Below are 72,089 nucleotides of genomic sequence, written 5' to 3'. Positions count from 1 at the left end.
GCTCCAGGAAGAGGGGGAAATTGGGTCCCCGATACATTGGGTCGTTCAGAATCGTAGCCAGGGTTGGCAAGGTGGCATACAGGTTAGAGCTACCGCAGGAGCTCAGTCGGATCCACAGCACCTTTCACGTTTCACAATTGCGGAAGTGCATTTGAGATGAGGAAGTAGTAGTATCATTGGACGACACTCAGGTCGATGAGCGCCTGAATTATATTGAGAGGCCCGTGGCTATTCTGGAGAGGAAAGTAAAGGTTCTGCGGAACAAGGAGATACCTTTGGTAAAGGTACAGTGGGAGCACCGAAAAGGGTCCGAGTGGACGTGGGAGCCAGAGGCAGAGATGCGGGAGCACTATCCGGAGTTGTTCACCACGGCATACTTTGAGGGCGAAGTCTAGTTCAAGTGGGGGAGAATTGTAATGCCCCAATTCTCAGGTATTGATTTATGGTTATAAATTTTCATGGTTTCAAGGTGGACTCGACGAGTAGGGTGCCCTGACTCGTCGAGTAGCAGCGGATTAGTCCACGTGTTTAAGTGACCTACTCGCCGAGTCCAAGATAGGACTCGACGAGTAGGAGCTGGAGGATAAAACCCTAATTTCGAGGGTTTTGCACCCTATTTAAGGAATCACCTGCCTCCTTTGGCCTCCTTACTGTCCCTTGAGAGCTCAGCAAACCCTAATACGTGTGTGTGTGCTCCATTTGTGTGTTTTACGCTTTGGAAGAGGATTCTTGGTGAGAAGAGATTGGAGAACAAGTGGCTCGAAGCAAGGAGCGTGTGGGAATCATAGATCTACCTCAGTTTAGCATCAATTGAAGGTATCAAGTCGTCATCTTAACCTCTTTTTCTTCTAGATCTCATTTGGGTGAAGTTTAGGGTTTTCCTAGCATATTAGGAAGTTTTTCTTGTGCATGAGATAAGATCTAAAGCTGCAACTTCAGATCTGAGCTCTCTTGGGGTTCTAAGTCCATAAAGCTTCCAGCTCTTGCAAGTATGAGACTCTGCTTTGGTGTAAAACACAATTACAAGCTTGGATTTGTCATTTGGAGTCTTTGGAGCCTTGCATGCACGTAAAGTTTGCAACTTTACGTGATAAACATGCTTTGGGGAATTGGATCTGCAATATGGAACCTTAGTATGGCTGAATAGATGAAGGACCGAAGGAACTCGGCGAGTTGCATGGTCAACTCGGCGAGTCTGATGAAGATTGTCTAGGACTCGGCGAGTCAGTAGGGTGACTCGGCGAGTCAACTAGGGTTTTACCCTGACTTTGGACACACATGAACTCGGCGAGTTGTAGGGAACTCCACGAGCCAGTGGGGGAATTTCATGACTGCTTGAGTTCTGGAAGGACTCGACGAGTCGGGTCAACATGGATTGTTGACCGTTGACCTTGACCTTGACCAAGGGCTGACTAGTTGACTTCTGGGGGCATTTCGGGAATATGGGAACTTATGACTATGATTCTATGGTGAATATAGGTGGTGAAGTTTGTGGCAGTGATCCGAGAGTTGAGCTTATCATTTCGAGTCGACAGTTGTGAGGTGAGTTATCCTCAAGGCCGGCCATTTTATGGATTTGTATCCAGATTATGGCATGATATGTTTATTGATTACATCCTAGTAGTTAGGATGGTAATATGCTTATGCTTAGTAACCTGGTTAGGTTAGTGTCCTGGTTATAGGATGATGCTATGTTAGCGACCGGTTAGGTCTGTATTCCGAATTTGGGATGTTGCTATGATTAGTGATCTGTTAGATCGGTTTGACTGTTATATGATATGAGCTAGTGTATGATAATTATGTGCACATGTTGTTTGATTGGGGGTTGGGTTGAGGAGGTCCTGCTTTGTGCTGTAGGCCAACATACCCGGCTAGCGGTCCAGATAGGTTGTAGGCCCTGCGAGGCGGTCCAGTCATGTCGAAGGCTCGGAAGCAGTCCAGATAGGTTGTAGGCCCTGCGAGGCGGTCAAGTCATGATGAAGGCTCGTTATGCATGCTTTTCTGTATTTGTTGATATGATATGATTATGGTTAATTGAGGTTGGTATTTTGGGGGAACTCACTAAGCTTTCGGGCTTACAGTTTCAGTTTGTTGTTTCAGGTACATCAGGGGATCGCGGAAAGGCGAAGGCGTGATCGTACAACTCCTCATGTTTTATTTATGTCTCTGGGAAAACTCTGATGTTAGACTATTTTGGAAATAAATTGTAATAACTACTGCCTTAAATGTTTTGAAAAAGTTTTAAAATTGGCTTGAATTTTATGGGTGTTACAAAGACAATATAAATATCTATTTTACTATCATTTTTACATAATCCTTTTAAAAAATAGAAAACCATAAAAACTTATCAATTATTTATTTATTTATTTATTTTTGAGATCTTTGTAGGTCACCTTATAGTATGATGATTGTTATGAAGTTCGTATATAAAAGCTATGAGGTTTTGTTTTCCATCATTTTTCACTGGATAATCTACTTTTGAGCTAAAATAAATATGAATTTTCGACATCAAAATTGGAAGAATAATATGTATACGGAAAACTTTTGTTGCAAAGAACATAATGAATTTTTTTTAGGTCAAAGGGAGTTCATATGCGAACTTTATGAACGAATAAAGTTGCGTTTTTTTTTTCTTCATATTTTCAACGTCTAATTTATTTTGGAGCCAAAAAATGTAACTTTCCGACATCAAAATTTTAATTGTAATATGTCTATGAAGTTACAAAGAAAACAATGAAAAATAATTCAACTCGCACATATTTTATATGAAAGAGTTATAAAAATTTAAAGTTTGAAAAAGAAATCACATATAACTTCGAAAATATACATATTCCCAGGCGACCTACTTGCAAAAAATAATGGGATGTTTTTTAGCATTTTTCAATTTCTTAACTATTTTATGGAAACTTTTTTTTGGAAAATTTTTGAAAAGAAAACTATGATCAATTTCTTTTGTCTTAATTGATAAAAAAAAAACTTTTAGGTAAAATAAAAAATGGTTATGGTTTTTTTTAATAATTAAACTTATTCTTTTCATAACACATATACCAATATACCATGATGTTATTGTAAAATAAAGAGGTATAAGTATTTGAACCCGTTTTTTTCTTTTTTCTTGTGTATCTCACTAGGTCCATGGACAAACTTCCCGATGATATAGCCCTCTATATACTATATACTGAGTCGACTCGACGACTCGGCCGACGTATATTGTAAAATTTATTCTCTACTGATGTGAAATGATAAAATCCTTCTCTATGATCTGACATTAGGAAGCTCATGTACCTTCATATGTTCTTAATTTCACCTGGTGTTTCTTTTCAACCATAGATGATTGCTAGTTAATCGATGCACTCAATTTTCATTGATGCAGGTCATAATCTTCTTGAATTAGAGGTGAAGAACGCATGGCTATCAGTAGAAAACATGAACCCAATGCCAATGCTAACAAATTTAACACTTGAATTCAAAAGATTAGACGATGAAGACCTAAACATGTTGAACAAATCCTTCCCAAATCTTCAAGTTCTTAACTTGGTAGGTGTCGGAGGTCTCAAACTCCCCAAAATCAACCTTCTTAACCTCAAAACCTGTCACTGGACTGTATCAAATGCCCCATCATCTTTAACCCTAATCACTCCCACACTCATAACACTAAGACTCGAATGCATAAAACCCACTTCACTTTACATCGAAGCGCCCATGTTATCTCACCTCCATCTTGCCCTTGATCATGCTGACTCATTTACAGTCAAAAAGTTCCTAAATTTAAAAACCCTTTGGCTTGAGTCTTTATACATCGAATCCTTACTCTTAAACTTCCCATTTACAAAAACAGTCGAAAATCTAACAGTTGATTCGCGAAAGTGGGAGAGAGGGGTAGCTGGGTTTTCCAAATTTACCCTTGAGAAGGTGTTCACGGTTTTCCTGAATGTGAATTCTCTATGTATTAACTCAAGTCTGTGGTCAGAATTAGAGGCGTGTTATGATGTGGAAAGTTGGGAGACTTGGGATGGGAGAAAAGGGTTGAAAACATTTTGTGCATATTTGTTGTTGGTTGACCCTTTGTTGACTTTTTCATCGGTTGCTTCTTTGTTGGATCAATGTGTGGGGTTGGTTGATGTTTCATTGCTTATACATCATGATGTTGTTGCTAATGTATCGAAAAGCTTTATCTCAAGGTGTACAGCTCGGTGGCCGAAAGTGAATTGGAGATGGGGAATTTGGAGAGAAGGAATGGAAGTTTCTTGGATAACCAATGGATAACTTTTTGATAATCTCTTCATGGTTCTTGGATTAAAAGAATAGATTTTTTGCTTGTTTTTGGGTTATATATAGATAATTATGTTGTAAATATGATCCATATGTTTAAATAATGTAGTAGTATCTATGTCTATATTTTATTTGTTGCATTAGTTAGTAGTTAATGTGACAGGACTACATTTTTTGGGCTATTTTTTATTTGGAAGATGGGAAGGGCGTTTACGTCTTTTGCACAAATGGAAGATTGAGAGTAAATTCTTATCCCCACGTTGTTTCACTTTTTTGGATGAAAGAAGAAATTGCAATTTTTTGTTCCATTGATAGGGTTGTTTCTTTTTTACTTAATGAGTTTAGTGGGTTAAAAACTTTATCTAAACAACTATATATGGTTGTTTATTGTAACTTAATTTAGACAGAATGACGTAATTTGTTCGATTGATAAGGGTGGTTTCATTATTATTTTATTGATAAACCTTTTTTTTTGGGAAATTGTTATTTAGTGAAGAATTAGATGATTACTATCATTTTTAAGGTGAAGTATCATGTTAAAAAGGGTACAGAGATTTATTTTATGAAGTAAATTGTTACTTTTGAGAAGAGAATATCTTAGGTTAAGCGACATCATAGCAAAGGTGTAAGCTGTAAATCAATGTAAAGTTAGAAATCAATTATAAGTTTTTAAATCAGTTTTTGATCTAAATTTATTATTTTTCCATTTAACAATTGGAACAGAGGAGCCCGGACAACTAGAAAAACAGCCGGATCGATTATGAGGGGTTGTAAGAATGGACAATCTCACGACATGGGAAAATCAGATCAGAAGCAGAAACTGATGGATATTGATCATTTCATTAATATTGTTGTGAGTAAAATAGATAACATATACTAGCAACATTAAAACTTAAGATGCAATTATATGTTTGGGTCATTGGGTGTTAGTATAAGTGTATAACGGTGTATATAGTGATGAGATAACTAGATTATTTTCTAAGAATTAAGCCTAATATTACAAGGCATTCCACAACTTGCTCTATAATTTTGATCTTTAATTTCCCAATTTCTAATCAAATCAATATTCCTCCAAACAAACCATAATAACTTTTGTTCCTACCAAAAATACTACGACCATATGTGGCACTCATCAAGTCTAGGACAAGAGGGAACTGCAATGTCACAAAGGAAGTAATTGGTAGGCATGTCAAGACAGCTATTGGAATAAGAATCCTTGAATTGCTTTGGCCAAATACAAGGTATAACGTTGCAGCAAAAGCTGCTATCATAGCTGTGGTTGAGATGAACAATGTGGACAAACCAATTATCAACTTTGTAGGCAACTTGAAGAGAAAGTCTTGTTCAGCAAAACGTGCAGTGAGAATCGACAAAAACATTAACAATGAAGTAACAGCCGCAAAGAATGATATGGCATCTGATATTGCAAATACTGTGAAGGCGGTGTTGTTGGTAAAAATTGGTATCCCCTTGTTCTGATCGCTTCCTCCTGGCACTGTAATTGCTGCTGCAAAGACAATGGTGATGATTAATGCAGCTGTAATCGTGTAGGACTCCGCAGTGGACTTCATCCATTTTTCTCCTTCAATCACTAACTCCTTGTGTTCTCTAGTAAATACCGTTTGTGGTGTTTCGTTTAAAGAGTTCTTTTTTATGATGCTTAGAGGACAAATGAATTTTTCCACTTCCTACAACATTACATTATGTTAATTGTTACACATGATTGATAAATACATATGGTGTACGTTTAAATATCAGGTATATGCTGATTTTGAATCATATATAGAGATTCATACCTTAAACCATTGTAGTTCGCGTTGTATTTGTAAAGCTGCCCCCGATATAAGATTTAATTTGTTGGATGGTGCCAATCTTGCAGCTAGATGCAACAGGTTATTCTCCGAAGAGTCTTCAAGTGTCCGATATATATTCTTATGTTCGCTCATATGATAAAGTAGGTTGTAAACCTTTTCTGAGCGATTTATTGCAGCATACAGTATAAAGTTGTGCCCATCTTCGTTAGCACTCCAAATTGCATTTGGGAACCAATTCACAATTTCTTCTACAACCTCGTTTGCATTTTGTCTAGTGGCTTCAAGAATTGGATTTGTGTAATAGTGATGGTAAGAGCTGGAGTGATTTGTTCGCTGTATCAAATGACATACTTCCCCCAACATATACATAGCATGTAAATGAATTTCATGTCTCTCTTTACGGAAAGGAGAAACTACAACATAGACCCAAGTGAGCATCTCAAATAAAGAGATAGACCTTTTTTTATTCTCTTTGGTTTTAGTAATACAATTAGGTACTTGTTGATCATCTTACCTAATAGCACAGCGATTAATAGGAAAAGGATAAGGATGAAGTCAGCCACTGCGTTACACGATAGAATGTTTGTTAGAATGATGGGTTTAATTAATTATAGAATGCGCAACCAACAATTTTAAAGTTTAAGAAAAGAAAAACTCATGACCTACCGCGAATGAATGGTTTCATTATCGACGACAAAACCCATGGAGGACAACTGTCTGTTCTCTCAAGTAATTTACCAGTCTCTTCAATAGAAAAAGTGGTGTGCAGGAAGTTTGGTAGAGAAGCGTTATAAATAATTTTATAATGTAAGGGAACGTGCAGATTAATTAAGATAGAAAAACAAAAAAACCTGCGTATCGTCCAAATGAGCAGGCTTCGTGTGGGAAATTTTGAGCTATAGCCGTCAGCACAGCATCACTATGCAATGTTTTGTAATGCTCCAACAGCTTTCTTGCAAAGACTACATATATTCCAAAGTCAGCCGAATCAGTTAAGTGGGCAGGTTTCTTACTACTAGAATTTGAGTCCAGTTCACACTTACGGAAATCTTTGGAGGAAATAGCAGTAACTAAAAGGTCATCACCAGTTGTACCAGAAAACAGAGCATCCTTTTGTATATCATCAGTAACAGTATCGATGTGTTGCAGCAGATGTCGGGCTGTTTCTGTGTGCATATTTGAAAGAGCCAATGCTAGTGGTGTCTGACCCTTGTTGTCTTTGGCAAACAAAGACTCGTGGTTTCTTGCCACCAAGATGTCAGCAGCTTCAGTGTTGCCAATAATAGCAGCAACATGAAGTGGTGTGCTTCCATCTGAATTTCTTAGATCCTGTGGAAAATGTTGCCTCCAAAATTAGCAAGTGGCAAATAGTTTAGGGGTTATTTCCGTAACTTATCATTTACTATTCATAGTTTGACTATGAATAGTAATATATATGTGAAATGTTTGAAGAATTGGACGGCACATGTGAATTTGGAGATTTGTTATTCAAAAGTTTGTAGGTGGAATAGTATTCAAATTTGAAGGCGCAACTTTTTTGGACGACGGCATTTTTATCCTTTCATATGTTCTTTTCTTTGGCTATAAATAGCCTAAGCCATTTCATTACGAAGGAATCCAACAATCAAATATATATATATATAGTAAAACATTACATATATATATATATATATATATATATATATATATATATATATATATATATATATATATATATATATATATATATATACTGATACACCACCATATATTTTAGCCCTCTCACTCTATTTGTAATCTCTTTCATAATCCCTGTAAACACTGCAAATTATAGTGAATTGTTTCTCGGCTTCCTCCGCCCGTGGTTTTTTCCCGATTTGGGTTTCCACGTAAATTCTTGTGTCTCTATTCTATTTATTTTATTCGTATTTCGTAGTGATTATTACGCTTTGATAATTTTTGATCCCATTCCGCATTGAGCTAATATTATTTAAGTCTATTCGGATCCTTCGTATTTCACAACAATTGGTATCAGAGCATCCGGGTTGTAATATTAGCTCATTGGGATCATTTTATCAAGTAATTAATCATGTCTTCGGTAAAATACGATATTCCACTACTGGATCGTAACACACGATTTCCGTTGTGGCAAGTAAAGATGAGAGACATTCTCATTCAGATGGATTTACACAAGGCGCTTTTGGGTTTCAATAAGATGCCCGATACATGGACCGAAGAAGAAAAGGAGATGAAAGATCTGAAGGCTTTATCCCAGATTCGTTTGCACTTGTCAAACGATGTTTTGCAAGATGTTCTAAAAGAAACGTCAGCGGCTTCTTTATGGCTAAAGTTGGAGCAACTGTTGATGACCAAGAGCTTACCAAACAAGTTGCATTTGAAGCAACGGTTGTTCAATCTCAAGATGATTGAAGGAGGCTCTTTAACTGAACATATATCCACATTTAAAGAGTTAGTAAATAACTTAGAGAATATGGATGTTCAGTATGAAGATGAAGACTTGGCTTTATTCTTACTGTCGTCGTTGCCAGAATCCTATAGCCATTTTCGTGATACTATTATCTATAGCCGTGACACTTTAGTTTTAGATGAAGTCTATACAGCTTTGGATTCCAAAGAGAAGATGAAGCATATTACTGGTGGTGGTTCAAGTGATGCTAAAGCCGAAGGTTTGAATGCCAGAGGAAGAACAACAGAGAGGAGTAGAACTTCTCAATCTTCCAACAGAACCAGATCCAAATCAAAAGGCAAACGAAAGTTTTGCAACTATTGTCACAAGAAGGGACATGTGCTTGAAGAATGCTTCAAGTTGAAGAATAAAGAAAAAGAGAAGACGGCAGCAAATGGTAAACAAGCTAGCACTTCGGGTGAAGCCGATGTAGCTGAGGTAGAAGGTATTGGAGAACTTTTGACAGTTTATTCAGATAAACTGGATTCCACTGGTGATTGGATACTCGACTCTGGTTGTACTTTTCATATGTGTCACAACAAAAGTTGGTTTTACACATTTGAAAAGGTTAACTAGGGCTATGTGTTGATGGGTAACAATACTACATGTCCAGTTCTTGGACATGGTTCAGTCAGGATCCGTATGTTTGACGGAGTTATTCGAACCATGGGGGATGTTAGATATGTTCCTGACCTCAGAAGAAACTTGTTATCTCTCAGTTCTTTTGACAAAAGGGGATACGAGTTTGCCGGTAAAGGTGGAGTTCTCAGGGTATTCAAAGACGGTTCCGACAAACTGAGAGCCGAACGAAAAACCTCAGATCTTTGACGGGCAAACAATTTCGAGTGATGCTGCTGTTGTGTCAAAGTCTTTTTCTGATCCAGATCAGTCCCGTCTTTGGCACCTTCGACTCGGCCATATGAGTTTTCAAGTCATGTCAGAATTGAGTCGAAGAGGTTTACTTGGTCAACAAAAGATTGTTGATTTGGATTTCTGTGAAGACTGTGTATATGGCAAGGCAAAACGAGTGAGGTTTGCAAGTGACATCCATACAACGAAAGGACCACTTGATTATGTTCACTCGGATTTGTGGGGACCGGCTCGAGTTGCTTCAAAAGGTGGAGCTATTTATATGCTCACTATTATTGATGATTTCTCCAGGAAGGTGTGGTCTTTCTTCTTAAAACATAAAGGAGACGTTTTCTATACCTTCAGAAATTGGAAAGTTCAGGTTGAAAAGCAACCAGGTCTGGTGGTAAAGTATCTTCGTACGGATAATGGACTTGAGTTTTGCTCAGAAGAGTTTAATGTCTATTGTCAAAAGGAAGGCATTACTCGACATCGCACAGTAGTCCATTCACCTCAACAAAATGGTGTAGCTGAAAGAATGAATCGCACAATTATGGAGAAGGTCCGGTGTATGCTTTCTAATTCCAAATTGCCAAAGTCTTTTTGGGCGGAGGCTGCTTCGACTGCTTGCTATGTTATCAACCGATCACCGTCACGAGCAATCGAGAAGAAAACTCCGTTTGAGTTATGGTTCGGTAAACCTGCAAATTATTCAGATTTAAAACCATTCGGATGTCCAGCGTATGCACGAGTTGACAATGGGAAGCTAGAACCAAGAGCAATCAAATGCGTTTTTCTTGGGTACAATCAAGGTGTAAAGGGTTACAAGTTATGGAGTTTTGATTTGAAGAAAATTATCATCTCAAGAGATGTTACTTTTGATGAGTCTGCTATGATTCAACCAGTTGCTGACTCTTCTAAAAGAACAGATGCATCAGATGTATCATCCGAAGCAAATAAAGAGTATGCTCAAATGGAGGTGGAGCTTCCTACTTCACCTACCACTAATCAGAGTACAAGTCAGCATCAAGATTCTTCTTCGTCGGATGAGCATGTTGTTGGTGAAGATTCAACACCTTCACAACCACAAGCTACTACTCCAAGCATTGCAAGAGATAGACCGAGAAGACAGATTATTCCTCTGAAGAGGTATGCTGAATCTGATTTGGTTGCCTATGCTTTTATTGTTGCTGATAATATTGAGTACGCAACGGAGCCTGCGAATTATGACGAGGCTATCAAATCTGAAGACTCAAATGATTGGATGCTCGCTATGCAAAATGAGATGGAATCCTTGCAGCGAAACAGTACTTGGAATTTAGTTCCTATTCCGAAAAGGAAGAGACCAGTTAAATGCAAGTGGGTCTATAAGCTCAAGGAACCTGTCAACCTAAATGATAAACCAAGATACAAAGCTCGGTTAGTAGCTAAAGGCTACAGTCAGATTCCTGGTATTGATTACACTGACATTTATTCCCCAGTTGTCAAACATACTTCCATTCGTGTATTGTTGTGGTTGGTTGCTTCTAACGATTTTGAGTTAGAACAACTTGATGTCACTACAGCTTTCCTAAATGGTGAGCTTGAGGAAGAGATTTTTATGCAACAACCTGAAGGTTTTGTAGTTCCTGGAAAGGAGAACTACGTATGCAAGTTGAACAAATCTCTTTATGGCCTCAAGCAGTCTCCTAGACAATGGTACAAGAGGTTCGATTCTTTCATGACCAGTCACAAATTCAGCAGGTGCACCTATGATAGCTGCGTTTATTTCAAGAAAGGTGACAATGGTTCAAAGATCTACTTACTCTTGTACGTGGATGACATGTTGATTGCAGCAAAAGATATGAAGGAGATTCAGAAGTTAAAAGACCAGTTGAAAGCTGAATTTGAAATGAAGGACTTAGGAGCTGCCAAAAAGATTTTAGGTATGGAAATTATTCGTGACAGGAAGTCTAGGATCTTGCATCTTTCTCAGAAAAGTTATATTGAGAAAGTCCTAAGACGCTTCAATATGCACGAAGCAAAGTCTGTCAACACACCTTTTGCAGCTCATTTCAAGCTATCATCCGCTTTGAGTCCTACTAATGAGACTGATATGGCTTACATGACACGTGTTCCATACTCTAGTGCTGTTGGATCTTTAATGTATGCTATGATCTGCACACGCCCTGATTTGGCTTATGCTGTTAGCATGGTTAATAGATACATGGCGAACCCGGGGAAAGAACACTGGAAAGCAGTTCAGTGGATTTTTCGTTATTTACGAGGTATGTCTTCCATGTGTTTACGTTTTGGCAAATCTAACACTGGGGTGTTCGGATATGTTGATTCAGATTATGGAAAAGATTTGGATAAACGAAGATCAATTAGAGGGTATGTGTTTACACTAAATGGTTGTGCTGTTAGTTGGAAAGCCCAGTTACAGTCTACAGTTGCCCTGTCTTCTACCGAGGCAGAGTACATGGCGATTACAGAAGCAGTTAAGGAAGATATCTGGTTGAAGGGGTTATTCGGAGAACTCGATGATAGAATAAAGGTGACCACAGTTTTCTGTGACAACCAAAGTGCTATCTTCTTGAGTAAAGATCAAATGTTTCATGACCGAACAAAGCATATTGATATTCGTTATCATTTTGTGCGAAATATCATTGAAGAAGGTGATTGTGTTGTGGACAAGATTCATACAGATTATAATCCCGCTGATATGTTCACTAAAAGTCTTCCTATAGCCAAGTTCAAATTATGTTTGGACATGGTAGGTGTTTCTGATCGCAGTTGAGCCTGAAGGCTCGTAGGTGGAGGAAGTATTATTTATTTTTCGGAAACAATTTTTCTCTATATAATTTTGCAGGTTCTTATGGAAGTTTTAGAATTTGATGAGCTATAGTTTTTTGACTAATCGTAAAGCATGACTTGCTTAATTTTGATGTCAAGGTGGAGATTGTGGAAAATGTTGCCTCCAAAATTAGCAAGTGGCAAATAGTTCAGGGGTTATTTCCGTAACTTATCATTTACTATTCATAGTTTGACTATGAATAGTAATATATATGTGAAATGTTTGAAGAATTGGACGGCACATGTGAATTTAGAGATTTGTTATTCAAAAGTTTGTAGGTGGAACAGTATTCAAATTTGAAGGCGCAACTTTTTTGGACGACGGCATTTTTATCCTTTCATATGTTCTTTTCTTTGGCTATAAATAGCCTAAGCCATTTCATTACGAAGGAACCCAACAATCAAATATATATATATATATATATATATATATATATATATATATATATATATAGTAAAACATTACATATATATATATATATATATATATATATATATATATATATATATATATATATATATATATATATACTGATACACCACCATATATTTTAGCCCTCTCACTCTATTTGTAATCTCTTTCATAATCCCTGTAAACACTGCAAATTATAGTGAATTGTTTCTCGGCTTCCTCCGCCCGTGGTTTTTTCCCGATTTGGGTTTCCACGTAAATTCCTGTGTCTCTATTCTATTTATTTTATTCGTATTTCGTAGTGATTATTACGCTTTGATAATTTTTTATCCCATTCCGCATTGAGCTAATATTATTTAAGTCTATTCGGATCCTTCGTATTTCACAACAGATCCAATAGTTGTGTGTTCTCCGGTATCATTTCCAGCAATTTCTCTAGGAATTCTCGCTTCTTGGAAGTACCAACTGCTACATGGAGTGCGGTGTTGCCATTATTTGTGATTTTGTCTATCACTGTAACCCTTCCCTCACTCAATATTCTTTCGACCCGATCCCAATCTCCTTTTCGAGTAGAATGGTACAAATTTTGTAGTGCCCCAGCTATGTCTTGATCTTGTAGTTTATCTATATTTTGAATAATTTTGTTATCAAGGTAAAAAATTACATGATACAAAATATGCTCTCTTGATGATGTAATCTCTAATCTAAACATTAGGGTAATGGAATATGGCCAAAATCGTTCTCCTTGTACAAGATTGGAATATATATATATATATATATATATATATATATATATATATATATATATATATATATATATATATATATATATACACTTTGGTACCACATAGATTACATAGTTCCAAGTCTAATATAGGGCTTTTAAAGGAGGATGAAAAAAAAAACCTTGTTTGTATGTACACTTTTATCCATTTTGTAGTACTTTGTATCTCTAATTTTACCTTGTTTGTTAAAACAAATTAATGTATGGTCGACTCAACTTATTAGTGACTATACAGTAATTAAAAGCTATACATATTTTACTGTATAAGTAGTGTTATGCTTTAGTTTATCTTAACCACCAACCCAAATAAAGGATTGACAGATTAGTAAACAAGAGATAGATTGTACCTTCAACAACATGAGGCAATTGTGGAAAAACAGGAGGACCATACATATTCTGCAGTTCATCCCAAACATCTTTTGCACTGAAATCACTGTGATGGCATTTTCCTGTGAGACGATTGACAACATACCCGAGTGTTTCTTTAGAGAGAGATCCAAGGATCCAACCCTTCACAAGGGCATCTGATTTTCTCCACAGCCCATGGTGCGTCTGATGGTCACCAACTTTCTCCTTCCCCAAAACACTACTACTACTGTCTTCATCAGGGCGCACAAATCTACCATCGATGAAACCAACCATAACATGACTCTCTAAGAGACATATCATCTGAGTTTTCCATATACGATACTCATCCCTACCATTCAGCTTCAAGCTAACAAAACTAGGGGTATAAACATGTGACGGGTATGGGTATTCTTCTTTAACTTCCAATGTGTCATGTGGATTAGAGCTTGAGCTTGCCATCTTCGTATGGTTTTTTTTCCTCCTTACTTATGTTCTCCTGCTTCAATCTCTTGGATATTTATATAAAAACATAAATTGATTTGTGGTGCCCACAAAAGCCACTTTAGGATTAATTCCTCTCCAAGTAATTCCCTCAGATAATAAATTAAAGTTTGAAGCAAAGAATCTTATATATTCCAAAGATATTTACTAAATGATTTTACCAGTAAACTTCTCTATCAAAATACAATACACGTAACATGAAGGCTATTTATTTATTACAAAGAACAAGTGAAACCCATCTTTGCATATGCTTCGGTTCCATCCGGTATGTCTTCTCAGCCCTTCATACATTGGTAGGCAAAGGAAATCATAACAAGAGCTCTTTAGAGAGTAAGCAACTTATTTTCTTGTGTAGTTGACTCGAGATTTATTGTAGAGTACATGCAATATCATATAAATGTTACTATTAGTATTATACTTTACAGAAATATAAGGTGCATATAAGATTAGTCTTTGTATAAACATGTGGATTAAATGGTTAAAAAAACATAGGCTATTTCAATCAGTTGTAGTTCTTTTGTTGACTGTTTAAATGGACAAAATTAGACACTAGATCAACCCAAAATAACTAGTTCATTTCGGATATAATAAAAATTAGATACATGCTTTCATCTACTTAGAAGAAATTATGATTCAATGTGATATTCTGTCATTAATTAGTTATCTATTTAAAATATCATTTGTTTGTATCTTTGTAAGTAACTGCATTTTTATGGCATATGGACTCCCTTTCAGCATGTTGCATCAGGCTGGACAATCTTCACATAACATAGTCATACACTAAATTATATATATAAGAACTGTTTCAGCAGCAAATTTTTGGGATGAAACTGTAGTGCCAATATATGTTTTAAGTTTGTAAAATAAGTTCTACAATTGGAGAAAGCATTAAATCCTTGTTTTTTGGTTCATCACCATCTCTCCATTGACAGTAGACAGCATCAGTAATTGCCTGCTGGTGTAAATACTAAATCCATTTTTTTTTTGTTTTTGTTTTTGTTTTTCAATATTTCCTACAATCTTCTTACTTATCTTAAATAGAAAGATGTAGCTGATTTGTGGTGCCCACAAAAGCCACTTAAAGATTGCATCCTCCCCAAGTAATCTCCACATCTGTTCTGAAAAAAGTAATCCCCACATATAATAAAAGTTTCAAGCAAAGAATATTGATTAAAAATGTTATTTAGCAATGTCCTTAGATGCTATCTATACTGACTGATATCGATGAGAACGAGATCAGTAAATATCAATATCAGGACAAGTTTTGGGGAGACATAGATCAGAACAGAGTGGAAGGTTGCCCCGTAGCAAGAGCAAGAGAGGGCCTAGGGAAGTGGTTGTTGGAGTGAGAGGGGTGCAGGATTCCCATTGTTGAGTGTGAATCCACGGAGGTTGTTGAGTGTGAATCCACATAAAAGTTGGTCAAAAATGGCAGGAAACCAGGAACCATGTGTGAAGCCACAACTGGTCAAAAATGGCAGGAAACCAGGAACCATATGTGTTTCCATCTCTATATAAGAGATTCATCTGTATTTGTAAAACTTGTATCTAGAGTAACACAGAAAGAGTGCAGATTAGCACCAAGAAATATAAATTCCTAGTTACCGGTGGACGTAGGTCAGAGAAGGACCGAACCACGTTAAATCCCTCGTGTTCATCCTTGTGTTCTTGTTTTTCGTGAGCTGTGTGTGTGTTTAGAGTCGTGTGTTAAGTGTCTCGATCCTAACAAGTGGTATCAGAGCAAGGTTTTAGCTCCAGAAGGTGATTTTCTGTTTTTTGGTCGAAATTTTTTTTCGTCAAAAACGATTTTGGTGTATACCGTTGGAAAGGTCTCGTTCCGAAGATTCCGAAAATATTTTTTTCTGAATTTTTTGACCACCAGAAGACGTCCAAATCGCCGGTCAAAGGTTTGCCGGAATAGTGACCGGGAAAACCAGTTCGCCGGAGAAGACGACACTGTAGCACCAGACACTGTAGCAGCCGCCGAGAAGACGACACTGTAGCAGGCACTGTAGCACGACGTCAGCGGTGACATCAGCAGACACTGTAGCAACACTGTAGCAGATTTAAAAATTTGCAATTTGGCCCCTGAATTTCCAGAAAATTGCAAGATAGGTCATTGTTGTTTCAGAAAATGGCAGAAAGCAGTAAGCTTCAGATTGAGAAGTTTGATGGGAAAGATTTTGGTTGGTGGAAGATGCAAATTGAAGATTTTCTCGTACAGAAAGACTTGGACGCAGTTTTAGGTGAAAAACCGGAGGCGATGACACAGGCAAACTGGGAGACTTTGGATAAGAAGGCCAAGGCATTTATTAGACTGACGTTGTCAAAGGATGTTGCCTTCAACATTTTGAAGGAGACATCAGCAAAGGGAATCATGAAGGCATTGTCTAATATGTACGAGAAGCCGTCGGCAGCAAATAAAGTCTTCCTGATTCGGGAACTAGTCAACAAGAGGATGAGGGAAGGAAGTTCAGTTACAGTACACATCAACAATTTGAACTCGATTTTATCCAGACTTGGGTCAGTGGGAATAAAATTTGAGGATGAAGTTCAAGCTTTACTACTGTTATCATCATTACCTGACAGTTGGTCCGGAACAGTTACAGCCGTTACTAGTTCCGCAGGATCGAAAGAGCTCACTTTTGAGGGAATTCGGGATTTAATTCTAGGCGAAGACGTCAGACGAAGAAATTCCGGGGAATCATCAAGTGAACAATTGAATGCGGTCAGAGGTAGAAGAAATAACAGAGGTAGTGGGAGCGGGAACAGGAGAAGGAGTCAGTCGAGGACTCGAAATGATGTGACTTGTTGGAACTGTAAAGAGGTTGGACATTTCATGAATCAATGTCCAAAAGACAAGAAAGAAGTTAACGTTGCAGTAGACCATTCAGATGATGATGTTTTGATCTGTAGTGTGGAGAGCAATGTGGATTCCTGGGTTATGGATTCGGGTGCTTCATTTCACGCTACCCACAGCCGTGAAGCACTGCAGAATCTAAAAGAAGGAGATTTTGGTAAGGTAAGACTGGCGAACGATGAGGTTCTTGATGTGACGAGCATAGGTGACTTAGTTTTGAAGACTCCAGTTGGTCCATGGACTTTGAAGGATGTCCGGGTAATTCCAAGTCTGAAGAAACAGTTGATTTCTGTTGGGCAGTTGGATGAACAGGGACACGAGGTTAAGTTCAGGAATGGGCAGTGGAAGGTTGTCAAAGGAAATCTTGTGATAGCTCGTGGACATAAGAAGGGTTCATTATATATGGTCAGATTACCATCTGAGGGAGTAACCGTCCCAGTTCAGAAGAAAAACAAAATCCGGTTCATAGAGTCTCGTGGACAGAAGAAGGTTTGCTTTGCAGATGGCAAACCCAGAGTCACAGGTCAGATTCAGGTTGAACGTGTTTGGAACGGTTCAGAAAAACCAGTCAAGGGCATTCATAGCAGTGGGAGCATGGGCTTTGTTTCAGCTAGAATACCCAGAACACAGTGGGTTAAGAGAACCAGTATTCCATCTGTAAAAGTCTCTCCAGATTATCTGCTTCACATGGAGAGTGTCGTTTGTTCTCAGGATGTTCCAGGATCGGGCAGTTCATTTCAGTGGGAGCCGGTGGAGACAGAGAACAGGTAAATTGAAGAGAAGGCAGAGTAACTAGGAAGGAGTTAAGATCAATTTTTTTTTTAAAATACAGATGCACAGTTGAAGCACATGTGAAGATTGTTCTGTGGCTTCAAGTGGGAGATTGTTGAGTGTGAATCCACGGAGGTTGTTGAGTGTGAATCCACAGAAAAGTTGGTCAAAAATGGCAGGAAACCAGGAACCATGTGTGAAGCCACAACTGGTCAAAAATGGCAGGAAACCAGGAACCATGTGTGTTTCCATCTCTATATAAGAGATTCATCTGTATTTGTAAAACTTGTATCTAGAGTAACATAGAAAGAGTGCAGATTAGCACCAAGAAATATAAATTCCTAGTTACCGGTGGACGTAGGTCAGAGAAGGACCGAACCACGTTAAATCCCTCATGTTCATCCTTGTGTTCTTGTTTTTCGTGAGCTGTGTGTGTGTTTAGAGTCGTGTGTTAAGTGTCTCGATCCTAACACCCATTTCCACTTGAAGTAGACATTTTGTTAATATGAAGATGGGAGAAGCTATGTTTCATCGGGTTCCAACCTTTTAACTGAGACTAAAAGTTAACAAATTCTCATTTGACTTGGTCAGATATCCATGTCAAACACTACTAAATAAATATTGTTTTGTTTTGTCCCACTAATGGTTTAGAACAATTTAGTTTAAAATTAGGCAGTTGACCAATCGAATATAATCATGCAGAGATTTAAAACATGTAACTATAAAATGAAGGAGTTTTTTTTATAAAGGAAATTTAAATTGTTTGCTATTTTAGGAATAAACTAATTTTTAAGAAGTTATTATTTGGTGCCAAATTTAGGGATAACTATACCGTTTTAGAAGATTTATCAAAATAAGAAGGGTGTAATTTTTTTAAATGTATTTTTCTTTTTAGAATGGATTATTATTATTGAAAATTACCAAAAGCATGTATGTGTTATAGCAACTCCAAAGTCGGTACAACAAAACACCAAAATCATGACCTTTAAGCATCAAAACCTTATTCATTTTTATATAAGGGAAATTAAAGATGTTTGCTTCTTATTTTCCAAATAAGAAGGGCGTAGTTTTTTTTTTTTATAAAGATTGCATCCTCCCAATTGTAATCCCCGCATCTCCGCATCTGTTTTAGAAGAAGTAATCCAACACTGACCCACAAGAGGAAGCACACTAATATTTAGGTTTAGTTCATTAATTATTTGATATTTTATTCAATTTAAAAAATTAATAAATAATCAAAATATTATGTTGACATATACCAGCTCTATTATACCGTGAGACTGCTTCGTTTTTTTGTAAAAGGGTCTTTTAAAACCTAAAAAGTGAACTTAATGCCTCTAGAAAGCAAAAAATAAAAATAAAAATAAATAACAGGATGGACCATTTAAAATAGAACCAGATAGTTGGTTGGGCTATAGTGACATTAACCTTTAGCAAATTTTATAAAATTTAGAGTAAATTACATGAGTGGTCATTGTGGTTTTGTAACACGGTATTTTCAATCGTGGCTCAATTCTTTGAAAAGTTTGCAAATTTGGTCCCTATGTTGGGCATACGAGACAGGTACGCTGGGTATAGGCGTTTAAATGAGGATCGCAAGTCCCTGGTGTATGTTGGGCGTACGAATAGGTATGCTGGGCGTAATGCTAAAGAGGGCAAACCCTAATTTTTAGGGTTTAGACCCTATTTAAAGAACATTATGGACTCTAACCCTTTCCTACCTCCAACCTCCGTCTCTCTTAGCCTCTATTTCGAAACCTTAAGTGTGTGTGTGTGTGTTTTGAAGCCTTAGAGTATTATTTTGGTGTTCTTGATGGTGAAGGAAGACCCTTGGAGTTGTGGTGTTTCACTTAAACCTTTGGATCCAACAATTACTCATCCTTGTGCATCTTCTGGAGGTATAAAGCTCCGACATTGATGCATATTTCTTTAGATCTAGCTATATAGTAAGATTTGTTCATTAATGGTCCCACAACCTTGGATCTTGAGAGTTTGAGCAACTCCAGACCTAACGAGGAGAGTTTCCTTTCATTTTAGAGCATGGTGGTTCATAAAAATGGGATCTTATTCCTTCCCAATCATGCATGATGGATCTATTAAGTGTTTTGGTAATGAATGAGACTTAAAGTTGGACTTTGGACCCCTTGTAGCCATGTAAAGGCATAAAGTTTGCAACTTTATGATTCCAGGCGTTCATTAGTTGTGGATATGAAGTTTGAACGTAAAGTGTTAAGGTATTAAGACCTTAATAGAGTTTTTGAAGTATGTTGAGTACGCTGCGCGTAACCCAGGGTACGATGGGGTGTACCAGGTTGCGACCCCGTAAGTCTTTCGAGGTCAAGCTGTATGTTGGGCGTAACAAGGCGCACGTCATGCGTACTCTCTGGAAGCCTTTTGGGGTATTTTAGGCTTTGGGTCGCTACGGAGTTTTGGGCTTTGGTTAGTTGGGCCATGTGTAGAGGAGAAAAATGGCCTTTTGTCCTTGGTAGGATAACTTATGATTTAGACCATTATTTGTGGGTTAAACCCTGATTATTAATTAGGGTTATTTTGGTTTATGATTAGTGTGAGGAGCCGTGTTAGCTGTAACGTCCCAAAAATTTAGACTAAAAATTTTGATTTTTCATTTAATAAAACCATTATCCCAGAACATCATTATAAAAACCATAGTGGAACAAAGTGTATCAACTACATCATAAAACATCATAGTAATCATAAAATGCAGAACGAGGTGGTGTGTGCACTGCAATCATCCCGCGTTCTTCCCTTTCGGACCAGAAGTACCTGAAACATAAACTGAAAACCATAAGCATAAAGCTTAGTGAGTTCCTCAAGATACCACATACATCACAACATAAATAAACAACTATGGGTTATCAGTAGCCCTGGGGAATATTTACAGTCCCAATGGGCTAACAGCACGCCCTGTGGGTTCTCAGCAACCCTGGAGACTATCAGCACTCTCAGTCACATATAAACAGCATAACATAATAATAACAACTAGACCCAACTGGTCATCACAGATATAGCTATTCTACCACACGGGTGAGAATAAGTAAGGAGACTCACGTCTAGCTAATAAAGCACTCAAATGAAACTCGTTTGGTTGGGAAGATCCCCGCGATATCATCAGCAAAATATTGCCTAGTTAATAATTGGATCTTGACCCAAGACCAAGAGTCTAAGCTGCCTAGCCCTAAACCAGGGTAAAAGACCATTTTACCCTTAGTCTTATATGGCCCAAAACCAAGGCCCAATCCACTATTTAAAAGACCCAAATCCTATTTGGCAACCCAAAGCCCATTATGGCCTAATATTCCAAATTGGGCCCAAAACCCAACATGGGCCTAAATCCAAGGAGTTCCAAACGTACAAGAAAGTATAAAATCAGAAGTCTAATGGCCCTACAAAAGGCCAAATATTAATAGTCTAAAGCATGGCTCAAAAATACAAACCCACAATCTCTTCGGCTCAGACTAGCGTACGCTCGACGTACCGAGCTTGTACGCCCTGCGTACGAGATCGATACAGACATGGACTCACAGCCAGTACGCTCAGTATACCCAGGAGTACGCCCCGCGTACCAGCCTGATCCTAACTCTTTCGCCAAATGACTTAATCACTTCAGAACTTACTATTCAATCCACAAGATATCTTCATATTAAGGTCCTAACCCATAAATTCGAAGGCTTTAAACCTTTTCATGGCTAAAAATACTCCAAAGTCCAAATCTAGCATCTTAGCTCCATAAATCGAAACATCAGCTTTGCATGGATGCATAAAACACATAAAGGTGACATTTTTATGCATTAGGGACCTCTAAAACGTCCAGATCTAGATGCTAAACTCCTGGAATAGCCTTTACTAACAAGGACCAACCAAAAGGGACCAAAATAAGTCACAAATCAACCCAAACTAGATCTACACAAGGAGTTGTCAACCTAAGCACTTTATACCTACAATGGATTGCAAAAGGGGTGATAATTCTGGATCTCTAAGCTCCACTCCAAGAAATGAGTCTTCAATATCCTTCTATCACTTCAAAATGTATAAGACAACACCAATATTCTTCACAAGAGCTCAAGAGCACACAAATGGTTGCTAAGGGTCGAAGTTAGGGTTTAGGAGTATGGAGGCTGGACAATAACGTGTCAAAGGGTGAGAAAAGTTGTTTAAATAGGGAAAAGACCATAAAAATTAGGGTTTTCTTCTGGCTGGAGTACGCCCCGCGTACTCCCTGTACAATCATCATACTCTATAAGGTACATACAATCCTTCTGCCTAGTATGCCCAACGTACTCCCTTGTACGCCCTACGTACAAGGCTTGGCCTTTAAAACACCAAACTTCCGGAGGCCATAACTTGTTTGTTTTAAGTCCTATTTCGACAACTTTATATCCACAGAAAGGTAAAGAGGAGCTCTACACATCTATCAAATCACCCTTGCCTTAAAGCTTTTCGAATTAAAATATAAAATCAATAAAAGGCCCGAATTGACACTTTACCGATATACCCTTGGACTCCAAAACACAAACTAAACCCCAAGATCATCTAAACTACATTATCCACACTCAATGGGGGTCTAAGGGTCTTTCCTAAAGGACCTAAGCCTTTTGATAACCGATCTTCGGGTCACGACCCCGAATTATGAAATGATTCGAAACATGGCGTTACAACTCTCCCCCACTTAAATTAGATTTCGTCCACGAAATCATCCCTTACTACTTCTCTGATGCTAGAAGATCTTGCCCAAACTTCGTGAATTCTGATTAAGACTAAAGAATCATCCCATACCAACGACTGTCTCCCAAACCTATCGTCCAAGCCCCATCTTGGTAGAAATTGCTTATACCTCTGAAAGGATGAACCTTAACATTCTGACCTCAGCCCAAAAGAAGGAAGCCCAGTTGCCATGCCTGAGAACAAAAAGACTACATTACTCTTCCCAACTGGGAGACCTCATATCACAACGATAACTAATCAAAGCAGAAACTTCCTGAAAACATTAACCCATCAATTCGAACCTCCGAAGATTATTTCCTAGGTCTATTGATCATTCTTTCATTGCATCCACCCCGTAGTCCCTTACTAGGAATACCATTCTCCTATCACTACAAGAAAAAGACCCTTTTACGACGCGCAAACCACGTCACTCATTGATTTATGTTACGCAAAAGAGAGTGACATTAAAAAAGTGTCATCTCTTCAAAAAATTAATGGCTTAACCACATAATCATAAATCCTTAACCAAGGTATTAATGGCTTAAAACCTAATGTTCAAACTTCAGATCATATGCTAAACGAACGTCTAAAGACATAAAGTTGCAACCTTTGTGACTTTGCATAGCTACAAAGAACCAACACCAAAATCTAACTTAAATCACACTCTAAAGTTCCAAAACTCTTGCATGGAAGAGTATCAATGTCCAAGCTTCCATTTTCATGATTCTAAACACTCCAAAATACTTGAAAGGACAGCCCAAACCTCTAGATCATTCCAAACTCACAAAAGTTAAGTTCTTGGGAACAAAAAGAACATAAACTACACTTAAGCAAGATCTAATAAGGCAGTCATCAAGATCTAAACTTTATACCTCCAAAAGGTGCTACAAGATGCTTAAGGTGTCGTTTGGTTCGCTAGAATCCATTGGAATTAGAAGGAACTAGAATCTAATTCCATCACTTTCCTTTGTTTGGTTCAAGCTTTCAAAAGGAATTGGATTCCTAAATGAATCAAATTTTCCTCCCAATGAGGGAAAATAAATTTCATCCAAAAACTTAAGGAATTAAAATTCCTTTCAAGTAAGAATGTTGAATGTTACCATATTACTCATTTTACTTTTAACACTACATATAAAACCCCTCTGTCGCTACCATCACCACCAACTACAACTCCAAATCAGTCCCTACCAATGAAAAAACAAACACAGACTTCCTATTACCAACTATAAGCCAATCCTCAATCTAATACTCAAATACAAAAAAGGTTGTCCAAAAGTCAAAGTGGTCAAAGAGTTAACGGTCAATAGTCAACAGTCAACGCACCGACGCAACACACCAATAGATGGACATGTCGCATCCACTAAATGACAAAATAGTCATGACTAGACCTTGTGAGATACGTCACAAACTTCGTACCTGAACGTATCGATTCCCAGTCGACTCACATTCAACACCTTATTGGGTTATCATTACACTGACATATAGACTCCTAAACTCCTAGCCATCCTCTTACTAGGCTCGAAGGCTCTTGGCCAGGCACTCATAGGACCATCCACATAACATAGAAAAGACTACTCTAGTCTACCTATATATTCGTACACTAATTGTAATCATACATCCTACCACACAAGTGCATATTCTATTACACATAGTATATTGAGAAAATTCATATGAATCAAGCAACTACAACTTCAAATCAGTCCCCACCAACAAAAAAGCAAATACAGACTTCTTATTACCAATTGGAGGCCAATCCTCAGTCTAATACTCGAATTCATCAATGTTTGTCCAAAAGTCAAAGTGGTCAAAGAGTTAACGGTCAACAATCAACAGTCAATGCACCGAGTCACACACAAATAGATGGATGTGTCACATTCACTAAAGGACAAAATAGTCATGACTAGAGCTTGTGAGTTGCCTCGCAAACCTCAAAAAGACACATCACATCTAATGTCTTAACAACCTCTTTTGTTCGGTTCTTAATCCCTTAACACGGAAGCTCATTCTTTGTGGAAACCATTGAATAAAATTCTAAATTGATAAATTTTTCAACTTATTCAGATCAAATCCTTAAATTAGGTAAACACCAAGCCTAGATCCATAAATAGGCCAAAAGAGTTAAAGCTTCTTGCATGGTTCAACAATTTTAGGATTTTGAGTTGTAGAATGTTTTCTCTAGACTGATTGGGATAGATTGAGACTGAGTATGATCCCTCATTGAACCATGATCATATGGTATCTAGTAAACAATTATATCTTTTATTATGTTTTATGATGGCCAATGGTATCTTGGTATATTTTAGTAAGATTTTGTTGAATATAACTTTATTTTTTTAAGGCTAGAATAGATAGCAATGTAATTTTAAACTTTGTTCTTTTGAAAATGATGTAATGATCTTTTGGTACTCTATTTGGTGGATTTATTTTGGTAATTAATTTACTACATTGTCTTAATGGCAATTTTTGTAAGTCCATTGCCCTAATGGCAGTTTTGTTTTTCATAAGTACCATGCTAGATTCTAAGTAAATTGCTTTAGTGTCAATGTATGTTGCTCTTAAGTATATTGTCATAATGTCAATCCATTTTGTTTCCAAGTACAACAAATTAATGGCCATGTATGTTGTGTTAAAGTTTAATGGCAATTTATGCCCTATGTCTTGTTGATTTAACATGTTTGTAACTATATTGACATATCATGACCATGTGTAAGTACATTACAATAATCATCTAAGGGACATGAAATGAATATATAATACTCTCAATATTTATAACTTCGTCTATATTTGACATAAGATTTGGTTAACCATTAAAAGGGCCACAACCACTAATCCATAACACAAAAATACAAGACAGACTTTTACTTTTTTTCACTGACATTTGAATGTAATTGCATCAAAAAACCCACAATATTGTATATAAAACTTATATTTCCTTTCATTCACATATTACCAAAACATTACATGAGGTTCAAGCTTTGCACCCAAAATTTACAAACAAATAACTACCTAATACAACCTATTTATATGTGAAAGACGAAGTAGATGGAGACGAAAACTCAACTCAAAATTAATAAAATTTTGTATTTCCTAGCTTTGAATATAGTAGAGTTCAATCATATCATCTTTCTACATTCCATACAACTCTATCAATTTTTCTAAAAATGTATTGAACTCTACAAGTTTAATAGAACATTAAAAAAGCTAAATAATAATATATATTTAAGAGTTAGAAACTCTACTTTTTTTTCATTAAAGATTTCAATGACCATTGAACTCCAAATTCATCGAATGCCAATGTGGCATCTCACAATGATAGAGTTTCATCCATTGAATGAGAAGTGGACTTGCCACCTTATTCAACTCTCTCATTGAACTCACCATTTTGGATGCTCTAATTAGTAGTGGAGCTGGAAATAATGGACATATTTCATGTTATCTTGAATTGATTCCTCTTGATAACTAGCAATTTCTCGAATTGTCAACATCCATCATTACATTTAAATCATTTTCTTCTCTTCTTATCAGTTATTCTTATTGTTTGGCTATTTGGATTGTTTATTGAGTGCATATCTTCGTATATGAGATTTTTATAGAGGAAATCAAAGTTCATTGCCATTTTAGTAATATGTCGAATTAATACGTATTGTGGATAATCTGAACGAACCGTTAGTTAAAATTATTTCAAACATATATTTATAATATCACATAGTGCACATCTCAGATTCCATGACGGGGATGTCGTACATCACTGAATAGATGATGAATCGACCATGCAAAACAGCTCGATACTCGACACAAAATTATTCTCACATTGACGTGTCAGTTAACCACACATGCTCCATCATCAGAATATGAGTAAAATGTGCATTTTCATGGCTAGCATATGACTCATGTTTTCGATGTATATAAAACGGGAATGTTTTTTATTACATGATTAATACTTTTAATCTTGAAAAACAAAATTCGATCGAATCCTTTCGGTAACTACACTCTCAAATTACAAAAGGCAGTGAGGATGGTAAGCACGAAACATTTTAAAAACCAACCTTATTAGGAATCATAGAGACCTCCTTACACCGGTATTAGATTGTGTGTGCCTAGTCTTGATTTGATTATAATGTTTTTAGTTAAACATGCGAGGAAAAAAGTATAATTTTTATACATATAGTCAAGTATACCATATGGTAAATTTAAATCTTTTAAATTTATATTCTTCTCTTTCTAATTTAATTCACTCATTAAATAAAGTTCAAGGCAAATATTCAAATTTTAATTTCAAGTTTAAATATTAATCAAATATTCAAATTTAAATTCTATTAAACAATACTTTAAATTAATCTAAAATTCGATTTTATCAGATTTAAAGAACTTAAAATAATATTTATGATAAATATTAAAAGTTTTAATTCAAGTTTAAATAATATTAAATTGAAACTCTAATTAAATAATATTCTAAACTAATCTCCTTATGTGAGTATTCAGATTTAAACAATTAAAACAATATTTTAATCAAGATGTTAATCCCAAAATTCAAATTTTAGGAAAAAAAATATGAACTCAAAAAAATTGGGCCGGTGCACCGCATCCGGGAGAGGGTGTTTCGCACTCTGCGACAAAGTCACAGCTTTCAGTTTTCAATTTTACCAAGTTTGTGCTAAAAATAAACATATTGGCTCTAATACACTGTTGGAGTTTATTAGCATCAAGTATACAACAAGAAGGTAGCGAAATAATCTAGTTTTTTTACCTAAGTGTACATGCACCCTAAATCTATGTTTTACTAGTTTTAGCAACATACTTTCAAATTGAACTAACAGAAGGATAAAACATTTACCTTTTGATCCTTAAATCATGTGAATGATAATCTTGAAATTGAGGAAGAGCCCAAAGTAGAACTCCACTAATGTAGTTAGACCCAAGACTCCAACTAGTTAATAACCTTGGATACTATATACAATAGGCTATACTTCGATAATAGGCTATACTTCGATAATTGTGTTGTAAATATGATCACATGTTAACAATTGGTTTTACTAGATATTATTAATAATATCTATGTCTATGGTTCGTTGTTACAGTAGTTAGTAGTTAATCTGGATTGGGTTGGACTACCTTTTTAAAAGTTATTTTTTATTAGAAGGGTGAGAAAGGCATTTATCTATTTTGTGCAAATGAAAGATTAAGGGGGTGTTTGGTTTATCTTTTAAAACCATCTTTTAGCTTATAAAAGCTAAAATATGTTTGGTAAAAGCATAAAAATCTAGTAAAAGCTACTTTTTGATATAAGGAAAATGAACTTTTTGGAAAAGTCAGGTAAACCTGACTTTTTGCAACTTTTCCTAAAATGACTTTTGTCCTCTCAAAAGCTAAGCCAAACACCCCCTAAGGCTAGTCTTTATCCCTAACTTTTTATCCCCTGTTTGACTATTTTTTTTGGATGTGACAAGAAATTGCAATTTTTTTGTTTTGTTGATAGGATATATTTTTTTTTCCTTTGGCTTAATGAGTTTAATGGGTTAAGCATTTAATCTAAAAAATTATATATGGTTGTTTATTTTGATTTAATTTAGGTAAAATGACATAATTTGTCCATTGATAGGGTTGTTTTTTTGCTATTTTATTGATAAACCTTTTTTTTAGAAATTGTTATTTAGTGAAGAACTATATTATTACTAACGTTTTTAAGGTGAAGTGTCATAGTAAAAAGGGTGCAAATATTTATTTTATAAAGTACATTGTTATTTTTGAGAAGACATTATTATGAAAATTATTGAGGGGGTGCTATAGGGTTAAGTGAATTCATAGCTGTACGTTGTAAATCAATGTACAGTGTGAAATCAATTATAAATTAAAGGTTTTAAATCAGTTTTTTAATAAAAAATTTATTTTCCCATTTATCAATTGGAAGAGAGAGAAGCATGGACAACTAGAGAAACAACAGATCGATTGTGAGGGTTTGTAAGGCTAGCCGGACAACCCGCAAAATGGGAGAATCAGATCAAAAGCATAAATTGATGTATACTGATCATTTCATTGCCACTGTTTTGATTAAAAGTTGGGTAGAAAACCTATACACGGAAAAATAAAAATTAAGATGCATTTGTACGTTTTGGTATTGGTATAACAGTGTATAATAATGAGATAACTAGATTATTATCTAGATTATTTCACATGAATGAAGGAAAATGTTATACTCGGAAAATTTCCCAATTTATTATCAAATCAACATACAACTGTAACTTCTGTTCTTACCAAAAATACTACGCCCATATGTGGCACTCATCAGCTCTATGACAAGAGGGAGCTGCAGGGTTACAAAAGAAGTAATTGGTAGGCATGTCAACACAGCTATAGGAATAAGAATCCGTGAGTTGCTTTGGCCAAATACAAGGTATAAAGTTGCAGCAAAAGCTACTATCATGGCTGTTGTTGAGATGAACAAGGTGGCCAAACCAATTACCAACTTTGTAGGTAACTTCAAGAGAAAGTCTTGTTCAGCGAAACGTGCAGTGAGAATTGACAAAAACATTAACAATGAAGTAACAGATGCGAATAATGATATGGCATCTGATATTGCAAATACTGTGAAAGCGGTGTGATTGGTAAAAATTGGTATCCCCTTGTTCTGATCGCTTCCTCCGGGCACTGTAATAGCTGCTGCAAACACAATGGTGATGATTAGAGCAGCTGTAATCGTGTAGGACTCCGCAGTGGACTTCATCCATTTTTCTCCCTCAATGACAAGGTCCTTGTGTTCTCTAGTAAATAACATTTGTGGTGTTTCATTGTAAGAGTTCTTTTGTATGATGCTCAAAGGAGACACAAATCCTTCAACTTCCTACAAGATTACAATAAAGCCAACCATGCTTAATAAACAATCGTTGATCTTAGTTCATCAGGTATGCTGCTTTTGAATCATAGAGATTCCTACCTTAAACCATTGAAGTTCTCGTTGTATCTGTAAAGCTGCCCCTGAGATAAGATTAAATTTTATGGAAGGTGCCAATCTTGCAGCCAAGTGCAAGAGGTTATTCCCGGAAGAGTCTTTAATTGTTCGATATATATTCCTATGTTCGCTCATTTGATAAAGCAGGTTGTAAACCTTTTCCGAGCGATTTATCACAGCATACTGAATAATGTTGTGACCATCTTCATTGGCACTCAAAATTGCATCAGGGAAGTGCAAAACAATTTTTTCTACAAACTCGTAGGCGTTTTGTCTAGTAGCTTCAAGAATTGGATATCTGTAAAAGTGATGGTAGGAGGTGGGGTGGTTTTCTCTCTTTATCAACCAAGATACATTCTGCAACAGTTCCATAGCATCGTCATGAATTCGAAGTCTCTCTTTAATGAATGGAGACACTGCAACATAGACCCAAATGAGCATCTAAAATAAAGAAACAGACCCCTTTTTTCTCTCTCTTTTTTTAAAGTGATACAATGATGGTACTTGTTGATCACCTTACCTAACATCTCAAGAATTTTCACGAAAAGGGCAAGGATGAAGTAAGTCAGGATGAAGTAAGTCGCTGCATTACATGATAGAATGTTTGTTAGAATGATGGGGTTAGTTATGGAATGTGCAACCAACAAGTTAAGAGTTTAAGAAAAGACAAACTCATGACCTACCAAAAATGATTGGGAGGATCAACCAGAAAACCCATCTTCCATTAGCAATATTATCTAAAACGGGTTCAACAAAGTCTTGTACCCTCTCAAGTAATTCATCAGTCACCACTATTAATATAAAAAGTGGTGAGCAGGAAGTTTGGTAGAGAAGCTATATAAATAATTTGACAATGTAAAGGAACATGCAGATCAATTAAGATGAAAAAAAAAACAACAAACCTATATCATGTATAAAATCGTTGATTTCTCTTGGTAAATTTTGAGCTATAGCCATTAGCACAGCATCAGTATGCAATGTTTTGTAATGCACCAACAGATCTCCTGCAAAGCCTACATATATTCCAAAGTAAGTCGTATCAATTATGTAAGTGGGTAGGTCTTTTACTAACAGTCGACACTTACCAAAATCTTTAGAAGAAATAAGAGTAACTAGAAGGCCAACCCCGGTTGTGCCAGAAAACAGAGCATCCTTCTGTATATCATCATCAGTATCGATGTGTTGCAGCAGATGTCGGGCTGTTTCTTTATGCATATTAGAAAGAGCCAAGGCTAGTGGGGTCTGACCCTCGTTGTCTTTGGCTGACAACAACTCTGGGTTTCTTGCCACCAAAATGTCAGCAGCTTCAGTGTTGCCAATAATAGCAGCAACATGAAGTGGTGTGCTTCCATCTGAATTTCTTAGATCCATGAGTTGTGTGTTCTCCGGTATCTTTTCCAACAACTTCTCTAGGAATCCCGACTTCTTTGAAGTACCGACTGCTACATGGAGCGCAGTGTTGCTATTATTGGTGATTTTGTCTGTCACTGTAACACTTCCAAAATCCAATGCGCTTTCGATCCCATACCAAAATCCTTCTTGAGTATCTTTGTATAACATTTGGAGATCGTCTGTTCTGTTTTTATCTTGTGATTTATCTATATTTGCATAATTTTGTTATGAAGGTAAAAATCTACAAGATACAAAATATGTGCTCTGATGTAATCTAATCTAATCAAAACATTAGGGATTTTAAAGGATGATGAAAAAAACAACCTTTTTTTCTATGTAGACTATTATATCCGTTTTGTATTTACTTTGTATCTATTTTGTGTTTTTTGTGTAAGCAATTGTTGGGCTGACTCAGTCTTTTTAGCGATTATACACATATTTATCATATTAAAAGTAGCAGTGCTATTATGCTTTGGTTTATCTTAATCACCAAGTCAAATAAAAGATAGATAAGCAAAACAAGTGATTGCATGTACCTTCAACTACTAGCAGGTCAGGTAGAAAAACAACAGGAGCATACATATTATGGAGCTCATCCCATGCATCTTTTGCACTAAAATCAGTTGCATTTCTCTGTTGATGGAGATGATCTAAAACATACCCTAGTGTCGGTTTAGAGAGTGAACCAAGAATCCACCCCTTCACAAGGGGATCTGATCTTCTCCACAGCCTGTGATGAGTTTCAAGTTCATCCACTTTCTCCTTCCCTGAAACACTACTACTACTACTGGCTTCAGGGCGCACGAATGTACCATCAATGAAACCAAGCATACCACGACTCTCTAAGAGACATATTATCTGTGTTTTCCACATACGATACTCATCCCTACCACTCAGCTTCACAGTGGTAAAGCTTGTTGCAGATAGATTTGATGGGTATGGGTATGGGTATTCTGCTCCAACTTGGAGAACGACATGTGAATTAGAGCTTGAGCTTGAGCTTGCCATCTTTCTATCCTCTTTTTATTTTTTAAATCTGTGAATACTCCTTCCACCTCTTACATGTTTAAATAGAAAGATAGAGTTGATTTGTGGTGCCCACAACAGCAACATTAGAATTGCCTCCTCCTCAAGTGATTCCCATCATGTAATAATGTTTTAAGCAAAGAATATCAGTTTAAAAAGTTAATTATCATATGATTTTATTGGGAAATTTATTTATCATAATATAGTAAAGTCTTAGGCTAAGAATATTTAGATTGTTGATTACCACTTCTGCTTCACCTCCTATCACCCGTCGTTGTCTCCGTCTTTCAAATTCATGCGATTATGTGAAGAAAAATGGGACTTGACGAACATATTTTTGTCAATAAATACAAGCAAAAGACAGCCAACAAAGACACTATGGGTATGTTTCAATCAGTTGTTGTAGTTATTTTGTTGTTTGTTTAAATGGACAAAATTAGATACTAGATCAACCCAAATAACTAGTTCATTATATATTATTAAATTTAGATACATGCTTTCATCTACATTGAAATAATTACGATACAAATGTAATGTTCAGTTATTAGTTATACATTTAAAATATCATTTGTTGGCATATTGTAAGTAACTGTACATTTTTGTGGGATTTCAACTCCCTTTCATCATGTTACACCAGGCTGGACAATCTTAACAATACATACTCATACACCAAACAATAGATAAGAACTGTTTCAACAGTAAACGTTTACTTATTCTTGTTGTTTTTTGTTGTTGTCAATATTCCTACCACCTTCTTACATATCTTAAATAGAAAGATGGAGCTGCATGCTTTAATCCCCACATCTGTCTAAAAGAAGTACTCCCCTCATATAATAAAAGTTTCAAGCAAAGAATATCAATTAAAAAGGTTATTTACCAAATGATTTTACTATGAAATTTATTTATCAAAGTATACTATAACATATAATCAATTCGGTCATTATGGTCGTAATCTGTTATGGATTTCAAGGATTTCTGACCACATTCTCAATAAGGCCCTCATATCTCTTCCTTCTCCATGCTCATTTTATGGAGAAAGGTATCAACAACAATTGGTTTTATTACGGTGAAGCTCATAATTTTCATATCAATCTATTATATACAAAAAGCCTTATAGGACCCGGTTATATAAATTAAATAACCCGGTTTTGAACCGGGTCTTATTGTCAGCGAGTCCTATGTGAAAAAAATAAAATAAAACCCGGTTTTAAAACCGGCTCCTATCAGTCTACAAAGGACGCGTTTCGTTTTTACAACCGGCACTACAAGAAAAATGGGTATCAAAGACTGACATAATCAGTCTCCGATGGTCAATAATCAGTCTCTAATGATAAATCAGGGACTGATTTAGCTAGTCCCCAGCTAGTCCCCAAGACCTAGTCTTAGATAGTCGGTTTTGTATGTATCTGGGACTAAAAATCAGTCCTTAATTCATCAAAGTATCAAAGACAGAAAATCAGTCTTCAATAATATCTCCTTCAGTCTCTAATTTATTTTCTTCAGATCCTCGATTTGATGTCATATCAGTCCCTGATATTATCTTTTAGGGACTGAATATCAGCCTTCTATAATTTATTAGTCAGTCTCCAATGTTTTTCATTGGAATCTCTATTTTATGTCATATCAGTCTCTTATACTATCTTTAAAGGACTAAATATTAGTCTTTGATACTATCAAGTTCAATCTTCAATATATTTTCTTCAAGGCCCCACTTGTAACATATTAGTCCTTATAATATCATTTTAGACACTTTTTTTTTACAATAAAACATTTAAATTACGAAATTAGCTCCAATTTTTTTATAAACTTAAATGGATTATAAAAGAATAAAAAAACAATTAAAATAATCAATTCAAAACACAAAAGCATTGCTTAAACTAAACCTTAAATGATCTTACAATAATATTCTCAATATCAATAACAAAAATATCTTCCAAAAGACTTAATAAGTCTAAACATTATGCTAGTAATTGCTCAAAACACTAAACTATCAAACTAAATAATAGTCCAGGAAGAAACACAAAAGTTGACATGAAGATTTCCTTGGCATATTTGCTCCTCTTGTTTATCCAACTTATGAACAATTGCCTCTAATATAACCATAACAAATCACATAAAATATGTAAGAATATCACTAATATCACACCACATTAAAGAACAATGACAAAAATAACGACACAACTTTCAAACTAATTAGACACAAATTAATGTAAAATAAATAAAAAATTGAAGTAGATAGATATATTACCTTCCAAAATGATAACAAGATCTCTATGTTTGCTCAAACTTATAGTACCACTTGCAAACCTACAATAAAATCAACTAATGATAAACATGTGTAATAACACTAAGCAAACCAACATAAAAGCAACAATCAAAATTACCGTATTGCAATAAACTCATGATAAATAAGCTAGTAGTGTATCATTTCCAAATGAATCCATCTATAGTATCTGTATATCAAAATATAAAAGAAGCACAATGGTAAAAGAAACAACTTGTGAAACCTTGGAATGAAAATACTTGTCAAGATAGTATGAAACAAAATATGAATGCTTTTGTTCATAGTCAAGGAAATGGAAGTGTGCGTTTGAGAGTTTTTTTAATACTTGGAAAATAAGAGCAAGAGAAAACTACACGGATGGTCCCTGTGGTTTGTGGAGGTATTTTTGTCATTTCACCATTTCAAGCCTCTAAAACCCACCTGGTTCATTCTTTTCCTCAATTTCTTCTTCTCACTTCTTCCCTTCGACATCAATGGCTGCTGGTCTGGCTCCGCCACTATCCTCCACGGAAACAAGCCTATTATGCTATACACCGGAATTGACTCTGAAAACCGCCAAGTCAAGAATTTGGCAGTCCCAAAGGACTTATCCGATCCATATCTCAAAGAATGGGTGAAGCACGCCGGCAATCCATATCTCATCCGGATGAATTCAGAGACCCGACGATCTTGTTAATTGGAGTAAACATGATTCCCCACTTCATCAAGTTCCAGGAACAGGAATATGGGAATGCCCTGATTTCTTTCCGGTGTGGGTTGATAGCACGAATGGGGTCGATACATCTGTCATAAACCCTAGCACGAATATGAAATGGAGATTACTAACACTCAGCAGTTTAAGGCTTGATTACGGGAGGTACTACGCTTCCAAATCATTCTTTGATCCTGTGAAAAACTGAAGGATAATTATGGGTTGGGTGCACGAGACTGATTCTGAAGCTGATGCCATCGCTAAAGGATGGGCCAGAGTTCACGTAATCAAAGATTCAATAATTTCACTTATCTCCTTAATTACATGAAAACGAAGTTAGTTTTCAAAATAAGAAGCTTGAAGGTGGTTACATGAAATTCAGGAAAACATCAATGTAATACAAAAAGACATAGACGAAGAGAAACTTACAGTTACACGGAGGGTGGTATACGATCTAGGGTTGTGCAGGGTGGAAGAGGGTGAAGCAGGGGAAGAGGGCCGAACGGAGAGAGACGACTAGGGAATAGAGATGGAGCGGCAGAGCAAGGCGGTCGATCTAGGTTAGAGATGTTCAGCGGCGGAGCATGTGTTCAAGGAAAGGGGAACCACGAAGAACACTCGTTCCATCTTCTGAATTGAGGAATTTCTGAAGCGGGATTTTATGATTTGCTTTTTCATTTTTCCGCTATGTAAGAAAAAGAGGCTTTTCTCAAAAATCCTTTCAAGTTACATTTTAGGGTTTTTAAATATTCTGATGAATTATTTATTTTTCTATGAAATAAGGTGTTTTAAATATTTTAATTTATTCAAATTAGTTAAAATAATAATTTAATTAAATAAGATATTATGGATGTCTATAAAAGGAATAGATGATAATATGATCTTAGATTTATTAGAGGGATAATAAAAATTTGAGAAAAATAATGATTTAAAATAATTACAAAATGTTTAAAAAAATATTTTGGGCAACTATGATATTTTGTAAGTTTATGAATGGTAAATAAGAATATTTTAGGTTGGGAAAATATAATATTTTGATCTTTAACATGTTTTAGGAACTAAAATAATTATGTGAGTAAGCAATTACTTGAGACTGATATTTAGTCCATGATATTTAGTCTCTAATATATGATATATCTGACTAAATAATAACCCCCTCAAATACTAAAATTTTATTCCTAATGATTTTTCAGATTCAAAAGTAGCTATTCTATCTAAGACTGAACTTCGGTCCCAAATAAGATCCCTTTGAAATATTATTCGTGATTGATTTATCAGTCTCTTATATATGACATTTATGACTAAATAATCAATATTAGATACTAAAATTCAGTTAGTTATAAGTGTTCATTCAAATTTCAAATAGTTCCTATTTATTAGGGACTGAAATCCAGTCTTTGGAAAGTTTCACATCTAGAGGACAAATTGGTGCAGTTGTATCAATGACTGAAAGTCAGTCCCTAATAAGTTCAATGCACGATCAAAACTGAAACAGTTATATCAGGGACATAAATTATGTCCCGTATAACTTTCCATCCAAAGTCAAAGTGGTCACTAGACTATTTGAGACTGAAATTCAGCCCCCAATGTGTTCCAACCATACATAAACTAGCGCAAACAGATCAGAGACTAGATTTTAGTTTTGAATAAGTATCGTCAGTCTTTAATGATTCACACAATAAAATCAGTCTTAGATAGTATCTGAGACTAATTCATCAGTCCTAGATACATGGTATCCAAGACTGATTAATCAGTCTCTGACATTTTAGTCACAAAATCCCCTTTTTCTTGTAGTGCGGGACATATAAGTCCTTTCAACACTACATTCATATGCAAAATAGAACCCAGTTCTCAGATAAACAACCGGGTCATTTTTCTACATAATTTTTTTTAAGTAAAATTTCATAAAAACAACAATATTGATACAAAAAACCTTAAATTTACAACTTTTATGCTGTTATTTTTGCATTTAACCAATAAAAAAGTCGCTACCTAAATTTCTAAATGAATTCTTAAATATTAAGATCATTAAGATCCTATCTTACAAAACATCTAACGAGATCTCATATGTATCCGATTGAGAGGTTTTTTGCATGCCCCCACTATTATCTGTAACAACCCATTATTTCACGTCAAAAATAAAATGTTAAATAAACCCAATATCAAGGAATAAAGTGATAGCAATCATTACAAGGATTCCGAAGATATAAAAAATACCGAAATCTGAGTTATAACGAAGAAGTTATGAACTATTGAAGTTCCGCGACAGAACCGGCACGACACTGTGTGTCATAAAAAGTGAGTTTACAATAAAACGCTTTTGAGCCTTAACAATCAAAATAAAAGTCGTAAAATTCGTAAAACCGTGAACGTACATAAAAAGAACGCTCAAATCTGACTTCGTATGAAGAAGTTAAGATTTTTCTAAGATTCGGCACAACAATATACAACCCAAAAATCGAATTAAAGATCGAGCAATTTTTAGGTGACACAACCTAAACGAGAATCGAAGGTCTCGTCAATAGTATTACAACAACAAAAAGACTGACGAAAACGGATGTCGGATGAAGAAGTTATGAATTTTTAACAGACTTTTCCTGTCCCGGCCTATTAAAAATATAACTTTAAAAATAAAGTCAAAATTAGCCGATAGAGTCTAAACGAAAGTTGTATAGCATGGTCTCACCTACGCGTGGATATAAAGAATGTCAAAAACGGAGCTCGTATGCGAAAGATACAAATTTTTGAAGTTTGGAAAATACAAGTACGCCCCGCATACAAGAGTACACCCAACGTACTCGGAAGCTAGGCCTCGGATTGACCACATCGCCTCTTACTTCGCTTGCAAAACGTGTCTAGCACAATCGACACGTCCGAAGCCACGTAGCCACTACGCCCTGCGTACGAAAAGATTACGCCCAGCATAGTCGGACTAGCCTCGACGAGTATCTCGTAGCCTCGCCACGTCCGAAGCTCGGAACCCGATTAGAGGATATGTATCACTGTACACCCCACGTACGAGACGTACGCCCAACGTACTACTGCAGTGTACCAATATATTACGCCCAACGTAAATTAGGAGTTCAGCTACTATAAATAGGTTGCGAAGTCTCTGGGTTTTGTTTACCATTTTCAACCTCTCTCTCACCTTAAACACTCTTTCAAGCCACTTTTAACCCCCCCCCCCCCCCCCCCCCCGAAGCCTAGAATACCCCCCCTAACACCCGAAGAAAGCCAGGAGCCCCGAAGTTCTCGAGAAAATAATATTTTCCAGTCGAAACTCTGCCCGCGTAAAGCCCGGTTTTTCTTCAGAAACTCGCGGTTTTGACAAGGAAAATCATTACTAGAAACGGAACGCTGCCCAAATCACCACTTATCAGGTGAGTTCATACCCCCCCCCCCCCCATATTTTTCCAAGCTTTTTCAATGTTTTTAGGGGGGGGGGGGGAATACAAGTAAAACACAAGAAATTTTGTGTTTTAAAATATAATTTACTTATTATGTTTTTCTTACCATTATTATGTATGAAGATATGAAACTTGTTGAAATCATGGAAATAAACTTACAAAATTGTAATAGGTATAGTTTATGGATCATATGAACTATTTTACAAAGTCCAGGTTAAAACATGGAAATAAACTTATAAACTATAATAAGTATAGTTTATGAAATAAAGGGATCTTTTTACAAAATTACTTGTTAATTATAAAAAGGTTTTCGCATTATTACTTGTAAATTCGTTGAAGCTAATTGTGAGACACGTCTTCGTGTACTTACCTAAGTACCAAAGGAAGTCTAGTCTTAAGAATCAGAGTCTCGTGAAGGGAGAGCGTGAGTTTGTGTATAGATCTATACGGGATTGACAATCCCACACCCTGACTGTTAGCTACAGTTTGACCGGCAGGTTTGCGGGTGACAAACGTCATTTTTGATATTGACAAACGATTCATGTCATATCAGGTTATCCGTCATATTAGTATGGTTATAAGAACTCACCAGGAGAAAACAACGATATATTTACGTAGTAATATACTTTTTCTTAAACAATCTCAAGGGATATTAACTATGTGATTACTCAGTATATACAATAGGGTTAGATAACTTGAATGTGTGATTTCCGCCTTACTTCCCGTTCCTTGTTTGGTTGTGGACTTACGGGCAGATTCACCCATTCAACTGTCTGTTCGATCTCGGTTATATACAACTCGTATGTATTAAGTGATCATTGGAGGGTAGTATCGTAACATCAAGTTTTTAAGTCAAACACATCTTCAACTAGTTTTTCTCATAAATAAAACTAGGTATCATTAAACTAAGTATGGTAATTATATTTGTGCTTTTCGGTCTTAGAATGATTAAAACTACAAATCAGTTTTATAGAAATATAGGATTTTCTATGATAAAATCATTATTTTAAAGGTAAACAGCTTTCAATTTAACTTTCTGAAAACAATAACAATTATTACTGAAAACAATGTTTTACAATAAAGTAAGTGCAACTAGGAACATATTTACAAAAGGTTCAACACTTATTTATAAATTAGTATAACATAAAGGACCTTTAATGGTTAATTCTATAATTCCTTAGTTTATACATCAGAGTTATATATAAATAATATCCGATAGGTAGTGGAATGTGTGACTTCCGCCTTACTTCCTGTTCCTTGTTTAGTTGTGGGCTTAGGGCAGATTCACACATTCAACTGTCTGTTAGATATTAGGTTATATATAGTTAGTATAAACTAAGTAATTATAGAAGGGACTATTATGGTTACCATTTTACCAAGAAAATATAGGATTTTCTGAAGGAAATACATTCATTATATCTAAAATAATCATTAATGTTAATTCTGTGATTACTTGGTGAATAAACTAGAGTTATATGTAATGAAGATCCGGCAAACAGTGGAATGTGTGACTTCCGCCTCATTTCCTGTTCTTTGTGTTGGTTGTGGGCTTAGGGCAGATTCACACATTCAACTGTTTATTCGATCTGAATTATATATAATTTGTATTCACTAAGTAATCGCAGAAATAACGAGTACGATCATATTACTCATTAAGAAAATATAGGATTTTCTGGAGGAACGGACGAACTTTTCCAAAGAACAGAGAGTATACTTTTTATAACAAAAATACTTATGAACCCAACAACTTTATTATTGACACTTTTTCAAACCACTTGTATTCTCAGGAACGTTAGTAGACAGGTACCCTCTCAGGTGTTGCGAAGACGGAGCTTTACGTCTTATTTTTTGTTATAATTTTTAATGTAAATCATATAATGTTTTGAACATAATGTAAACTTTATATTATTAATACGATGGTTGTTGTTACTTTGATTACTATGATGCATGCGTTGTGATACTTAACATGACGTTCTTTACCCCCGAACGTTTCCGTCGTTCCGGTTTGGGGGTGTGACATTATCTATTTTCATTCCCGGTAGTAGTAGCAAGCTCACCCCTTAAGTGTCGAACAACCGATATAGTGATTTCAATGGCCACTTTTTTCGTGTACAAAAGCTTGAATCAGAGGCATTGACACAAACCTTTTTGAAACTACCCACAAGAATCAAGCATCAATTTGCCTGCAGTTATTCATTTTTTTCACTTGAAATTCCAAAATATATTGAGCCAAGCAAGGTAGATGTGCACCTAAAAACTCCTTTGCATCTTGTTCCTAAATGTCCATCAAGATTCTAGGCACCTGGATGAGAGAAATAATAGCACGTTTAAGAAAATTGTGGATATTGATGGGTTTTTGGGAATAAACAAATACATATGTTACTAACCGTAGTCTTCAAACCTGATCTTCTTGGATGCAGGTACATCACTCCCTACATATTTGTCAGATTTAGCAACTCATAAATTCAAACATAATGCATGCCAGTAATCACAAAATCACAAGGACTAATCAGATTCTTACAACTTCTAGGCACTCAAAAGCAATGCTAGCAGCCTCAATCTTCTTCTGACTTTTCTAGTCCCAATTTCAATATCTCGTCTACCAAATTGTTGTGCTCTTCAAATGTCATTTCCTGAATCATCGTCACATTAAACTTGGTCGTGTATAAAGTATTTCGAGTTTTTCTAATTGATTATATGCAAAAGGGATTCAACTGTAAAAATTGTGAATCATTTCTATTGCTGAAGAAAATAACTTGGTTCTACTTTTGTGTAATGATTCTTATATTTTCGGTCCCCCTTACAAAATGGGTACTTATTTTTGCGATCTTTATTTTATATGTGTTTGCAACTATGTGTTTTCTATGATCCCACTTCAAACTTTACCTAGATTTTGTTTAAAAATAATCATAACTGATTCAACTGCATTTAAATTTGTAGATTTTTAATTCAGCATGGGGGATTATAAATGATAAAATTATGAATTTATGAACTGTGTTATTATGAATTTCTAACTTGATTATTATAATTCTATCATGATATTGGCAACTTCATGAACAGTTGACACAAGAAACATTGAGCTTGTTGGAGTTCTTAGACAAATAAAATATGAGGATTGTTAAGCCTTGTGTGTAGGTTATACACATATACTGTGTTTGGCTTGAATGCAAAATGTTCTCTATCTCCAATTTGAAGCTCAAGACTTATTATATTGTCCCATAAATCTAATTGACTATTTGTTTGTTCATTGTTTACTTTAACTTTAATGGATTTTAAAAGCAAGCCTCATTTATTTTCTGTTTCTGTTTAAATGAATTTTAAAAGTTAATCATATTTTACTTCAATTGAAATAAAATATATATTTTCATTTATTAATAGACTATCAATACAATCTTGAAATTGCCGATTACTTAAATGCACTTGAACGTAAGAGTTAACGCTCAATTGAGTTTGAGATTCAAGTTATTATATCAATATTTGAGTTTGAGTTTCATATTCTGTACACCAGATTGGCTCGAGTACACTTCTATACAGAAAACCCGGTTGTTGAAAAATGGGTCCTATAACCCTTTTATAATTTGTGTCTGACAATCATAGAACTTGGTTGTATATTAGAAACTGGGTCTTATTATCGTACGTATAAAAGTCCCGGTTGTAGCAGCAGATACCGGGTTATCTAAGAAGGATATAAATCCCCGTTATTTGTTTAAAGCCGAGTCATATAAGCTTGCCCTTTATAAAACCCGGTTTTTACAAAATGAGACCTGTTTTTTTCCCGAACCCGGGTTCCATATGGTGGGTCTTATTTGCTTTTTTCTAGTAGTGCCTCAAAATGTAGCACTGGGTGGATCTCACAGTCACATAAAATACCTAACCTAATTAATCTTATGTTTCATTTTCCGTGAGCCTCATTTGATTATTACAAAAGAAAAAAAAAAGTGAACCTCTCTTTGTATATGCATCATTTGGTTGTAGGTCAAGCTCCTACGTACGACACTCACATTTAAATTAGAGCTTACTGATATAGATGAACGAAACAATTGATAAACAGATAAAATTTATAAACACAAGAAAGAAAGGAAATAACTCTTATTGCAATCTAGAAAATAATTCAAAACTTGATTACAATCTCTCGTCCTTGCTCTCCCTGATAACCAAAACCCACATGTTCGATATCTATATATTGGTTATAAGATCCTAGTTTCTATCTAACTACAAGACCACTTGCCATACAAATGACTAGCTTGATCCTTATGTTGGTTTGCTTGAACCCTAAGCACCTTCCTAGAATTCCTTATTTCCCAACGAATGTTCCTTCCTACACCTCATTGTTGAATCTATATGCCCAAGAATCATTATGGAGTGATATTGCTAATAATATATGATCCTATAGGGTCACACCTTTATCAAGTTCGCACATTTTGTATATTTATTATTAATACGATTATTAATAAATAATATCAATTCTTGTATTCTAATTAGGGAATAATTATTGTTTTGTGAAAATAATAATTATAAGAGAGTATAACTAGTTATTATTTCATATGGTATGAATTAATAAGTCATGGACAACCTTTCGGACCAGTTGGATTCTTTTGTCTTTAACCTAAAGACAAAATTTATATTTTATAAACTTAGAGTTTATAAAAATTAAAGAATCCTCCACTTTTCAAAAGGCATGGCCGAATCTATTAAACAAATATAGAGGTTGTTTGTCAACCTCCATGCTTTGTCTTCTATGCTTCTAAAGGCTAGAATTACTTTAGAGTATTTTAATGTAAAACGCTTATCTTTGCATGGGTATATAAGAGAGTGTATTGCATGATTTTTGGCTAGTTTTTGTTTCTTAATGCCTCTCTTAAAAGAGATGGCCAAAAACTCTCTATCTCTCATCCTCTCTCTCTTTTGAAGTTAGTTTGGTGGTTTTAAGCTTCTTTGAGTTGTCTCCTTTAGTGCTTATTTGAGTTAAGCAGTTAAAGGCTTAACGCACTCAATAATAGAAGAAGGAACTAGCATTCCAAATGCCTTACTCTTGATGGTGGATACACATAGAGAAAATCTTGTTCTTTGATTTTTTGCTATCTGCATCAACACCCTAAAACCTAGTGGGTTCAAAGGCTTCAAAGGTTGTCATTCTAAAAACTCTTTGGTTGTTTTTATTTCATTCTAACCTCTATAAATGGATCCTTGATGGTTTGGTTTTGTTATAATCTAATAATAAACTTGTTATTTTATAAGACTTCCGTTGCGGTTTTTGTGAAAAAACAAACTTATATTTTGTATCAAAACTCATCAGTGGTATCAGTGCCATCTTTTATATGCTAGAATGATTTTTCATGTCTGATAATCTTTGGTTTTTAGAAAACAAGCATGGATATCTCTTAGTTAAGAAAAATCCATATTTGTCTTCTTTGGAAATTTCTTGGTTAAATTTTTTTTTTATATCCATTTTACATGCATTTTGGTTATATATAAGTTGTCTTAGAAAAACAAAGAGTTGTTTGTTATTATATTTGATATGTATATGATGTACATAAACTAGTCATGGACCATTGTGTTTGTTGTGTTAGTTGTTTTGGTAAAAATGGTTGTAATATTTATTTATTCTTATGGTATGTAATAAATTAAATAGATTAGTTTTCTTGGTTTATTTTGTAAAGTAATAGATTAGTTTTTAGAAATAATTTATTTGTACAAAAATATAAAAATAAAAGAATATAGAGCCATTTCTTGAAGACCAAAAGGTAATTTTCGGCCTTAATAAGTGTACAACAATGTTAGTGACAATTTTCTAAAAGGTGTCGCTAAAACTGTCACTAAAGGCTATTGCAAAACGGCTGTTGGTCCTGATGCAACACTTTCTGCAACCTTTTCAAGTACGATGACTTGATCGAAATTTTATGTGATAAAGGTCACCTAAAAATGAGAGGTCCAAGGCATAGATGGGATAAATATGCAAAGGCAAGCAATAGTTGTTTAGGATCCCATAATCTACGAGTTACATATTGTATGCAGTTGGTAATTGCTACCTAGCAAGTTTGATTCAGCTTATAGGATAAAGGTCACCTAACCATTTACTTGTTTCTTTACTTGGATCCTAAACTTTAGTGAATTAATGTTTTAACAAACAATGAAAGGTATTAATTTTTAAAGACTAAATATTGAAAATGCTAAATGAAACTTTGTTAAATTCTGTTAATAATTGTTAATACTCTTTCGCCCTGCAAAACCACTCTCTTGTTGAGTTTCAAGAGATAGTAGCAGTTGATGATTATAATTTCTACAGCTGGTATAATATCTTAAGGTTCTACCTTGAGGATAAATAGAAATTATATTTACCAAAAGATCCCTTACCTGAATAACCTCTGCAAACCACTCAGTCTGATCATGATACTTTGATGGAAGTATTATTGTGATGAAGTTGATGTGTCACACATTATACTTGAGTAATTAACCTTGACTTATAGAAAGTCTTCGATAATTATGAAACATATCAGATGTCTCATCAAGATAAACACATATTCATTATGAATAGTAGAACGTGCTTAAAACATGTTCAACCTTTGAATAAATTAATTCTAAGAGATTGTGTACTAAAATAAACATATAGTTCAGTTAAGGAAAATACAGCATAAACCCAAAAGTCAAGAAAGGACCAAATGATTTATGTTGTTTCTATTGTGGAAGAAACTGGACATTAAAAGAGGAACTGCTTCTCTGACCGCATCGAGCTGAAGAAGTCTGAGTTGGACAAATAATCAGATATCTATATGATAGAACTATTTATTTTTCCAGTCAATTGAGTATGTTTTACTTCAGGTGACACTAATAATTGATATTAAATGTTGATGATTGGAAGAAATAATAAACTGATTACAAACAAATAGTATTTCGTGCTGAAGATATAACAAGTGTTGTTACTGTTGGGTCATGAGCATAACAACATTCCTATGCTGTTCATGCAAGCCCTAATGCTTGGATCTAGTTTTTCTAATGATACATGCATATTGTCCAAGACTTACAAAACCCTAATCTATCATACAACAAAAACTAATTGAATATCAAATAAGCAAGTTAGATGAATACCTTGATTGTTGATGGTAGATCTTGAAGCTTTGAGAACCTTAGCACCTCAATGTTGTGCCTCTAATGAATCACAAACACCAAAAGCAATTGGATGAAGCAAGAGAGAGAGGGGAGAGGGAAAATTCAGCTCCAAGACTTCTAGGGTTAGGTGTAGCCGAATTCTCATGCCCAAGGGGTCTTTATATAGGTGTGGGAATTAGGGTTTCAGTCATTAACCTTATCTGGTTACTTAGCCACCAAGCAGCCCATAAGATAAATCTAGAATCCCTCATTTGGAAGAATTCTTAAGGCCTTATCCTTTGAATTCATCCACCCTATCCATTAGGGTTTCCTTGCCCAACCTTGTAACTGTTGGATTAGTGTCTAAGTCCGTAACTATATTTGATATGTACTTGACCCGAGTGTGCATGGTCCTTTTGGGTTGCCTTCACCAAAGCAACTTGACAAGGTAATTTGATATGAGAGAGAAGATATTATGGTTTATTAATATATTATAAGAATAATATATTAAAGGAGAAATCATATTTATTTAATTAGTATTAGTCATAAATTAATTAGGAATTAATTTGGTGACTAAAAGAGATTAATTAAATAAAGGGGTATAAACTGTCAAATGTGTGATAGTTGAGTTTTGGGCTGGGAAACCTAATGGACTAAGGGGGAACGAAATTATGATGAGGGATCATCATATTTTCGTCCAAGGGCCTCATTCCAGAAGGTTCCTTGGGCTGCTTGGTGGCTAAGCTATCCATTAGGGTTTAGACTGAAACCCTAGCACCCTACAGTATAAATAGATGCCCTATGCTTCAATTTTAGGCCACTTGATTCCAAGGGAAACCCTAGGGCCGAAATTAGCATCCTTCCCCTCTCTCTCTTAATTGCCTTCTTGCTTCAAGGTGTTTGTGAGCCATTAGAGGCACTACAATTGTGGTGCTTGCTTTCAAGAGTTCAAGAGATCAAGGAAAGTAGTTGTTATTGCAATATAACAACAAAGGTATGTCTACTACACTTCTATATGATTTTCGAAAATTATAGAAGCATGCTAGGGTTTATTTTGTGTTCATATAGTTGTATGTCTTATAGTGAAAACATAGATCCAATTAGGGTTGCATGCACACATAGGATTGTTTGTATAAAACCTATCAGTGGTATCAGAGCCTTTGGTTTTTGTTTTCAATTGGATTTGATACATATTATGAATTTGAAAAATTAGGGTTTATGGCAAGTAAACCCTAAGGCTTGATGATTTTCGCAAATTAGGGTTGCAAAACCCTAGTTGGCGATTTTGATAGGGTTCTTAAAACCCTTTTGCCTAGCCTCCTATTTTCGAAATTAGGGTTATGAAACCCTAGGGATTTCGAAAATCCCTTGCCCCCCAAGACAAGATCCCAAGATTTTAGGGATTTGGATATTGCTATCTTTGTGATCATCAATTTAATTGTTTAAACTAGATAATTGAAGATCTTGTATTATCCTTTCCATATATTTCAAAATCTAGGGGATAAAAAGGATTAAGTAAATTAATAGTTTAATTTTATGATAATCCTTCATGATTTAATATTTTAAATTAATTGTTTAATTTTGATAATTATTAAATCAAAGATTTTTTGGTGTTTAAAATTTTAAATTAAATGGTCTAATTTTCGAAAATTTTAAATACAATTAAGACACTAGTATTTTGAAATGTTTTAAAATACACCCTTATACAATTATGATATTATAAGATTAATTATTATATATATGTATAAGAATAAGCTAGTCTTATCGCTAGTAGGCCTCATTCACGAAGCCAGTCTATAAGGTGGGTATAAGGTTGCTGCCTATAAAATGGCGCTTAATGGATGTACACTCACATCTACCGCTTGCTTGACTGGTGGAGGGTCGTTAGCCGAACGGATAGGATAGGGCACTTAATTCCTCATTATAAGTATAATGGAAATATTAAAGTAACTACATTGTTTTACAAATTCCCACTCTTAGTTACTTTAGGGTAAAATGTGAAAATGATGCTATTCCATGGAATTACACTTTGTACCCCTGTCAAACGTTAGTGGAGCGTGCGTGGTTAACCAGTACACTAATTTGGGATTGACATTGGTGACAAAGGGTGGCTCGATGTCTTATCATAGATCAATGGAGCGTGCGTGGCTAACCAGCACATTGATTAGGTGATGAAGACATTGAGTGCACCATGATGATTCGCATGGTTATTCACAAACTTGTTTGCGATCCTCGGCATCCCAGTCGCAAATTTGAAGTGCATATCGAGATTTAAACATGCCATTGAAATGTTCAATGAATCTCAAAAGAAATCTAGGAATTTTCAAATACATTTAAAACTTAACCTCTTTCGTTTTTCATGGTGAAAATTAGTGAATCGTCATTCACTTACCTTCAAATTATTTACTTTTAGATTACGGCATCCCTTTTCTAAGTTGTAAATAGTGTTGTTGGATCCTAGCCCTAATTTCTCATGTGGGTGTTTAATTAGGGCTTCATTCTAATCAAACTTTGTTCCTTTCTATTTCAGATGTCAAACGCAAACGCAAACAACAACACTTCTGGGTCATTCTCGTTGATGAACCTGTGTCAAAAAGTGACATTTGATGGCTCGAACTTCAACGAGTGGATGAGATACATTCGCATGATAACTCGTTATGAGGACAAAGAATATGTCCTAGACGAGAAGCTTGAAAGGATCAACCCAGAAGAAGCTACTCCTGAAGAGATGGTCGCCTTTGAGGCCCACGAGCGTGATGCAACGAAAGTTCATTGCATCATGTTGGCCACCATGAACCTCGAACTCCAAAAGTCCTATGAGGACATGTATCCATATGAGATGCACCAAGATTTGCTGGACAGGTACCACCAGAGCGCGAGGCAAGAGCGCTATGAGATCATCACCAACATGATCACCGCTAAGATGGGGAGTGGAGAATCCCTAACTGCTCATTTGCAAAGAATGCAAAGATATGTTGATCGTCTTCTCAAACTTAATGTTAAGTTTGATGAGGATCTGGCTATCGACATCATCCTCCACTCCTTGCCTTCCTGCTACAGCCAGTTCAGAATGACCTACCACATGAATAAGGAAGAGGTCACCCTAAGTAAGCTTCAAGGGCTCCTGAGGACAGCTGAGAGCAACCTCAAGGACAAATCTATTGCATCATCCTCTACTGTAACTGCTCCTGTGTTGGCAATTGGCCAAGGAAAGGGAAAGAAGAGGAAGGCTCCTTACAAGAGCCACCATAAGGGTAAGACCCAAGATGGTTCTTCTTCTAGTGGGACCAAAGCAGGTTCTGTTAAGCCCTCTTCTGACCCCAAGGAAGCAGAGTGCTTCTATTGCCACCAGAAGGGCCACTAGAAACGAAGCTGCCCTAAATATCTGCAAGATATTAAGGATGGGAAGATAAAACCCACCTTCGCAGGTATGTATTTAATTAAATCTAATAACTCATCATTTGCTACTTCATGGGTTCTTGATACAGGGTGTGGTTACCACATTTGTTCTGATATGCAGGGCCTAAAAAGAAGTAGGGAAGTGGAGCATGGAAGGATAAGCTTGATCATGGGAAACAAAAAGTCTTCACCAGTAACCAAGATCGGAGTTTATTCCTTAGTGTTGAGTAATGGGTTAGGGCTAGATTTAAATAATTGTTGCTATTCGCCAGATATGGCAAGAAACATCATTTCTTTTCATGGTTTGTTTAGACAAGGTTTCAGATATTCATTTGATAATAGTAATGGTTCTATTAATGCTTATTTGAATGGTGTCTTTTATTTCAATGCATTACCTTGTAATGGGATTTATGAATCTGTGTTAGTTATTGATAATTTAGGAAATGATGTTTTGAATATTGATTCGTCCACAAGTTTGGACAAAGCATGCTTGTGGCATTGTCGCCTTGGCCATGTGAACAAGAAACGCATAGCCCAACTCCAAAAGGATGGAGTCTTGGAGTCTTTCGACCTTAGGGACGATGACGTGTGTGAGTCTTGTTTACTTGGGAAGATGACCAAGTCACCCTTTACTGGCACATGTGAAAGGGGTGAGGGTGTATTGGATCTCATACACACAGATGTATGTGGACCCTTTAGATCCACCACAAGGGACGCTTGTCGCTTCTACGTGACTTTTACAGACGATTATAGCAGATATGGATATATCTATTTAATCAAGCAAAAGTCAGAAACTTTTGAAAAGTTCAAAGAGTTCAAGAATGAAGTGGAGAATCAGTTGGGCAGGAAAATCAAGATGCTTCGATCTGATCGAGGGGGAGAGTACCTAAGTCTTGAGTTTCACGACTATCTGAAAGAGTGTGGAATAGTTTCACAATTGACGCCTCCTAGAACGCCACAATTGAATGGTGTGGCTGAGAGACGTAATCGAACCTTGTTGGACATGGTTCGCTCTATGATGAGTCGTGCTTCGTTACCAATCTCATTCTGGGGGTATGCCTTGGAGACTGCCGCCCATATCCTTAACTTAGTTCCCACCAAGAAGGTTACCAAAACACCTCACGAGATGTGGACAGGGAAAGCTCCCTCGTTAGCACATATCAAGGTTTGGGGTTGTGAAGCTTTCGTAAGACGAGAGACTCACGACAAGCTAGAACCTCGTAGTGAGAAGTGTTACTTCATTGGCTATCCACAGAAGTCTTTTGGTTATCTCTTCTATAGACCAAATGACAATGTTGTCTTTGTTGCTAGGAGAGGGGTTTTCAGAGAAAGAGAACTCATAAGCCAAGGAGACAGTGGGAGTCAGATTGACCTTGAAGAGCTTCAAGAGTCAGGAGAAGAAGGAACCTCTGACACTGGCGTTCAAGATGAGGAGGAAACTCATGTTGAACCAATTGACCAGTCCTTACCTCTTAGACGTTCAAGTAGAGTTATTGTTCCACCCCAGTTTTATGGTTTCCATATTACCGCTGACGGGGATACGTTTATTAGTGATAGTACACTAGTGAATCTGGACGAACCTAACAGCTACAAGGAAGCCATGGCAGGCCCAGAGTCTGCTAAATGGAAAGAGGCAATGGACAGCGAGATTCAGTCCATGTATGACAACCAAGTTTGGAATTTGGTTGATAATGTACCAGGTCGTAAGACAGTCGGGTGCAAGTGGATCTTCAAAAAGAAGACAGACATGAATGGGAAAGTGCACACTTATAAAGCACGATTGGTCGCGAAGGGCTTTACTCAAACTCCTGGAGTTGACTATGATGAGACCTTCTCACCAGTTGCGAAAATAAAGTCTATTAGGGTAATGCTTGCAATAGCTGCGTTTCATGATTATGAAATCTGGCAGATGGACGTAAAAACCGCTTTCCTAAATGGGAAGCTGGCTGAGGATGTTTACATGAATCAGCCAGAGGGTTTTGTCGATGCGAAGCATCCAAATAGAGTGTGCAAGCTTGAGAAATCCATTTATGGATTAAAGCAAGCATCTCGCAGGTGGAATCTTTGTTTTGACGAGAAGGTCAAAGAGTTTGGTTTTCTGCGAAATGAAGATGAGTCATGTGTATATGTCAAGGCCAGTGGGAGTATAGTGAGCTTCCTCGTATTGTATGTCGATGACATACTACTCATAGGAAACGACATCCCAACATTACAGGAGGTCAAGTCCTGGCTTGGGAAGTGTTTCGCTATGAAGGACCTCGGAGAGGCTGCATATATTCTGGGAATAAGGATAGTAAGAGACAGAAGCAAGAGACTGATAGGACCCAGTCAGGATACATACTTGGAGAAGGTACTAAAACGTTTTAGTATGGAAAATTCCAAGAAAGGGGAGTTACCAATCCAATGCAATACCAAACTGAGTAAGACTCAGAACCCGAGTACAGAGGCAGAGATAGCTGATATGAGCCGAGTACCTTACGCTTCCGCAGTTGGCTCGATTATGTACGCTATGACTTGTACTCGCCCTGATGTGGCTTTCGCTTTGAGCATGGTCAGCAGATATCAAGGGAACCCTGGTAGGGCACATTGGATTGCTGTCAAGAATATTCTTAAGTACCTACGAAGGACCAAGGAATGGTTTCTAGTCCTCGGTGGGAGTGATGACTTAAGGGTGCAAGGGTACAGTGACGCTAGTTTCCAGATAGATCGGGATAATTACCGATCACAGTCGGGCTGGGTCTTTACCCTGAATGGAGGAGCAGTGACTTGGAAAAGTTCCAAGCAAGAAACCGCAGCTGATTCAACGTGCGAATCAGAGTACATTGCGGCGAGCGAGGCGTCAAAGGAGGCTATATGGTTGAAGAACTTCATTGGAGACCTTGGAGTTGTGCCATCCATAAAAGAGCCCATGGAAATTTTCTGTGATAATGAAGGAGCGGTTGCCTTAACCAAGGAACCAAGGGATCATGGCAGATCTCGACATATCGACAGGAAATATCATTTTATTAGACATCGAGTAGAAGAGGGACTCCTCGTTGTGAAGAGGGTATCGTCAGAAGATAACCCAGCAGATCCCCTCACGAAGGGACTGAGTAGGGTTAAGCATTTGCAGCACGCTAGGAGCGTAGGGCTGAAGGACGATATTAGTTTAGATTAGATAGGTAGGAAACTTGTAATGGATGATCATGTATTCAACATTTGATGATTAAATAAAGGTGTGTTATTTATAAGAAAGCTTCTATCTTGTGTTGATTATTTATCTATTGTTTCAATTTTGCATGTTTTGACTTCCTGAATAATAAGATTATTCGAACAGTCCACAATCGTTCATATGTTGGAAGTAGATATGAAGGAAGATTGTCATAAATTTGTTTGTAGATTGTCTGAAAAGTTTTAGACATAGCAAAGGTTTGCTGCAAAGTTTATGAGTGTTTATGAAATTTGTATTGAGCATTGGAATAGACCCACACTTGCTGGTATCACTTCATGAATGTTATCACAAGTGATCGCAAGATGATAATATCATATAATCTTTAAACCTAGAGATATGGTTATTGTTTGCTAGTTGATTATACATTGATAATGCGAAAACGCATCAGTAACTTGATGTTATAAAACGCATTATTGTGTGTGGTTTAACTAGTAAATGATAAAGGCATATTAGTCGACGTTTTTCTGTTCCTTTTATTCTATGAGAATAAAAGCGATATCTTGGCCACTTGATGATTTGGTTTAACTTATGTGTCGGGCCCGGTCAGGATGAAGTTGATGTGTTCAACTGAGTTCTATGTCGAACAAATCAGAGATCAAGAAATAAAATGCTAAACAATAAGTATTGTTAGCATGATATCTAGAACAGAGGATTATACGATCCCTTATCTGAAGGACAGATTATTGGTCAGAGTTGACAGCGGCTATTGAAAGCTACGATTGCTAATCGGATACGGAAGTCATATGTGAGATATAGTTACTAGACTTATCCAAGTGGGAGACTGTTGGATTAGTGTCTAAGTCCGTAACTATATTTGATATGTACTTGACCCGAGTGTGCATGGTCCTTTTGGGTTGCCTTCACCAAAGCAACTTGACAAGGTAATTTGATATGAGAGAGAAGATATTATGGTTTATTAATATATTATAAGAATAATATATTAAAGGAGAAATCATATTTATTTAATTAGTATTAGTCATAAATTAATTAGGAATTAATTTGGTGACTAAAAGAGATTAATTAAATAAAGGGGTATAAACTGTCAAATGTGTGATAGTTGAGTTTTGGGCTGGGAAACCTAATGGACTAAGGGGGAACGAAATTATGATGAGGGATCATCATATTTTCGTCCAAGGGCCTCATTCCAGAAGGTTCCTTGGGCTGCTTGGTGGCTAAGCTATCCATTAGGGTTTAGACTGAAACCCTAGCACCCTACAGTATAAATAGATGCCCTATGCTTCAATTTTAGGCCACTTGATTCCAAGGGAAACCCTAGGGCCGAAATTAGCATCCTTCCCCTCTCTCTCTTAATTGCCTTCTTGCTTCAAGGTGTTTGTGAGCCATTAGAGGCACTATAATTGTGGTGCTTGCTTTCAAGAGTTCAAGAGATCAAGGAAAGTATTTGTTATTGCAATATAACAACAAAGGTATGTCTACTACACTTCTATATGATTTTCGAAAATTATAGAAGCATGCTAGGGTTTATTTTGTGTTCATATAGTTGTATGTCTTATAGTGAAAACATAGATCCAATTAGGGTTGCATGCACACATAGGATTGTTTGTATAAAACCTATCAGTAACTATCACATAATTACAATTCAGTCCCCTTAGTTCAATTAACTTCTTTTGACCATAAAATTAATTCTTAATTAATTCTTGACCAATGTTAATTAAACAAATATGATTTCTCCTTTAATATATTATTCTTATAATATATTAATAATCCATAATAACCTCTTCCTCTATTATTCATCCAGTCAAGTTGCTTTGGTGAAGGCAACCCAAAAGGACCATGCACAACCGGGTCAAGTACATACCAAATATAGTTATGGACTTAGACACTAATCCAACAGTCTCCCACTTGGATAAGTCTAATAACTACAAATGCAAATGTAACTTCAGGATCCAATTAGCAATCGCAGTTCTCAAAACTCTTGATCTTATCAATAACATGTCCTTTAGATAAGGGATCGTATAGTCCTCCGTTCTAGATATCGTGCGGACAATTACATGGAAGATAGTCATACTTATTGTCCAGCAGTTTGTTTCTCGATCTCTGATTCGTCTGACATAGAACTTAATTGAAAACATTAATTCAGTCCTGACCAGGCCCGACACATAAGTCAAACCAAATCATCGAGGGGCCCAGATATCGCTTTTACCCTCTTAGGCTAAAAGGAACAGATAAACTTCGACTTATATGCATTTACCATTCACTCATCAAATCATACACAACAATGCGTTTTATAACATCAAATTACTGATGCGTTTACACATTATCAATGCACAACTAACTTGCAAATAATAAATCATATATATATATATATATATGTTTTAAGACCATATGATATTATCGTCTTGCGATCACTCGAGATAAATTCCATGAAGTGATCCTAGCAAGCGTGGGTTTAATCCAATGCTCAATTCATATTCATAAGTACTCATGAACGTTGCAACAAACCTTTGCTATGTCTAATACACTTTAGAAAATCTACAAATCAATTCATAACAATCTACTTTCATACCTACTCCCAAAGTATGAGCGACTGTGGAACGTTCGAATAATCTTATTATTCAGGAAGTCAAAACATGCAAAGTGAAACAATAGGTAAATAATCAACATAATACAGTAACTTTACTTATAAATAATACTCCTTTATTTAATCATCAAATGTCAATTACATTTATCTATTACATGTTTCGAAGCTATCTAATCTAAACTAATATCGTCCTTCAGCCTGATGCTCCTAGCGTGCTGCAAGTGCTTAACCCTACTCAGTCCCTTCGTAAGGGGATCTGCTGGGTTATCCTCCGACGATACCCTCTTCACTACTAGGAGTCCCTCTTCCAACCGATGTCGAATAAAATGATATTTCCTGTCGATATGTCGATATCTACCATGATCCCTCGGTTCCTTGGTCAAGGCAACCGCTCCTTCATTATCATAGAAAATTTCCATGGGCTCCTTTATGGCTGGCACAACTCCAAGGTCTCCGATGAAGTTCTTCAACCATATCTCCTCCTTTGACGCTTCGCTCGACGCTATATACTCTGATTCGCACATTGAATCAACTACAGTTTCCTGCTTGTAACTCTTCCAAGTCACTGCTCCTCTATTAAGGTAAAGACGCAACCCGACTACGAACGATAGTTGTCCCGGTCGGTCTGAAAATTGGCGTCACTATACCCTCGCACCCTTAAGTCATCACTCCCACCAAGGACTAGAAACCATTCCTTGGTCCTCCGAAGGTACATAAGAATATTCTTGACTGTGGTCCAATGTGCTTTGCCAGGGTTCCCTTGATATCTACTGACCATGCTCAAAGCAAAGGCCACATCTGGGCGAGTACAAGTCATCGCATACATGATCGAGCCAACTGCGGAAGCGTATGGTACTCAGCTCATCTCTGCTATCTCGACTTTGGTACTCGGACTTTGAGTCTTACTCAACTTGGCATTACTTTGGATTGGTAAATCCCCTTCTTGGAATTCTCCATACTAAAATGTTTTAGTACCTTGTCCAAGTAAGTATTCTGACTAAGTCCTATTAGTTTTGTACTCCTGTTTCTCACTATCCTTATTCCCAAAATATAGGCAGCCTCTCCGAGGTCCTTCATAGCGAAACACTTCCCAAGCCAGGACTTGACTTCCTGCAGGGTCGGGATGTCGTTTCCTATGAGTAGTTTGTCATCAACATACAATACGAGAAAGCTAACTATACTCCCACTGGCTTTGACATATACACATGATTCATCCTCGCTTCGCAGAAAACCAAACTCTTTGAATTTCTCATCGAAACAAACATTCCATCTGGGAGATGCTTGTTTCAATCCATAAATAGATTTCTCAAGTTTACACACTCTATTGGGGTGCTTCACATCGACAAAACCCTCTGGCTGATTCATATAAACATCCTCAGCCAACTTCCCTTTAAGGAAAGCGGTTTTAACATCCATCTGCCATATCTCATAGTCATGAAATGCAGCAATGGCTAGCATCACCCTAATAGACTTTATCTTCGCAACTGGTGAGAAGGTCTCATCATAGTTAACTCCGGGAGTTTGAGTAAAGCCCTTCGCAACCAATCGCACCTTATAGGTGTGTACCTTCCCCTCCATGTCAGTCTTCTTCTTGAAGATCCATTTGCACCCGAACGTCTTACGACCCGGCACATTGTCAACCAAATTCCAAACTTGGTTGTCATACATGGACTGAATCTCTCTATCCATAGCCACTTTCCATTTTGCAGACTCCAGGCCTGCCATGGCTTCCTTGTAGCTATTAGGTTCATCAAAATTTATTAGTGTACTATCACTAATAAACGTATCACCCTCACTTGTTATATGAAAACCATATAAAACAGGTGGAACACTAACTCTACTGGAACATCTATGAGGTAGGGACTCATCAATCAGTTCAACCGGAGTTTCCTCCTCGGGTTGAGCGCCAATGTTAGAGGTTCCTTCATCACTCGACTCTTGAAGCTCTTTGAGAATTATTTGCCTCCCACTGTCCCCTTGGCTTATGAGTTCTCGCTCTCGGAAAACCCCTCTCCTCGCAACGAAGACAACATTGTCACTCGGTCTATAGAAGAGATATCCAAAGGACTTCTGCGGGTAGCCGATGAAAATACACCGCTCACTACGAGGTTCGAGCTTCTCGTGAGTCTCTCGTCTTACGAAAGCCTCGCAATCCCAAACCTTGATGTGTGCTAACGAGGGAGCTTTCCCTGTCCACATCTTGTGAGGTGTTTTGGCAACCTTCTTTGTAGGGACTAAGTTAAGGATATGTGCGGCAGTCTCTAAGGCATACCCCAAGAATGAGACAGGTAGCGAATCACGACTCATCATGGAACAAACCATGTCTAGCAAGGTTCGATTATGCTTCTCAGCCACACCATTCAACTACGGTGTCCTAGGTGGCGTCAATTGAGAAACGATTTTGCATTCCTTGAGGTAGTCGTGGAATTCAAGACTTAGATACTCTCCACCTCGATCGGATCGAAGCATCTTGATTTTCCTGCCCAACTGATTCTCCGCTTCTTGTTTAAACTCTTTGAACTTTTCAAAGGTTTCTGACTTGTGCTTGATTAAGTAGATATACCCATATCTGCTATAATCATCGGTGAAAGTCACATAGAAGTGGCTCGCATCCTTTGTGGTAGATCTGAAGGGTCCACACACATCGGTGTGTATGAGATCCAATAAACCCTCACCCCTTCCACAAGTGCCAGTGAAGGGTGACTGGGTCATCTTTCCAAGCAAAGAAGACTCGCACACGTCATCGTCCCTAATGTCGAATGACTCCAACACTCCATCCTTTTGGAGTTGGGTTATGCGTTTCTTGTTGACATGTCCAAGACGACAATGCAACAAGCATGCTTTGTCTAAACGATTGGAAGAATCAATACATAACACATCATTTCCTAAATTGTCTACAACCATCACATTTTCATATATTACATTACAAGGCAATGCTTCAAAATAGAAAACACCATTAAGATAAGCATTAATAGAACCCTTTTATTTATCAAATGAATATCTAAAACCTTGTCCATACAAACCATGAAAAGAAATGACGTTTCTTTCCATATCCGGCGAATAGCAACAATTATTTAAATCTAGTCCTAATCCATTACTAAGCACTAAAGAGTAAACTCTAATCTTGGTGACAGGCGACGGTCTTTTGTTCCCCATGATCAAGTTTATCTTCCCATGCTCCACATCCCTATTTCTTCTTAGACCCTGCAAATAAGAACAAATGTGAAAACCACATCCTATATCAAGTACCCAAGAAATAGCATGTGATGAATCATTGTATTTAATAGTGTAAATATCTACGTAGGACGGCTTGATCTTTCCATCCTTGATATCTTGCAGATACTTTGGGCAGCTTCGTTTCCAATGCCCTATTTCGTGGCAGTGATGAAACTCTGCATCCTTGGGGTTGGAGTTGGGTTTAGCAGAACCAACCTTAGTTCCACTAGAAGAGGTGCCATCATGGGACTTTCCCTTATGGTGGCTCTTTGAGGGAGCCTTCCTCTTTTTCCCCTTCCCTTGCCCAATTGCCAAGACTGGGGCAGCAGCAGGAGTAGGAGTTGGTGCAACAGACTTGTCCTTGAGGTTACTCTCGGCAGTCCTCAATAGACCTTGAAACTTGCTCAATGTGACCTCCTCTTTATTCATGTGGTAGGTCATGCGAAACTCGTTGAAGCAGGGTGGCAGCGAATGTAGAATGATGTCAATCACCAGCTCTTCATCGAAGTTAACATTTAACTTCAGCAGGTGGTCAACATACCTCCGCATCTTCTGCAGATGAGCAGTGACAGACTCTTCGTCTCTCATCTTGGTTGTGATCATCGGAGTGATGGTCTCATACCTTTCCTGGCTCGCACTTTGGTGATACCTTTCCACCAAGTCCTGATGCATTTCGTAGGGATAGAAGTCCTCGTAGGACTTTTGAAGTTAAGTAGTCATTTTCGCTAGCATGATGCAATGGAATTTCGTGGCATCACGCTCATGGGCCTCGAAGGCAGTGATCTCTACGGGAGTGGCAGTGTTCATGTCCACCTCTTTCAGCTCCTTGTCGAGGACATATTCTTTGTCCTCGTAGCGGGTGACCATCCTTATGTTGCGGATCCAATCGTTGAATTTGTTTCCATCGAAGATCACCCTCCCACACAAGTTCATGAGTGAGAACGAGCCGAAGGCGTTTGAACCAGAAGCGTTGTTGTTCAAGTTCGACATCTGAAAAGGGAAAGAGACAAAATTTGATTAGATAAGAATCCCCAATTAAACACCCAAATGAAAAATTAGGGCTAGGACCCAACAACATTATTTGTAATTTAGAAGAGGGATGCCGTAATCTAAACAACAAATAATTTGAAGGTAAGTGAATGACGATTCACTAATTTCCGCCATGAAAAACAAATTAAAATTAAGTTTTAAATGTATTGAAAACTCCTATATCTTTTGAGATTCATTGAACTTTTCAATGGCATGTTTAAATCTCGATATGCCCCTCAAGTTTGTGACTGGGATGCCGAGGATCACAAAGCGGGTATGAATAACCATGCAAATGTACACGGCGCCCCAATGTTACAGTCACCTAATCGACGTGCCGGTTAACTACACACACTCCATCGATCTATGAGAAACATCGAGTCACCCTTTGCCACCTTTGCTTAGAGCCCAATTAGTGTGCCAGTTAACCACACACGCTCCACTAACGTCTTAGCAAGGGTACAAAGTGTAATTTCATGGAATTGCATCAAATTCACTTTTGCCTAAAGTAACTAAGATTGAGAATTTTATAAAAACATTTAATTACTTTATATATTCATTATACTTTTAATGAGGAAAGGGTTTCCATATCCTACCCGTTTGGCTAACGACCCTCCACCAATCAAGGAAGCGGTGGGTGAGAGTGGACACCCTTTAAATGACTATTTTATAGACCATAACCTTATACCCCCTTATAGACCAGCTTTGTGAATGAGGCCTACTAACGGTAAGACTATCATTTAAGTTATACATATATAATAATTATTCTTATAATATTATAATAGTATAGGGTAAATTTTAAACTTGTAAAATTTTTGGGTTTGGAATTTAATAATTTCAAAATTAAACTTTTAATCCAAAAATTAAATTCCAAAACTTGAGGGCAAGTTTTGAAACTTTTCAAAACATTACTAGATTAAATTCGAAAATTATTAGATAATCACATTATTAATATTTATCACACAATTTAATCTTTTCCATACAAGATAATTCAAATCAATTTACAAATGATTAATCTTTATCTTATAAAGCTAGTAATTATCTTAAATTGAGAATTATCCATTAATTTGATTTGGATATCAATCACCAAAATAAAAAATCTGATTTTTAATTTGAGAAAATAATTTATGGTAATTATCCAAAGCAAATCAAGGTAGAAAATTCGCAATACAGCAAACAGCTGTACTCACGTCATGACCCTCTATGGTCACGTCGTGAGTTCAGTCAAAACAGAAAAACGAATTTTGAAGATTTGAACAATAAACTTTGCATCAAATACATTAGAATAAACAATCTAAGCTCTGATACCACTGTTGGGTCATGAGCATAACAACATTCCTATGGTGTTCATGCAAACCCTAATGCTTGGATCTAGTTTTTCTAATGATACATGCATATTGTCCAAGACTTGCAAAACCCTAATCTAGCATACAACAAAAACTAATTGAATATCAAATAAGCAAGTTAGATGAATACCTTGATTGTTGATTGTAGATCTTGAAGCTTTGAGAACCTTAGCACCTCAAATGTTGTGCCTCTAATGAATCACAAACACCAAAAGCAATTGGATGAAGCAAGAGAGAGAGGGGAGATGGAAAATTTGGCTCCAAGACTTCTAGGGTTAGGTGTAACCAAATTCTCATGCCCAAGGGGTCTTATGCAAGTGTGGGAATTAGGGTTTCAGTCATTATCCTTATCTGGTTACTTAGCCACCAAGCAACCCATAAGATAACTCTAGAATCTCTCATTTGGACGGATTTTTAAGGCCTTATCCTTAGAATTCGTCCACCCTATCCATTAGGGTTTCCTTGCCCAACCTTGTAACTATCACATAATTACAATTCAGTCCGTTTAGTTCAATTAACTTCTTTTGACCACAAAATTAATTCTTAATTAATTATTGACCAATGTTAATTAAACAAATATGATTTCTCATTTAATATATTATTATTATAATATATTAATAAACCATAATAACCTCTTCCTTTATTATTCATCCAGTCAAGTTGCTTTGGTGAAGGCAACCCAAAAGGACCATGCACAACCGGGTCTAGTACATACCATATATAGTTATGAACTTAGACACTAATCCAACAGTTACAGTCTTTATTTAAACAATAGATGTTTTGTACCTATTTTATAGGAACATGTAAGAGTTGTAAATTTATAAATAAATCTATATTTACTTATCGTTTAAATGGATGTCCATATTCACGTTCTGAAATGATGTATTCTATGTTAAAGAAAATTTTTCTCTTAATGTTATTTATGAAGTAAATCTATAAGCTTTCATTAAATCAGTAGTTCTGATCATAACACCTAAATAATCAAATGATATTTGATTGAAACTTATCTATGTCATAATCGTCATGACTATTTAAATATGAAACACATATACCAACTTAAAAAAGATGTAATTTTTGAAGGCAAATGAGTTTAAATCATTGATATATGTGAATCCTATTTATATGCGAAGATGATTCACAAGTATCTTTATATATTAGTAGTTAAAGAACAAAAGGCTTAAAAAAGAATTATACATAAGTGATGGTTGTAATCTTTTCAATCCATGAATAGATGTGGTGATAGATGCTTAGTCACTTTCACTGACAACTTTTATTCGTTATTGATAAAACCTTTTATTTGCTCAAATTATTTCGTAGTGAAGATTGAAATACAACTTAATGAGATCATCATTAACCTTTTCGCTGTGATAAAGAAAATGAGTTTTGTAAACCAAGTCTTATTGGAAGATCTTAGGAGTTGTGGAATCGATTCACAACTCATTCCGACAAAAACGCCCACTCGTCATTAGTATGGTTCTGGTAGCATAAGATCACCTGGTCACTTCGATCTATCTTTTGTTATTCGAGGTAGCCTTCGTATTCTCTAGTGGGATATAGTCACCTGGCCACTAGTTAAATGTCAATAATAGATCTTTTTGGATAGAATAAAATAGATCATGTGTTCTGTTATATGATGTTTTTAAAAGAACTACTTACTTTATAATTTTTTTGGAATTATGATCACTACAACAAATATATATATATATATATATATATATATATATATATATATATATATATATATATATATATATATATAATATATATATATATATATATATATATATATATATATATATATATATATATATATAGTCCAACCAAACAAGTGGATTGAATACTTTTATTAGAATAAGGATGTAATGGTTTATCCTTATGTAAATGGTATGGAGTTATGGAGCTTATGTTAGACAATAGGCTTAAGCACTCTAGCATCTACTAACTTCATTTATATAGACTATCCTAAATGGTTGTTTAGGATGAAGTTTCTACTAATTCCACTAATTTTCATTCCATAAGACAAGTGCTTAGAAAGTATTTTTCTAAGTGGGAGCAATTTGGAACTTTAAGAGCTAAAGATCCATAAGATAAATGCATCATAGTTTGGAACTAGCAAGTTTTCAATTGTTGTTGAATCTGCTCAGTAGTTGATCAGAAACTAATAAAACACACAGAGATGCATTCACGTGTGATTATCAAGTATGGGCTTGATTAATCTTCCTCGATATATATTTTAAATATTAAGAGTAAGCGATTTTTCAAAGGGGAAAACATACATGAATGAACATCTTCTCAGATTTAAGGTAACATCTCAAAGTAAGAATCTTCTTTCTTATAAGACTATTACATAGTATGATTAAATTATAAATCAAGAAGACTATTGTGTTTTCCAAAAAGCTAGTGGGAGCACAGTAACATTCCTAGTCTTATATGTACTCGACATACTAACTCTTGGAATAAACATCTATATAGATAACTCATGACAACTTAAAGGATTAACTAAAATTGTATTAGTTATCAAGGATCTTAAAGAGCTTAAGATAAAGGTCTGTGAGAGAGTCATCTTGTCAAATACCACATGACATGATTTTGAGCAAAATCCTAGTGCAAAATTTTTGAACTAGATAACATGATTGTATTCCATATGTTATTGCAATATGAATAATCATATATGTCATGATTATGCATGACAGCCAAATAAATCGAATGCTTAGAGCATGTCGATGACACCGGTATAATCCGAGAATGAGTCATTGTGTGGCTTATAGAAATATTCTAAAGTACTTTCAAAAACTAGAGAAATATTCCTAATATGTGGAGTATTTGAAAGAAAGCTATGTTTAAGCTATTTCGCATATGTTAAACTTGCAAATAAATTGAGATATTTCTCAATCGGGCGTGTTCTCATTATAAATGAAGAGAAAATACATGGATAGTAGTTCCATGTAGATTCTAATTACAAATACACATCAGGGTTAAATTAAATTGTGGTTTGGAGAATCACATACAAATATGCTTAATGTATAGTTCATTATGACTATGAGTAATCTCATTACACAAGTATTGGTATCTAAATCATATTTAAGCATCTAATACATTCTCAATAATTTTCTTTATATATGAGTTAATTTATAAAACTGAATTTGTTTGTATTTGCAAAGTTTATACAAATCAAATTTGAAAAATCTACTTAACAAAGCTCTTTCATTAACTAAAGCATGAAAGCCAAGCTGGTGCTTGGCTTTCATTAACAAAGCTCTTTCTATTTGATTGAAATTTGTTATCTGAATGTTGGAACAATAAAAGCAATATATATTGTAATGAGTTGAGATATTTGATATGAGTCTTTCATTAAATAATTGTTGTGTTCTATGTTAGCGTGTTTAAATCCTTCAATAACTAGGTTATTCTAAATGTCCATAGTCATTCATAGTTGTGGGAGCATCTATGAGGTAAGACTAATATGAGTGGATTGGTTGATTTTCATAGAGATGAAAATAGCAAGAGCCGCTACCAAATTCATAGGTACTTGATTAGGAGAATAAGTACTGGACCTGAACCACATCAAAATCACTTTATGGATCATAGTCATGAGTGATGTTTTGATCAAGGTTGTATCTTTGTATTCTTAGACTTGAGATAAATATTTGGGACTTGAAGTGTAGGAATTGTTGTGCTTTGACATGGTTTAACACTGTTCCGTAAAAAGCAGCCATAAGGGCCATCCTTGGGTATGAAATGAACTACATTGATGGGCGTATCGAATCAAGATGTTTTTTTTGTAGAGTTAGACATCTAAGGCCTTACTCAAACTTGAACACTAAACGAGATTCATCGCAATCCGTATCTCATGTTCAACATCAGGCGACCACTCTTTGGCTAAATTGATTTCCTTAGCATCCATACTCATCATTCATTTCCATATGCTACTTTGGTATGATGATAAAAAAAATATCATCTTGGGTTTTTTATGCAAAGAAAAACCTCATTGAAATCGAGACAGTTCTAGGCGTTGGTGGTCAAGATATATTTTTTTACTCTCAGCACCTCCACACTCACATCTCTCTCTTGTAGTTTAACGAATGATGGTTGCTGGTACTTTGTATTTGGTTTCAACCAAAAGAGGGAAAGTATGTAAGTTGCTTTCTGGTGCTTTATCTTATGACACCTTACTAGGTTTCTACATTTCTTATGCCAATCACAAGTTCATATCATCTATGATTCATGGGGTTTCATTTACGAAACATGCTCTCTTACCAATACACCTTCGACAACCACTATACACATATTTCGTTCGATTGATGATTTACTTTTTCATGATCTCGAAGTATACTGTGTAAACTAACAAGTGAAAGACATATAACGGCTAGGGTTTCATATTATTTTCAAAGAGAAGTACAAATACAATGAAAGGGAAAGATATAATATATAGAGTGGCTAATTATGGTTTCTTAGCTAAAAGGCTCCACATAAACCTAATACATGATAAAGCTTAAAATCTTATTAGGCTAACATCCCCCTCAAACTCACAATGCAACAATAATAAGCATTGAGAGTTTGTTAGGCAGAAAATGGAATCAAGGAGCAATCAATGGTTTCTTAAGAATATCAACAATCTGCAAAGGGGAAGATACATCAGGAAAGGAGATACTTCCCTTTTGGAGATGATGACGTGTGAAATGACAATCAATTTCAATGTGGTTTGTGCGCTCATGAAACACTGAATTTTTGGCAATCATTATCGCATTATAGTTGTCAAAATACAAAGGAGTAGGCTGAGAGATGTGAATGCCCATATCTGCAAGAAGCCATCTCAACCCAACAATCTCACAAGTGGCGATAGCCATGGCTATGTAGAAGAACGGGAGATAACCATGATATGAACGAATCTCCAAGAAAAACACAATACCCGGTAGTAGACTTACGATCATAGATGTCATTATTCCAGTTAGCATCACTATACAAGAGTGTGGCATTGAGTACCACGAAGATTTCTCTAAATACGAAGAATAGCTCCCCGATGCACTGTAGAAGGAGCAGTGACAAACTGGCTAACCACATGATGTAACATCCCAAAAATCAGAGAAAATTTTTTATTTTTCCAAAACAACCGAAAAGGCAATATTTGTTTACAAAGACATTGTTTCAAAAGTGTAATTCATAAATCAGAGTATCCCAGAATCCAATAACATAAAATCCAAAGGATGTGCACAATCACGCCTTCTCCTTGCCACAATCATTTGAAGTACCTGAAATAATAACTAAAATTATAAGCACGAAGCTTAGTAAGTTCCCCCAAAGTACCAACACACAACATATAACAGGATATATTGGGTCCACAACTAAGAGACTGGATTACCCTTGAGCCCACAGTATGTGTCTGGATTGCCCTCGGGCCCACAACTCATATCTGGTTTGCTCTCGATCCCACAACATAAGTCTGACTTGCCCTCGGGGCCTACAACTTATCTTTGGCTTGCTCTCGAGCTCACAACATAAGTCTGGCTTACCCTCAGGACCCACAGCGTATGCATGGCTTGCTCCCGAGTTTGTTGGCTACCACACAAAGCAATACAACCTCAACCAACTATACAATGTCGACATATACATAACTGATAACATGTATTTAGAAAACAGATAAATATATAACCAGTTAGACAAACAGGCAGATCTAACAACTCACTACTGTATAACAACACCCGATATACCAGAATACATAATCTAGTGGGCCGACATTAGTGCCTTCGACCCACAAGTGTAGTGAGGAAAACTCACATCTAACAAAAGATAGCTGAATCAACACTCACTCTGTTGCGAACACTTCTCCTCACACTAAACATAATCCAAAAATGACTCCAATCAATAACTAAGGTTTTATCCCATACCAATGGTTCACTCATCCTTCATCATATTAAGGGCAAAAGACCATTTTTCCCCTTTCCCTACAAGACCCAACTAATCCAAGCCCAAAACCCTAAATGACCCAAGGCCCAACATCCATCCAATGGGCTTCTGAGAGAACGCCTGGCGTCCACTAAAAGACGCATGGCATCCAAACTCCCATCGTTCTAACCCAAACGCCTGTCGTAACCACAGAATCCCAAATCCTTAACCAAGGTCTTAATGGCTTAAGACCTAATGTTTAAACTTCAGATCCCATTCTAAAAGAATGTCTAAAGCCATAAAGTTGCATCCTTTGTGACTTTGCATAGGTACAAAGAGACCAACACCAAATAAAGTAGACCATTTTTTTTTCTCTCTTCTGTTTTTAGTAATACAATGACAGTACTTGTTGATCATCTTACCTAACATCCACGGGATAATCAGGAAAAGCATAATGATGATAGTAGTCATTGCATTACACGATAGAATGTTTGTTAGAATGATGGGATTAATTATAGAGTGTGCAACCAACAACTTAAAAGTTTTAAGAAAAGATAAACTCATGACCTACCATAAAAGAATGGGTTGATTATGAACTTGGAAACCCATGGAGTACATCTCTCGGTTATTTTATGCCAAAGGGATCCGTATAAATACAGAAAACCATTATATTTTTCAAATACATTGAGTGGCAAATTTTGAGCTATAGCCATCAACACAGCATCACTATTCAATGTTTTGTAATGCGCCAACAAATCTATTGCAAAGCCTACATATATTCCAAAATCAGCCAATTAAATGTGCAGGTTTTTCACTACTGGATTTTGAGTCCAGTTGACACTTATGGAAATCTTTAGAGGAAATAAGAGTAACTAGAAGGCCATCACCAGTTGTGCCAGAAAACAGAGCATCCTTCTGTGTATCAGTATTGATGTGTTGCAGCAGATGCCGGGCTGTCTCCATATGCATATTAGAAAGAGCCAAGGCTAGTGGTGTCTGACCTTCTTTGTCTTCCGCCAACAACAAATCTTGGTTTCTTGCCACCAAGATCTTTGTAGCATCAGTGTTGCCAATAATGGCAGCGACATGAAGCAGTGTGCTTCCTTCTGAATTTGTCACATCTATTAGTTGTGTGTTCTCCGGTATCTTTTCCAATAATATCTCTAAGAATTCCCACTTCTTGGAAGTACCGACTGCTACATGGAGCGAGGTGTTGCCATTATTCGTGATTTTGTCTATCTCTGTAACCCTTCCCCCATTCAATGTATATTCGACCCATTCCCAATATCCTCGTTGAATATTACTGTACAAGTTATGGAGATCCCCTGCTATGTCTTCATCTTGTGGTGTATCTATATTTGCATAATTTTGTTATCAAGGCAAAAAACTACAAGATACAAAATATTTCTCTGATGTGATCTAATCTAATCTAATTTAAACATTAGGGATTTTAAAGTAAGATGCAAAAAAACACCTTGTTTGTGTGTGTATATATATATATATATATATATATATATATATATATATATATATATATACTTTTATCCGTTTTGTATACTTTGTATCTCTTTTACCATTTGTTTGTTTACACAAGTGGTTGGCGGACTCTACTTTATAGTGACTATAAAGTAAAAGCTATATATACATATTTTACTGTAAAAGTAGTTGTATGCTTTACTTTATCTAAATCACCAACCCAAATAAACAATTCATAGATTAGAAAACAAGAGAGATTGTACCTGCACCAACAGGAGGTGCAATAACTGGAGGTAGTTTTGGAAAAACAGGAGCATACAGTGTCTGCAGTTCATCCCAAACATCTTTTGCACTGAAATCATGATCTGAATTTGTCTCTTGATGGAGTTTTCTTGTGAGACGATTCACAACATACCCGAGTATTTCTTTAGAGAGGGAACCAAGAATCCAACCCTTCACCAGGGCATCTGATCTTCTCCACAGCCTGTATTGAGTTTGATGGTCACCCACCTTCTCCTTCCCAAAAACACTACTACTGGTTTCAGGGCTTACGAGTGTTCCATCAATGATACCAAACATACCATGACTCTCTAAGAGACATATCATCTGTGTTTTCCAAATACCATACTCACCCCTTCCACTCAACTTCAAGGTAAGAAAACTGTGGGTATTATAAACATGTGATGGGTATGGGTATGTGTTTTCTTCTCCAACTTCTAGTGTGACATGCAGATTAGAGCTTGAGCTTGAGCTTGCCATCTTTATATGTTTTTTTTCCTTTCTTCAGTCTTCCATCTCTTAGATACTTAAATAGAAACATGGAGTGGATTTGTGGTGCCCACAAAAGCCACTTTAGGATTGAATCCTCCCCAAGTAATTCCCTCAGATAATAAATTAAAGTTTCAAGCAAAAAATAAAATAATTGCAAAAGTTATTTACTAAACGATTTTACTATTAAAATTATTTATCAAAATATAATACAAGTACCGTGAAGGTTACTTATTTATTACAAAATAAAAATAAAGAACAAGTGAAACCCATCTTTGCATATGCTTCCGTTCCATTTTCATCACCGGTTTGTCTTCTTAGTCCTTCATATATTCATAGGCAAAGGGAATCATAACATGAATTCTTTATAGAGTAAGGAACATATTTTATTGTTTGGTTGACTCGAGTTCTTACACATATATAAGGTGCAGATCAGATCAGTCTTTGTATGAACTTGTGAATTGATTGTTAAAAAAGCATAGACTATTTCAATCGGTCATAGTTCTTTTGTAGATTTTTTTAAAACAGTAAATCTAATCTAATCCTAAACTATTCCTAATTTCACCAATGTTCCAGACGAAATTTGAACCCTCAACCTCAAAGGGAAGACAACACCTGATACCGTTGAGCTAGAAGCCGTTTGGTTTTTGTTGATTGTTTAAATGGACAAAATTAGACACTAGATCAACCGAAAAGAACAAATTTAGATACACTTTCATCTACTTAATAGGAATTATATTTTTTATGTAATATTGGCCAGTTATTAGTTATTTATCTCAAATATCATTTATAGGCATCTTTTTAAGTAACTGTGCATTTTTTATGGCATTTTGACTCCCTTTCACCATGTTACACACAACGTTGGATATTGCATCACAACACATACTCATACACCAAACTATATATAAGAACTGTTTCGGTATTAACCTGTGGCTAAAGATTGATAGGAATCAGTCCTATCTTAGAGAAAAAAAAATTTGATAGCAAACTATACATAAGAACAGTTTCAGCAACAAACTTTTGGGATGAAACTGTAGTGCCAACATAACTTTTGGGTTAGTGATTTTAAGTTTTAAAATAGGAGAGAAGCATTAATTTCTTGAAATTAGACTTATCACTCTCCCTTCATGGACACTAGTTCTTATGTGTTTTATATTTAAAAATAAACTTTAATTGTACATGGAGTACCATTAAAGTTTAATTTATACCAACTTGATATCCTTTTTTTTCATTATCTGGTGTTCCAACAGAATCATCATTGCAAACTACTAGCCTGGTGTAGATACAGCATCAGTACTTGCCTGCTGGTATAAATACTAACTCTTAACTTTTTTTTTTTTTTCTGTCAATATTCCTACCATCTTACATATCTTAAAAGAAAGATGTAGCTGATTTGTGGTGCCCACAAAAGCCACTTAAAGATTGCATCCTCCCCAAGTAATTGCCGCATTGTTCTAAAAGAAGTAATCCCATGATATAATAAAAGTTTCAAGCAAAGAATAAAATCTTAATTTGGTTGACTGAAATTTAATTTATTGTGGAGTAGTGAGTACATATTTGATCATATATGTAGTAGTAATATACTTCAAGAAGATTAGGACCTGCATCGATGAAAAAAATTTAACTCTGTTATATTCGTTAAAACCCCTGAATTATTTTCTGTGCTGTAAAAAGAAACATAATTTTTCCTATCTATTCTATCCAAATGTCCGGTAATAAGCCCCAACAGCTATTTTTTGAATTTTAAACCAACTTTAAAACAATAATTAAGAAATAGCAAATAGCAATGTACCCTTAAAACAATAAGCATGAAATAGGATCACAGTTTTAAACATCCAAGTTGCCGGCTTTTCTTGCTTAGTGTTTAAAAGTTGGTGTAAAATTTCTGTTCAAAATGTACCTGTTGAGAAACAAGAACTTTATTTCCATCACACTCGGGACTCCTATGCATTTAAAAAGAAAAAATTAATCAGAAAATTTTAGTTAGGACTTTGGAAACAAGATCATGTAATGCAATCACTCATTTCATCATGGAATGGAATGGAATAAAGATGTTGCCAACCAAACTGTAACCATGGAGTTGATTGCTTGATTTAAAAACAGGATTACAGGAACTTTCAGTTGGTTACAAAACAGAAACAAAATTACAAACAACATAAATTATCAAAACTCCAAACCAGAAAAGTTCTTGATGACCAACACAGAAACAGGAACACCACTTAGTTATCGAAAGTTTAAAACAGAAACATAACATAAAAAACAGAACATAAATTGAAAAAGAGTAGAACAGATGAACATAAATTGGATGATGATTGATGAAATTCGGCATGTATATGTGTTGTATATATGTACATGTTAATGCTCTGTATCAGATGGAATAGAAATCGAGGTCGACATTGCCTCTTTCGAAGGGTCGATATATTCCCTCCAATTACAAGTTCGGCGTTCAGATCGTGTATCAAATAGGAATCCGAACACAAAATTAACGACCGAAAATACGGATTGAGTACCAATCGGCTCCTAATTGGACATTGATTAGGAACCGATCCGATTCTCTTACCTATAGCAATTTGGCGCGCTTTTGTAGCGCGTTTCGGTAGGTAGCGATCAGAACGGAAATCGTGGCATTATCTTGGAACTTATTCAATTAGAGAGTCAATCTCTTGGAGAGCATTTGGGCCTCTCAAAAACGAAAAAGGCTATCAATACTATTCAAAGCCTTTTTCTGTCAGTTTTAAATTCTATGGTACATCATATTTTTATGAGCACGTGCACATCATCTGGAAGAAATAGCAAAGTATTTTTAAATCTTACGCAAATGTTGTTTTAAACATCAATATTTAATCCATTAATTTTATATATTTCTTTCAACAAAAAATAGCAACATACTTTTTAAAAATGTGTTGTCATAAAAAGAATTAATTGAGATGAAGGATGCAAAACCACATATAACCAAACATGTGTCATATTTCATCCTCTAATCATGGGGGCAGGGAGGGAGGCGCAAAGTGGGCAGCTACACAAGCCTAAACTTTTTGTGGCTAATTTTTTGTTATTATGGATATATATTTATTAAAAATTAAAACACTTATAATAGATACTTTTTTTTCTAGCTCGTCCAGGGCATTTGAGGATATTTAAATCCTCAGAACCGGCCATGCCTTTAATCATTGGTCCTTAGGGAAAATTTGTTATTGAGGATTAAGAACTTTATAGAATAAGTATGCCAGCTATAAGATGATCCTATTTGTGAATACTTTTTGTTTATGAACATTCAAGTGGTAGTAGTGGTATGGTGATGGGAAGTAATGGTACATGCAATTTAGCAATTCTTAGAGTCATTCTAATATTTAATCACCCAATCAATAATTCTCCATCCCGATTCATCAAAAAACTGTTATATTACAAGTCAAATGACTACATTTTTTTGTACCACTTTCCTCCTCTATTTTTCCATCATTCTACAATCGGGCAAAAAGAGTTAATAAAAAGAACCATCACTTTGCTTACCAAAAATACTACGACCATATGTGGCACTCATCAAGTCTAGGACGAGAGGGAGCTGCAGGGTTACAAAAGAAGTAATTGGTAGGCATGTCAAGACAGCTATAGGAATAAGAAATCTTGAGTTCCTATTGCCAAACACGAGGTACAATGTTGCAGCAAAAGCTATTATCATGGCTGTGGTTGAGATGAACAATGTAGCCAAACCAATTATTAACTTTGTAGGCAACTTTAAGAGAAAGTCTTGTTCAGCGAAACATGCAGTGAGAATC

At 36.0% G+C, this 72,089-nt stretch overlaps 5 protein-coding genes, 2 long non-coding RNA genes and 2 pseudogenes across 8 annotated transcripts in view; 2 read left to right on the top strand and 7 right to left on the bottom strand.

Moving 5' to 3' along the window:
* Window positions 1-3,348: 3,348 nt before the first annotated feature.
* On the top strand, window positions 3,349-4,292 carry LOC145126797 (F-box/LRR-repeat protein At4g29420 pseudogene; annotated as a pseudogene).
* A 1,035-nt stretch (window positions 4,293-5,327) lies between these two features.
* Window positions 5,328-7,637, bottom strand: LOC145126796 (uncharacterized). The gene is made up of 4 exons (XM_079062096.1): window positions 7,620-7,637; window positions 6,938-7,415; window positions 6,069-6,499; window positions 5,328-5,960 (listed from the first exon to the last, which is right to left on the bottom strand). The coding sequence occupies exons 1-4, from the start codon at window positions 7,635-7,637 to the stop codon at window positions 5,328-5,330; spliced, it is 1,560 nt and encodes a 519-aa protein (XP_078918222.1).
* A 5,139-nt stretch (window positions 7,638-12,776) lies between these two features.
* On the bottom strand, window positions 12,777-14,231 carry LOC145127897 (uncharacterized). The gene is made up of 2 exons (XM_079063025.1): window positions 13,760-14,231; window positions 12,777-13,252 (listed from the first exon to the last, which is right to left on the bottom strand). The coding sequence occupies exons 1-2, from the start codon at window positions 14,217-14,219 to the stop codon at window positions 13,011-13,013; spliced, it is 702 nt and encodes a 233-aa protein (XP_078919151.1). The 5' UTR covers window positions 14,220-14,231; the 3' UTR covers window positions 12,777-13,010.
* A 14,571-nt stretch (window positions 14,232-28,802) lies between these two features.
* Window positions 28,803-31,967, bottom strand: LOC145125757 (uncharacterized). The gene is made up of 7 exons (XM_079061178.1): window positions 31,489-31,967; window positions 30,646-31,158; window positions 30,463-30,573; window positions 30,244-30,351; window positions 30,081-30,143; window positions 29,546-29,976; window positions 28,803-29,452 (listed from the first exon to the last, which is right to left on the bottom strand). The coding sequence occupies exons 1-7, from the start codon at window positions 31,958-31,960 to the stop codon at window positions 28,832-28,834; spliced, it is 2,319 nt and encodes a 772-aa protein (XP_078917304.1). The 5' UTR covers window positions 31,961-31,967; the 3' UTR covers window positions 28,803-28,831.
* Window positions 31,968-33,822: 1,855 nt separating this feature from the next.
* LOC145123670 (uncharacterized) lies at window positions 33,823-35,648 on the bottom strand. The gene is made up of 4 exons (XR_013715230.1): window positions 35,383-35,648; window positions 34,363-34,431; window positions 34,227-34,285; window positions 33,823-34,068 (listed from the first exon to the last, which is right to left on the bottom strand). It is a non-coding gene; the product is annotated as an uncharacterized LOC145123670 (long non-coding RNA).
* On the top strand, window positions 34,527-35,281 carry LOC145124546 (fructan 6-exohydrolase pseudogene; annotated as a pseudogene).
* Window positions 35,649-66,581: 30,933 nt separating the features above from the next.
* On the bottom strand, window positions 66,582-68,312 carry LOC145125828 (uncharacterized). The gene is made up of 2 exons (XM_079061234.1): window positions 67,809-68,312; window positions 66,582-67,421 (listed from the first exon to the last, which is right to left on the bottom strand). The coding sequence occupies exons 1-2, from the start codon at window positions 68,302-68,304 to the stop codon at window positions 66,856-66,858; spliced, it is 1,062 nt and encodes a 353-aa protein (XP_078917360.1). The 5' UTR covers window positions 68,305-68,312; the 3' UTR covers window positions 66,582-66,855.
* A 1,521-nt stretch (window positions 68,313-69,833) lies between these two features.
* Window positions 69,834-70,987, bottom strand: LOC145123780 (uncharacterized). 2 transcript variants are annotated; one of them, XR_013715308.1, is made up of 3 exons: window positions 70,666-70,987; window positions 70,214-70,256; window positions 69,834-69,914 (listed from the first exon to the last, which is right to left on the bottom strand). It is a non-coding gene; the product is annotated as an uncharacterized LOC145123780 (long non-coding RNA). The 2 variants fall into 2 exon arrangements; XR_013715309.1 differs by having other exon boundaries at window positions 70,874-70,987.
* A 712-nt stretch (window positions 70,988-71,699) lies between these two features.
* Window positions 71,700-72,089, bottom strand: part of LOC145126795 (uncharacterized) — a 1,475-nt gene continuing 1,085 nt past the window's right edge. Inside the window, exons 3-4 of the mRNA XM_079062095.1 lie at window positions 71,888-72,089; window positions 71,700-71,774 (exon numbers count right to left, since the gene is read on the bottom strand). The exon at window positions 71,888-72,089 is cut by the window's right edge and continues 320 nt beyond it. Coding sequence (XP_078918221.1) covers window positions 71,700-71,774; window positions 71,888-72,089 — 277 coding nt within the window. The remainder of the gene's footprint in view (window positions 71,775-71,887) is intronic.

The sequence above is a fragment of the Lactuca virosa genome, chromosome 7 (genome assembly GCF_052849685.1).
Source record: "Lactuca virosa cultivar CGN04683 chromosome 7, Lactuca_virosa_CGN04683_v6, whole genome shotgun sequence".
Classification (NCBI taxonomy): domain Eukaryota; kingdom Viridiplantae; phylum Streptophyta; class Magnoliopsida; order Asterales; family Asteraceae; genus Lactuca; species Lactuca virosa.
The sequence above is the reverse complement of the archived record's forward strand: the minus strand, read 5'-3'. Positions and strand labels throughout refer to the sequence as shown.

What these genes read in the sequence shown, in the direction of transcription:
- LOC145126796 (XM_079062096.1), bottom strand. An exon ending in CTCATTTGGACGATACGCAG is followed by an intron (nt 6,500 to 6,937) that starts GTTTTTTTGTTT and finishes TCTATGTTGTAG; the next exon opens with TTTCTCCTTTCCGTAAAGAG. An exon ending in GCGAACTACAATGGTTTAAG is followed by an intron (nt 5,961 to 6,068) that starts GTATGAATCTCT and finishes GTAATGTTGTAG; the next exon opens with GAAGTGGAAAAATTCATTTG.
- LOC145127897 (XM_079063025.1), bottom strand. Translation starts at nt 14,219, where the DNA reads ATGGCAAGCTCAAGCTCTAATCCACATGACACATTGGAAGTTAAAGAA. An exon ending in ATTGCCTCATGTTGTTGAAG is followed by an intron (nt 13,253 to 13,759) that starts GTACAATCTATC and finishes TTCAAAATATAG; the next exon opens with ATAAACTACAAGATCAAGAC.
- LOC145125757 (XM_079061178.1), bottom strand. Translation starts at nt 31,960, where the DNA reads ATGGCAAGCTCAAGCTCAAGCTCTAATTCACATGTCGTTCTCCAAGTT. An exon ending in TATTTCTTCTAAAGATTTTG is followed by an intron (nt 30,574 to 30,645) that starts GTAAGTGTCGAC and finishes GAATATATGTAG; the next exon opens with GCTTTGCAGGAGATCTGTTG. An exon ending in CGATTTTATACATGATATAG is followed by an intron (nt 30,352 to 30,462) that starts GTTTGTTGTTTT and finishes TTATATTAATAG; the next exon opens with TGGTGACTGATGAATTACTT.
- LOC145125828 (XM_079061234.1), bottom strand. Translation starts at nt 68,304, where the DNA reads ATGGCAAGCTCAAGCTCAAGCTCTAATCTGCATGTCACACTAGAAGTT. An exon ending in TGCACCTCCTGTTGGTGCAG is followed by an intron (nt 67,422 to 67,808) that starts GTACAATCTCTC and finishes ATGCAAATATAG; the next exon opens with ATACACCACAAGATGAAGAC.